This window comes from Macaca fascicularis, chromosome 6 (assembly GCF_037993035.2).
Source record: "Macaca fascicularis isolate 582-1 chromosome 6, T2T-MFA8v1.1".
Lineage (NCBI taxonomy): Eukaryota > Metazoa > Chordata > Mammalia > Primates > Cercopithecidae > Macaca > Macaca fascicularis.
Genome location: NC_088380.1, coordinates 175,229,433 through 175,301,308, shown reverse-complemented (window position 1 = coordinate 175,301,308; position 71,876 = coordinate 175,229,433). Strand labels below are relative to the sequence as shown.

At 42.5% G+C, this 71,876-nt stretch overlaps 2 protein-coding genes and 1 long non-coding RNA gene across 5 annotated transcripts; 1 reads left to right on the top strand and 2 right to left on the bottom strand.

Annotated features, from left to right (window-relative positions):
- Nucleotides 1-15,358: 15,358 nt before the first annotated feature.
- Nucleotides 15,359-16,675, bottom strand: FBLL1 (fibrillarin like 1). The gene has a single exon (XM_045394498.2). The coding sequence runs from the start codon at nt 16,492-16,494 to the stop codon at nt 15,487-15,489; it is 1,008 nt and encodes a 335-aa protein (XP_045250433.1). The 5' UTR covers nt 16,495-16,675; the 3' UTR covers nt 15,359-15,486.
- Nucleotides 16,676-16,728: 53 nt separating this feature from the next.
- LOC135971468 (uncharacterized) lies at nt 16,729-28,123 on the top strand. Of its 2 annotated transcripts, none has more exons than XR_010587709.1 (3): nt 16,729-16,873; nt 19,070-19,188; nt 27,506-28,123. It is a non-coding gene; the product is annotated as an uncharacterized lncRNA (long non-coding RNA). The 2 variants fall into 2 exon arrangements; XR_010587708.1 differs by having other exon boundaries at nt 16,729-16,930.
- Nucleotides 28,124-28,267: 144 nt separating this feature from the next.
- RARS1 (arginyl-tRNA synthetase 1) lies at nt 28,268-63,057 on the bottom strand. Of its 2 annotated transcripts, XM_005558475.4 has the most exons (15): nt 62,985-63,057; nt 61,082-61,216; nt 56,709-56,897; nt 55,558-55,666; nt 54,929-55,029; nt 53,848-53,969; nt 51,618-51,738; nt 48,267-48,396; nt 46,840-46,944; nt 43,055-43,233; nt 42,071-42,180; nt 37,549-37,654; nt 30,610-30,782; nt 29,475-29,722; nt 28,268-28,491 (listed from the first exon to the last, which is right to left on the bottom strand). In XM_005558475.4, exons 1-15 carry the CDS (start codon nt 63,027-63,029, stop codon nt 28,382-28,384), a joined length of 1,983 nt encoding a protein of 660 aa, XP_005558532.1. In that variant the 5' UTR covers nt 63,030-63,057; the 3' UTR covers nt 28,268-28,381. The 2 variants fall into 2 exon arrangements, with proteins under 2 accessions (XP_005558532.1, XP_045250431.1); XM_045394496.2 differs by lacking the exon at nt 46,840-46,944.
- Nucleotides 63,058-71,876: the final 8,819 nt, after the last annotated feature.

Here is a 71,876-nt window from a genome sequence, read left to right as displayed (position 1 = left end):
AGCTGGGCGTCATGGCGGGCGCCTGTAGTCCCAGCTACTGGGGAGGCTGAGGCGGGAGAATGGTGTGAACCCGGGAGGCGGAGCTTGCAGTGAGCTGAGATTGCGCCACTGCACTCCAGCCTGGGTGGGCGACAGGGCGAGACTCCATCTCAAAAAAAAACCAAGCACCTGAACTTGAAAAAAGTAACTTGGCCCTCCGTATCTGAGTTCCACATCAATGGATTCAGCCAACTGTGGATTGAAAATATTTGAAAGAAAACATAATACAACAGTAAAAGTAATATATGGGAGCTTGGTGAGAACGTGTGAACACAAAGAGGGGAATGACAGAAACTGGGGCCTACTTGAGGGTGGAAGCTGGGAAGAGGGAGAGAATCAGAAAAATATCTATTGGGTACTAGGCCTAGTAGCTGGGTGATGAAATAGTCTATACAGTAAACCCCTGTGACATGAGTTAATCTGTATAACCTGCACATGTACCCTGGAATCTAAAATTAAAAGTTTAATGCAAATAAAAAATACAGTATAACAACTATTTGCAATGTATTAGGTATTATACATAAGGATAATTTAAAGTATATGGGAGTTCCCTAGCAAGCAGACTCAGAAGAAAAAAAAAAGCATGTAGGAGGATGTGTAGGTTATATGCAAATATTATGCCACTTTATATAACAGACTTGAGCATTCATGAATTTTGGTATCTGCAGAAGTTCCTGGAACCAATCTTCCATGGATAGAGAGACAATTGCTTGTTACATAGCAGCTTTTTTAGTTGTCTCATTTTAACAGTTTGAATAAAATATTCTGACACCTTGTGTTTTCAGATTTCCTAAAGCACCTTTGCAGGTTTTTGGGACAACCGTTTATTCAGAAATGATTCAGTGAATTTGTAATTAATCTTGCTGATTTTGGTTTAGTTTTGGGTTTGGACCTATTTATAATCAATTTTATTGAGGTATGACTTATACAATAATAGTCTAACTGTACATTTAAATAAGTTTGATAAATGTGTACATCCATGTAACCACCACTCCAAGGTATTTGCATCATTCCAAAAAGTTCCCTTGGCCTCCATCCTAGTCAGTCCCCTCCAATCCCCATCCCTAAGCACCCACTGATTCGCTCTAGATAAAATTTGTCTTTTCTAGAGTTTTTATGTAGATATGTAGACTACATAAAAAGTCTTACGTAGACTAAAGTTTGTCTTTTCTGGAGTTTTTATGTAAATGGACCAATACAGTAGATACTCCCAATCTCTCTTTCTCTCCAGCCCTAGACTTCATAGAGCTACTGTCTACTTTCTGTTCATATAGATATAGATTTGCTGTGGTATGTACTCTTGTGTCTGCTTCCTCAGCATAATGGTTTTGAGGTTAATCCATATTGTATCAGTACTGCATTCCTTTTGCTCATTAATAGTCCTTTGGGGCCGGGCGCGGTGGCTCATGCCTGTAATCCCAGCACTTTGGGAGGCCGAGGCGGGCGGATCACAAGGTCAGGAGATCGAGACCACGGTGAAACCCCGTCTCTACTAAAAATACAAAAAACTAGCCGGGCGCGGTTGTGGGCACCTGTAGTCCCAGCTACTCGGGAGGCTGAGCCAGGAGAATGGCGGGAACCCGGGAGGCGGAGCTTGCAGTGAGCTGAGATCGCGCCACTGCACTCCAGCCTGGGCGACAGAGCGAGACTCCGTCTCAAAAAAAAAAAAAAAAAAAGAAAAAAAAAATAGTCCTTTGGATGAATGACTACAATTTGTTTATCCATTTGCTTGTATATTTCCATACAAGTCTTTGGGTGGACCTGTGTTTTTATCTGGGATAAATAGTGAAATTGCTGTATTGTATGGTAACTCTGTAAGAAACTCGAAAACAGTTTCCAAGAGGTTCCATTTTACATTCCCTCCAGCAGTGTCTGAGAGTTCCACTTGCTCTGTATCCATGAGTATTGTCCATCTTTTAAATTGTGGCCATTCTTACTTGTGTGACATACTGTCTGTTTGTGGTTTTAATTTGTGTCTCCTTGATTACTGATGACATTGAGCATCTTTTCAGATCCTTATTGGCCTTTCATATATATCTTTTATAAAGGGAAAATCTTCTGCCCATTTTTCATTGAGTTGTCTTGTTACTGACTTGTAAGAGTTCTTCATATATTCTAGTTAGAAGTCCTTCGTTGGATATATATTTGAATAGTTTCTCCAAATTTATGGCTTATCTGTTTATTTTCTTAATACTATTTTGAGGAACAGAGCTCCATCTTGTTGAAGTCCAGCTTCTTATGCTTATCCTTTTTGTGTCCTAAGAAATCTTTGCCTAATCAAGATCATGGATATTTTCTCCTGTTTTATTCTAGACAATTTGTAGTTTTAATTTTTATCTTTCAGCCTATAATCAGTCAATCTTTGTGTATGGTATGAGGTAGGGTTCAGGGTTTTTTTTGCATATGGATTTACAGTTGTTTTAGTATCATTTGTTGAAAGTATCCCTTCTTTTTGGTTGTGTGGGTCCAGGAGCTGGAGGAAGACAGGGAGGAAATTTGTGGGTGTGGTGGATATATTCAGTATTTTCACTGTGATACTTTCACATGGGTGGGTACAAAAAGCAGAACTCATCAAATTGCCTTTTTTTTTTTCTTTTTCTCTGTGGCCCAGGCTGGAGTGCAATCTCAGCTCACTGCAATCTCCGCCTCCCAGGTTCAAGCAATTCTTGTGCCTCAGCCTCCCAAGTAGCTGGGATTACAGATACCCGCCACCAAGCCTGGCTCATTTTTGTATTTTTAGTAGATACAGGATTTTACCATGTTGGTCAGGCTGTCTCGAACTCTCGAACTCAGGTGATCCGCCCACCTCAGCCTCCCAAAGTGTTGGGATTATAGGCATGAGCCACTGCGCCCAGCCCAAATTGTCTTTTAAATATGTGTGGTGTATTGTACATTGATTATAACTCAATAAAGCTCTTCTAAAAAGATACAAAATAAACATTTATACTTGTGTCAACAAATTCAATTCTCTTTTGACCCTGATTACGAAATTTATGATTTGACCCATTCTGGGCAAGCAAGTCAAACTAAATTATTGACATTCTGTTTTTTCTTGGGTTCATTTCCAATATGCTATTTTGTTTATGTATTTATAGACAAAGTCTCGCTCTGTCACCCAGGATGGAGTGCTGTGGTGCGATCTCAGCTCACTGCTACCTCCACCTCCATGATTCAAAGTGATTCTCCTGCCTCAGCCTCCCGAGCAGCTGGGATTACAGATGTGCATCACCATGCCTGGCTAATTTTTGTATTTTTTTTTTTTTTTTTTTTTTGAGACAGAGTCTCGCTCTGTCACCCAGGCTGGAGTGCAGTGGCCGGATCTCAGCTCACTGCAAGCTCCGCCTCCCAGGTTTACGCCATTCTCCTGCCTCGGCCTTCCGAGTAGCTGGGACTACAGGCGCCCGCCACCTCGCCTGGCTAGTTTTTTGTATTTTTTTTTAGTAGAGACGGGGTTTCACCGTGTTAGCCAGGATGGTCTCGATCTCCTGACCTCGTGATCCGCCCGTCTCAGCCTCCCAAAGTGCTGAGATTACAGGCTTGAGCCATCGCGCCCGGCCTAATTTTTGTATTTTTAACAGAGACCTGGTTTTGCCATGTTGGCCAACCTGGTCTCGAACTCCTGACCTCAAGTGATCTGCCTGCCTTGGCCTTCCAAAGTGCTGGGATTACAGCCGTGAGCCACCGTGCCCGGCTCCATATGCTGCCTTAGTCTAAACTCTTCTCAATGTCGTGAAGAAAAAATGTCCATCCTGAATCTTTTTTTTTTTTTGAAACAGGGTCTCACTCTGTCGCCCAGCCTAGAGTGCAGTGGCACGATATGACTCACTGCAGCCTCAAACACCCAGACTCAAGCTGTCCTTCCACCTCAGCCTCCTGAGTATCTGGGATCACAGTTATGCACCACCATACGCAGCTAATTTTTTAAATTTACTTTTTGCAGAAATAGGGTTTACCTATGTGCTCAGGCTGGTCTCAAACTCCTGGGCTCAAGTGATCTGCCCACCTTGTCCTCCCAAAGTGTTGGGATTACAGACATGAGCCATCACGTCCGGCCCTGAATCTTCTTCTTCTTTTTTTTTTTTTTTTTTTAAGAGACTCTCACTATATTGTCCAGGTTGGCCTCCCAACTCTTGAGCACAAGCGATCCTCGCACCTGTCTTCCAACTAGCTGGGACTACAGGCACGCTCCCCCACACCCAGCTGTCCTGAATCTTAGTCTAAGAGCAAGCTGCAAATTAGAGATGCCCTAGGATTTTTCACATATCAAGAGCCAGTGACCAACCAGGCATGGGAACAGAGAATCCAAGAGTTAGCAGGAATCTCACAGACTACTGAATCAAACTCAAGATTTATTTATAGGGAGGAAAAAAGGTCCAGAGAAGTCAACTAGATTGTCCTAAATCACACAGCAAGTTATTAACAGAACCAAAACTCAACCCTAGGTGTCCTCACCTCCATCCTAGTGCTTTTTTTTAATACCCTGTCTGTGTTGGACAAATGACATGGCACCAGCATATTATCCAAATAAGTAATTTGGAGCTGGGCACAGAGGCTTACATCTGTAATTCCAGCTTTTGGGGAGACCAAGGCAGGAGGATTGCTCGAGCCCAGGATTTCAAGACCAGCCGGGGCAATATAGTGAGAACTTGTCTACAAAAAATTTTAAAATTAGCTGGTGATGCCTGTCTGAGGTCCCAGCTACTAGGGAGGCTGAGGCTGAGGATCATTTGAACCCAGGAGGCGTATGTTGCAGTGAGCCCAGATTGCACCCCTGTACTCAAGCCTGGGCAACAGAGCGAGACCCTGTCTCTCAGAAATAATAAATTTGGTTATAACGAGAAAGAGCAATCAATATAGAAAAAGCAGGACAATTTAAGTAAATGTGGAAAAAATCAGAAAGATGAAAATATTAATGGGGCAAACTTGCCAATTAGAGGAGAATGTGAAATTTGAGTTTAAAAGGAAAACAACTTCTAGGCCAGGCACAGTGGTTCATGCCTATAATCCCGGTGCTTTGGGAGGTCAAAGCAGGAGGGTCACTTCAGGCCAGGAATTCAAGACCTACACAGGCAACATAGCAATACCTTGTCTCAAAAAAAAAAAAAAAAAAAAAACACACACACAAAAAAAACATTAGCTAGGTATGGTGGCACATGCCTGTATTCCTAGCTACTGGGGAGGCTGAGGCAGGAACATCGCTTGAACCCAGGAGTTCAAGGTTACAGTGAGGTATGATTGTGCCACTGCACTCTAGCCTGAGTGACAGAGCAAGATCCTATCTCTTAAAAAAAAAACTACCATCTATGCTTTTTATAATATTAACTGAACAGGTTGAAATCAGAGAGTTCAAAAAAAAAGATTAGACAAACACTAACCAAAGGAAAGCTTATGTAGCTATATTATGACAAAAAGAATAGGCGTGGTGGCTCACGCCTGTAATCCCAACACTTTGGGAGGCCAACATGGGAAGATCACTTGAGCCCAGGAGTTCGAGACCAGCCTAGGCAGCGCAGTGAAACTCCATCTCTACAAAAAATACAAACATTAGCCGAGACTGGTGGCACACGCCTGTGGTCCCAGTTACTCGGGAGGCTGAGGTGGAAGGATGGCTTCAGCCTGGGAGATCGAGGCTGCAGTGAGCCATGATTACGTCACCACATTCAGCCTGGGTAACAACGTGAGACCCTATCTCAAAATAAATAAACTTGAAGACAAATCCATCATTAGGAATAGAGTCATTATATAATTATAAAAAGTTCAATTAACCAAGAAGACAGAACTTTTAAGATACATAGGCAGTTAATAAGATAATCAGAAAATAAAGCTAAAATGGATAAACCTTTGTGGCAGGCAAATGCTACCACAGTGGGAGATTGCAACACCTCTCAATTCTTGATAGGTCAAGCAAACAAAAAAAATCAACAAGTAGATTTGAACACTCCCGTTTAGACTGCTCTAATGGACATATATTGAATTCTGCATTCACCAATTAGAAGATACCCTCTTAGGCACACACGAAACATTTACCAAAATTAATTACATGCAGGCCATAAAGACTCCATGCATTTCAGAAAATAAGACCACATTCTCTGAGTACATCACAAGTTACATGACAATAACAGATAAATTTTAAGTCTACATATTTGCTGAGAGTAGTGGTTAAAAACAAATATTCTGGGCTGGGCACGGTGGCTCACACCTGTAATCCCCAGCACTTTGGGAGGCCAAGCCAGGCAGATCACTTGAGGTCAGGAGTTTGAGACCAGCCTGGCCAACATGGCGAAACCCTATCTCTACTAAAAATACAAAAATCAGCTGGGCGTGGTGGTGCATGTCTGTAATCCCAGCTATTCAGGAGGCTGAGGCACGAGAATCACTTGATCCAGGGTAGAGGATGCAGTGAGCCAAGATCACACCACTGCACTCCAGCCTGGATGACAGAGCAAGACCCTGTCTCAAAAAAAAAAAAAAAATATTCTGGAGCATGAGTTCAAATCCTACTCTTACATAATTACTAGGCATAAAGTCTCAGACAGATTTCTTAACCTGTGCCTTACCACATGCAAAATGAGACTAATAATAGTATCTTCTGATGGTGGTCATTCATGTTCAGCAGGGATTTTAATAAGCCACTTTTTAGCTACATGGTAGGATTGTGCTTGCTGGCTCCCTTGCAGTTGAGACGGTGGGTTCGTAGGATTCGCTCTGGCCAACTAGTGAGTGAGAGTTGTGTTTGGAAGTGGTGCATGCTACTTTTTGGCTGGAGCACTTAGTCACCTCTTTGAGACCCTCCAGAGCCCTCTTTTCCCACGAACAGAAGCCAGCAGCATTTGAGACAGTGGCTGCTCTGTCAGCCTGGATCCCTAAGTGACAAAAAGTAGCAAAGCTCCTTTTTTGTCACTCCCTCACCACATTAATGAAGGTCTGGAGTAAAAGGAAGAAAACAAACTTTGTTTTTTTACACCACAGATTTAGGGGTTTGTTACCCCAACATAACCTGGCCTCTTCCAACCGATACAGAAGTTGACACCAGAGATGGAGTGCCACTGAAGAACAGAAACCTAAACCATGTGGTATTGGATTAGAGGCTGGCAGCAGGTGGCAAAGAAGGTGCTATCAGAGGCTAGAAGGATGCTGTTCGTTTAGGAAGAGGTGACCCTGATGCCATGATACCTTGGAAGGTAGGTCATGAACCAATGAATCTGTGGCTTCAAGAGAAGCTGGCAAACATTGTTAGTAGCTGGTATTGGCAGCTTTGTTTCCATTTGATGATTTACTCCAAGAAAGAGGTAGGTTCAGGAAAGGAATGGCCGGTTTGCAAGCAAAAATGAAGGGAGAGAGGGATAAGGTGTTATGTAAGGAAGTGATTATAATGATGGACCATGAAATCTCAGCCAGGCGAGGAGGGAAATGAGGACAATGCGAATTAATTGAACAGACGGTGAAAAGATGGTGATTGGTGGATCGAAGTCCTCATGGGTTAAGTGACTGTTGGATTTGGGGTTCCTAGAGGTAGTGAGGTGGAAAGATAAGTGGGAAGGAAGGAGGTTTGGGTGGGAGAAGATTAAAATTAAAATCACACGAAGAGGTAAGAAAGACAGTGTTTTCCATCAAAACTACTTCGGGTTCTTCCTCAGTTCTTGTCCAATGTTTCTGGAAGCCTTCCTGTGTGGCCCAGATTTAAAAAAAAACAAAAACAAAAAAAACCCTGCCAAACACACTGGCTGTTACAAGCAGCTAGAATTCTTGCATTGTGTTTGGGGCACCTGAGTTCTCCAGGCAGGGAGCAGAGGCTCGCCTGGAGGCAGTGGGATGGGAAGGATCTAATGAACGGTGGGTCCCAAGCAGTAGACAGGCGGCTTGGTGGTCACCAGGGGATGGAAGAGGCAAACATGAGAAATAAGTGAAAAGTGCAAAGGCAAGATTTAGAGAGAAGTTCATAAAATGCTTTTGCTCAAGAGACCAAAAAACCAACTTCAGTACTGGGCGCCTGTACTTACAATCTATAGAAGGTAAACCCTCAGGGCTCCGGCTCCTGGCCAGCACCTGTGTGTGATGTTTTTAGGCTGGACCAGCACCTGTGTGTGATGTTTTTAGGCTGGACCAGCACCTATGTGTGATGTTTTCCCTGGCAGCCCTCAGGAGGACCCTGGTGCACTGCCGTCTCCGCAGGGAGTTGCGGTCAAGGACTCAGTCCCCTCCCCTGCTCACGTTCTGCGTCTTCGTTTCTGGGTCCCACTATCTGAGGCCTTGGGCAGAGGCCATCAAGAGGGCAAAAGCCTGAAGACGCTGTTCCCCACTAACTCGGTACTTCTCTGCTCCTACCCCTTCCTCCTCACCCTCCTCACCTCCGGGCCCAAGAAACTGCCAGTCTTTTGCTGGGGGCTTCTTCAATAGAGACAATTCTGACTGCGCTGATCAACTTGGCCCTTGCCAGGTGTGCCGTTTCATGGGGGAAATGGAACGGGCAATCGGTGCTTTCTCTATTTCAGTCTCTTGCTTGTACTATCACAGTGACTGCAGACTTAACGCTTGCATTTTGAGCTCCTGGCTTTATTGGCTCCTCCGACGCCCGTCAGCTCAGCTCTCTCCCTCACAAACATCCTCAGCATGCGGTGTGCAGCCCAGTGACCAAAGAGCAGGAGTAGCAAGAACTTTGTTTTCAGGCCCTGACTTCAATCATTCGCCTTGTTGGAATCTCAGGGAGCATCCTCTGTTGTCAAAGAGGCCCCAGGTACCAGCAGGCATGGCAGAATTGCTCAGCCGTTGTCTTTCAGTTATTCAAAATACCATCCTAAATCTGCCTTTCCCAGCCGATGACAAAAATGATACAGCATTTTAAATAGTGGGCTTCAGTCCTGGCCCTACCTTAGAATCACGTGGGGAGGTTATGGTTATATTAAAAAAATACCAATGCCAGGCCTTTCCCTAGAGCATCTGATTTTCATGTTGCTGACTTAGACCAGAGATGCAATTCTGCTCCAGAAATCTCAGCTCTCTCACTCTCCAGCTACACTACCTTGACTGACTGACATGACCTTTCTGAGCCTCAGTTTCCTCATCGGTGATACGGGGTGATAACACTTGCCTCCTGGGGTGCTGTGTGTGCGGATTCAGTGAAAGAAGGTGCATGGAAGCACCCTGCATGCAATGTCTTCATCAGAATACTCACCAAGAGCTGTAATGTCAGAAGGAGCTTCCTGTGAGTCAACGGGCCTGGAAGGACTCCTGGGAAGTGGTAGACTTTGCCTCTTCATAGAGGAATGCTGAGATTGGATGGGTGGACAGGCAAAGGGGACACTCTTAGTCATTGGCAACTGCACTTTTTTTTTTCTTTTTTTCTTTTGAGACAGAGTCTCACTCTGTAGCCCAAGCTGGAGTGCAGTGGTGTGATCGTGGCTCGCTGCAACCTCCGCCTCCCAGGCTTAAGCGATTCTCATGCCTCAGCCTCCTGAGTAGCTGGGACTACAGGCACATGCCACCATGCCCAGCTAATTTTTTGTATTTTAGTAGAGACGGGGTTTTGCCATGTTGCCCAGGGTGGTCTTGAACTCCTGAGGTCAGGCAATCTGCCCGCCTCTCTCTCCCAAAGTGCTGGGAACACAGGCATGAGCCATCATGCCCTGCCTCCTGCACTTTATAAGACTGCACTCTGGCCGGGCGCAGTGGCTCATGCCTGTAATCCCAGCACTTTGGGAGGCCCAGGCGGGCAGATCACCTGAGGTCGGGAGTTCGAGACCAGCCTGACCAACATGGAGAAACGCCGTCTCTGCTAAAAATACAAAATTAGCCGGGCGTGGTGGCACATGCCTGTAATCCCAGCAACTAGGGAGGTTGAGGCAGGAGAATCTCTTGAACATGGGAGGCGGAGGTTGTGGTGAGCCGAGATCACGCCATTGCACTCCAGCTGGGGCAACAAGAGTGAAACTCCGTCTCAAAAAAAAAAAAAAAAAAAAAGACTGCATTCTGGCCTTCCTCTGTCTGTTCCTTATCCTGTGAGGCAAGGAGTCCATAGGGACCAAGTGCCATGCCCCCCAGAAGCCACGTCTCCGACCTTCTGGATTATGCATCAGGCACTCAGAGCTCTGCCTGAACAATGCGAGCCCTATTCCAGTCCTCCTCCCCAGGCCGGTCCCCCGAGAGACCCTGCTCCCAGTTTGCAACTCTAGTTCCAATAAGTGGTTTCAAGAAGGCTGTTTGAAGGGCCTGGGGACAGATCTTGGACTGGAGGACTGAGTATCTACAGCAGTGTACATGAGGCCCTTCCAGGGCCGGGAACCAGGAGTGGGAAGAGGAAGGGGAAGCCACGGGCCAGGGTCCTTACGGATGCTCTTGCTCCACGCCACGCAAATGCTCGGTGCAGCTCTGACACCGGTGTTCATTTTGCAGCAGTTCATCAAGTGGAATGTTAGTGTCGGCACTTTCAGGAATGTTTGTTTTGTTATTAATTTAAAAATCATGAGGCCGGGCGCCGTGGCTCATGTCTGTAATCCCAGCAGTTTCGAAGGCTGAGGTGGGTGGATCTCTTGAGGTCAGCAGTTCGTGACCAGCCTGGCCAACATGGTGAAACCCTGTCTTTACTAAAAAAATACAAAAATTAGTTGGGTATGGTGGCGGGTGTTTACTGTAATCCCAGCTACTCGGGAGGCTGAGGCAGGAGAATCACTTGAACCTGGGAGGAGGAGGTTGCAGTGAACTGAGATTGTGCCACTGCACTCCAGCCTGGGTGACAGAGCGAAACTCCTGTCTCAAAAAAAAAAAAAAAAAAAGTCATACTTCTAAAGATCAAAGAAATACTGAGCTTTCTGCCTGGGACATAAGTGCTTGATACATGTTAGAGTAGCAGTATCCAGATGCAGTGCTCACCATAGCTCAGATGGGCCAGAACATCTTGCTTAATGCAACGTTGGCAGGGGAAAGCGCTAACTAATGGAACGTGGTTTCTTCCCATTTAAAACTGCCTTTTTTGGATAAAGGTTCATTCCCTCAGGTCTTCTCCTGCCCCATTCTTCTTCCCTTCACCTCAGGAGGCGTCTGAGCGAGGGAGAAGCTGGCAGACATCATGGTGCTGGTGGGTGGGGTGGGAGTTCTGTTCCGCCTGTTCTCTGAGGCTCCCACCGATGCCGTGGGCACATGGCCCCTCTTGCCTGGCCTTTGAGCACCAGCCTCCACCCTTGCTGCCTCTGCTGTTGAGGTGACTGCCGCTGGGCACTCACTGATGCTTGATTTGAGTCCTCTCCTGTGGCCCAGGATGGAGCCGCTGACTCTGAAACTCAGTGGCAAGCTCCCCGCAGCTCCCAGCACAGGGCAGTCCCCTCAGAAGACTTGCTAAGTGTGCTCCCCCACTCCAAGGCAACCCCTGGCATTTATGTAAACTTGTATTTATGTATGTATTTATTTATTTTTAAGACAGTGTCTCACTCTGTTGCCCAGGCTGGAGCACAGTGGTGTGATCCCAGCTCACTGCAACCTCCACTTTCCTGGGTTCAAGTGATTCTCCTGCCTTAGCCTCCCAAGTAACTGGGACTACAGGTGCATGCCACCACCCCAAGCTAATTTTTGTTTTTGTAGAGACGGGGTTTCACTATGTTGTCCAGGCTGGTCTTGAACTACTGAACTGAAGCCATCTGAAGCCCACCTCAGCCTCCCTAAGTGCTGGGATTACAAGCCTGAGCCACTGCGCTGGGCCCATTTTAAACTCTTAATTCTCAGCTACCTTATTATTCTCTATTGCCAATAAGAGGGGGAAAAAAAGAAAAAATGAAAAAACAGGCAGAGCGCTTAGTGCCAGGCTGTCGGCAGGTATTTTCACATTAAACATTGGGCTCCTCAGCCAAAACTCACAATCCAGTAAGACAGGCATTTTAGCTGAACATTCTCATCCAACCCTAGGGTTATGCACTGAATTGTGTCCCAGAAAATTCACAAATTGAAGCTCGAATCCCCAGTGTTACTATATTTTGGGATGGGGCCCTAAGGAGGTAATGAAGGTTGAAAGAGGTCCTGAGAGTAGGACCCTAATCCAACAGGATCGGTGTCCTTGTAAACGGGAAGAGAAGAGCTCTCTCTTTCTCTCTTTCTCGCCGTGTGTGTACAGAGGAAAGGCCACTAAGGACACAGCAAGAAGGAGGCCGATTACAAGCCAGGAAGAGAGTCCTCACCAGAAACTGAATTCTTCAGCACCTTGATACTGGACTTCTAGCCTCCCTCCAGAATAGTGAGAAAATGAGTATCTGTTGTTGAAGCCACCTAACATGTAGTATGTTGTTACAACAGCCTGAGAAGACTAATATACCTAGAGACCCAAATGTAAAGCCTTCTGGGAACCCAAGCTGATAGTCACTGAAGCATTCCTGGCTCTGAGCAGGTTTGTTACCTACGGTCACTGCTACTTCTAGGTTTCTTGGGACCCAGGGCCCACTGGAGTTATAGTCCCATTCTTTTTTGTTGTTGTTGTTTAGACAGTCTCACAGTGGCGTGATCTCGGCTCACTGGAACCTCCGCCTCCCAGATTCAAGCGATTCTCCTGCCTCAGCCTCCCGAGAAGCTGGGATTACAGGTGCCTGCCACCATGCCCAGCTATTTTTCATATTTTTAGTAGAGATGGGGTTTCGTATGTTGACCAGGCTGATCTCGATTCAAGTACTCAGTCAAGGTCTCAAGTGATCCACGCACCTTGGCCTCCCAAAGTGCTGGGATTACAGGCATGAGCCACTGTGCCCGGACTATAGTCCCATTCTTTTCCCTGCCTTCATCCTCTAAAACCAGGTTCCAGCTCCCCTGCTGTATTCCTGTATTTCTCCTGGTACTCACCATGTCATTCCATTGGCTCAGGAATTCATCTGCAATGCAGGGAAATTCTTCAGGAGATTGTTTTGTTGCCATTTTCCTCACAAATAATTCCCACTTTGAGAAGCTTCAGACATAACTGTAAATTTCACTTGGGGCAGGAGGGACAGGGAATGGGAGTGCTCATGCCAAGGAAAGAGGTCGTGTTTCCCCTGCTTCATCCCCCAACCTTGGGGGATAAACCTTTAAGGAGGAATCAAGAGCTCCTTTATGGAGCCCATCTGGCTCTGAGGAGGAGCTGGGTCCTGGGCCTCAGCTGCTGCAGAGCCCCTCCTTCCCCTAGTGAGCAAACAGTTCCTGTTCCCAGGGAGTCCACCTCAGCCTCAGGGCTTCATCCCAGCAACTAATAAATTAGCCTAGGATTGGAGAGAGGGCCTTTCTTTTCTTTTCTTTCTTTCTTTTTTTTTTTTTTAGACGGAGTCTCGCTCTGTCGCCCAGGCTGGAGTGCGGCGGCGCAATCTTGGCTCACTGCAAAGCTTGCCCTCCTGGGTTCACGCCATTCCCTTGCCTCAGCCTCCCAAGTAGCTGGGACTACAGGCGCCCGCCACTGCGACCGGCTAATTTTTTTGTATTTGAAGCAGAGAGAGCTTTTCAAGGCAACAGAACCAGCATAGACTTCAGTGAAAACGACATAGATTTTGGAGTCAGATTAACAAGGCTGTGATTTTTGGCTGTGAGCCTTTCTGGGGGATCTTAAACCAGGCACTGTCATCTCTGAACTGCAGTGTTCTCATATGCCAAATAGGAAAAGTGATCCTGGCTTTGCAGGGTTGTAATGAAGATTTCCATTGTTTATGGAAATAGACATGTACCTCATTCACTCTCTTCTTCCTGAGTCAGTCTTGCTAATACATCTGAACTGTAATTCCCTTTCTGAATTTTGGGATGGGGTAGGATGGGGGGAATGGTGAAAGAGTGGTAGCCTTTTAAAAAATCCGATTTGGACCAGGCACCATAGCTCACACCTCTAATCCCATTGTGGGAGTCTGAGGCAGGAGGATTTCTTGAAGCAAAGAGTTCAAGACCAGCCTTGGCAACAAAGCGAGACTGTTCCTACAAAAAAAAAAAAAATTATTTTAATTAGCCAGGTGTGGTAGGCTGAGGCAGGAAGATCACTTAAGCCCAGGAGTTCAAGGCTGCAGTGAGCCATGATTGTGCCACTGTATTCCAGGCTTGGTGACAGAGCAAGACCTGTCTCAAATAAAATAAATAAAATAAAAAGTCTGATTTATCCTTTGTTGTTCAAGAAGTATGCTCTCAGAAAAAGCAGACTAACCATGATTGCTGCCCAAGCACATGTTTAGAAAGGCAAATCCACCCTCCAAATGATACATTAGTGCGCAATCATTCAAAGACTAAATGTTGGTGACTTTGGCAGTGGGGATTTTTTTGAGTGTATGCATGCATGAATGAATGAAAGGCCTTCCTAAGGTCTGGCTTGGAGGCATTTACTGGGCCTTGGGGGCATTCTCAGCTCTCCTTGGATTACCCACTCTCCCTTCCCTTTGGGGCGCTTTGGAGAGAGACTGCAAGGTACTGAGACCAGCATCTTGGGAACTGCAGGACATGCCTTGCAAAGACAGATACTTTCTGGGAGTCATTTTTCTGCCTGTTCTGCAGACACTTGGTGATGCCACTTGGGGTATGTTATGCCCTGCAGTGGAGACAGTCTGCTAGCTAGACCTACATCCTGCCCCCCTACCTTATTTTGCTATTGTGAAACCAAAGGGCTAGCCCAGTGGGGGACAGGGGGGAGCAAAAGAACACAATAAGGTCACAGGGCCCTGCTCTAAGTGTGTCCCTGTGTGCATGCCATAGGGGTTGGGGGCCAGAGACAAGATCCCCCTGGTGCTGAGGAAACAGCAATGGATTTAGAGCCCTGAAGACTGGCATTTCAGTCCTACCTCCTTACTGGCTATGTAAGTTTGAGCAACTAGTTTACCTTCAGAAGCCCTGTTGCTTCACATGTAATACACAAGTGCTAACAAAGCCATCTCAGGGCTGGTGTGAGGAATAAATTTAACATTTATTTATTATTCACTTTAACCGTGAATGCAAAAGGGCTTAGTTGAAGAGTAAAGTAATAAAAACTTATTGTGGTTGACTTTGGCTGTGAGTCAGATGATTGGTGTGTTTGACTACATTATTGTCCATCAATATTCAGTGTCCTTCCCCGGAGTCAGGCTTGGTCATGTGACTTGGCCAAATGTGAGCAGAAGTGCCCCATCAGTTCCAAGGGGAAGTTTAAAAGCTTTTATTAGCAGTTCCCCAGCTCTCTTTCCTTTGCCCTAGGGATGGAGGGAGCATGTGTGAAAATGGGGCCCTGGGGAGTTGGGGACCGGAGTGATGAGAATGAGCACAGCTCCCAGGCTACTGCGTGATGGGCCCCTTACACCAGCTGGTTTAGGCCACTGGGATTTGGGGGTTGTTACTGCAGCAAAACCTAGCCTGGCATCACCATACAGATAGGTGCCGTTTCTTTATGCAGTTTAATAGAAAAAACAAAACAAAACAAAACACGCACAAAGAAAACACATAGAAAATAATAGCAAACACAACACAGGCTTGGGGAGATGGCAGGCGAGCCTGAGCTGGGTGCTACTTGGTGCTGCTCTTTGGAAGAGGCCGGTAGACCCCGACCACCACAGCGTGGTCCCTCTCATAGGGCTCCAGGGTCAGCTGCTCTTGGGGCTTCAAGTTCTCCTGCTGCAACTTCCTCACCTCAGAAGCAAACACAGCCTCGGCAGATGCGGTGGAGTCGATGCAGTTGGCCTTGATGGAGATGAGAAAGTGGCCCCCGTTGCGCAGGAAGGTGTGGGCGTTCAGGGCCACGATGCGGGACTGGTCGGGCTGGGCCACGTCGGCGAAGATCACGTCCACCATCCCGATGAGCATGCGGTACTTGAGCGGGTGCCGCGCGTCCTCCAGGACAGGGATGATGTTGGTGCGCTTCTTGGCCACGTTGACCAGATCGCGGCCGGCGCGGTGGGAGAACTCGACGGCGTAGACCAGGCCGTCTGGGCCAATGATGTCGGAGACGTGGGAGACAGTGGTGCCCGACGCGGCGCCTAGGTACAGCACCTTGGACTTGGGCTTGATGTGGATCTGGTCCACCCCGCCCAGGATGGCCGCGGCCAGCTTGGAGCGGAATGGGTTCCACGTGCGGTACTCCTGCTTCACGCCGCCCTCGGTCACTGTGACGCGCCTCTCGCCGTACACCGACTGGCCCGGCACCATGTTCAGCGTGACCAGCGCGTCCTCCGCCCCGCGGTAGATGAAGACGCCTTCGTGCCGGTGCGGCTCCACCGACACCACCATGGCGCCCTTCCTGCGACGGCTCTTGCTCTTGGCCACCCCGCCCCGCCGCTGTCCGCCGCCGCCGCCGCGATCCTTGTCGTCTCCGCCGCCTCGCCCCCGGCCCCGGCCGCCCCCGCCGAAGCCGCGCGCCCGTGCCCCGAACCCGCCCTTGCCCCCCGGGCCGCCGCCGTCGCCCCCGCCGCCCTTGCCCGCGCCGCCGCCGCCGCCTCGGCCCCCGCCCCAGCCGCCCCAGCCGCCGCCCCCGCGGCCGCCCCCACCGCCCCCGCGCGAGCTCGCCGCCGACTTCATGGCGCGCCCCGGGGCGGGTGCCGCGGGTTACCGGTGACTCGGGGCGGGTGTCAGGGGGCTCCGGTGGCTCTGGGTGGTCGTCCCGGCGGCTGTCCGCGGGGTTAGCGAAGGCGGGCGGCGGGCGGCGGGGGCGGGACCGGCTCTACCGCAGTCCCCGCATCCCGGAGCCGCCCCTTGACGCAGCGGCTGTGGCGCGATTGCATCACACCCGTCCCCGCGACCCTGCGGCCCGGAAGCCCCGCTTCCCAGCCTGCGTGGAGACGCAGCCTGCTCCTCTTCGCTCACCCTGCCCCTTCCCCATCTCCCGCCTTCCCCAGGGACCCTTGGCACCTCCCTGGGCCACAGGGACGGGGGCGTCTCTGCGGCAGGACAGGGGGAGGTAAGCATCAGCGTAGGTCCTGGCTGTGCCACCAGTTCTAGGAATATTGATCAGCAAGTAAGTGTTGATTCTTCAGTGTGAATGGGGATGTACAGAGAGCCAAAATGTCACGTTCATCCTCGAAGTCCAGTCTATGCTTCAAAATCACACTCAGTCTGCAGCATTTTCTGGAGGAAAAAGAGAGAGAGAAAGAAAGAGAAAGAAAGAAAAGAAAGAGAGAGAGAGAGACAAGAAAGAGAAAGAGATAGAAAAGAATAATTGGGCAGCAATAAGGGCAGCAACAAAGAGAGGAAAAGAAAAGAACAAAAGGAAAATAAAAGAATAACTGGGCACCACCAGTGGCCCTAAGGCCGCAACGCAGAAGCGTTAGCGTTTGGTCAGCACCAGGGACAGCGACAGCAGTTGGGGCCGTCTACTGCTGGGGGCTTTGGGGCCCACACAAGAGCTGGGAAAAGCAGGATAGGTGGTAAAACAACTGGCCAGCCTCCCGTTAGTTGAAGTAAGTGTCTACTCCAGAGAGAGAGAGAGAACGCGCACTTGAATTGCTGAGCATGTATCGAACACCTGGTATGTGCAGTATGACTTTCGTTCCATCCTGGACCACAGCTCTTCCTGTCTCATACTCATGGACGGCAATGCCAAGTCTGGTTTTCCCTGAGAACTGGAGTGTCTCCTTAATGGGGACCAGAATTTTATACACTGGAATGTGAACAAGAAATCAGTGAGTGAAGTGTATGATTCCTGATACTCTACTCAGAGGTTTCCACTTCTGCTGTAAGTCGAATATTTCCAAAATGATGAACTACACTTGGTGTCTGTGAGGGTTAATTTTGTCAACTTTACTGGGCTATGGGGTGCCCAGATATTTGGTCAAATAGTATTCTGAGTGTTTCTGTGAGGGTGTTTTTACATGAGATTAACATTTAAATTGGTATATTGAATAAAGCTGATTGCCGTTTAGGATGTGGGTGGGCCTCATCTAATCAGTTGAAGGCAGAAATAAAATAAAATCCTTCCCCAAGGAAGAGAGAATTCTCCTGCCCAATGGCCTTTCGACTGGCACATCAGCTCTTTCTGCCTGACAACCTTTAGACCAGGACGTTGGCCCTGCAGATTTTGGACTTGCTGGTCTCCATAATCACATGAACCAATATATGTCTCATATATACACACACACATATATATATCCTACAGGTCTGTGTCTTTGGAGAACCTTGAATAATAGAGATCCTGAGACAAAGACTTGAGTCCAAGTGGTTTGTGAGTTGATCCCAGGAAGCACATGTGGGGTGGGGGTGCAAAAACGAGATAGAATAAAGATAGAAAGGTTAAGAAAGAACTGGGCACAGTGCCTCACACCTGTAATCCCAGCACTTTGGGGGGCCAAGGTGGGAGGATTGATTGAGCCCACGAGTTCAAGACCAGCCCTGGCAAGATAGCAAGACCCTGTTTCTACAAAAATAAAAGAAACTTAGCCAGGTGTCATGGTGTGTACCTGTAGTCCCAGCTACTGAGGAGGCTGAGCTGGAGGGCTCGCTTGAGCCTGGGAGATCAAGGCTGCAGTGAGCTGTCCTCATACCACTACACTCCAGCTTAGGTGACAGAGCGGGACCCTGTCTCAAAAAAAAAAAAAAAAAAAAGAGGGTACATTAATGAGAAGATGACCACAGTGGAAAATGGGAGCTCAACTGCTCTGAGTACTCTCTGAGAAACTGTGTGGAAGGCATCTCAGAATTGTTCTGCTGCAGGTTGGAGGCTGGGGCATTAATCTACTGTCTTAATTTGTTTTATGTTTCTATACCTGAGACTGGGTAATTTATAAAGAAAAGGGCTTTATTTTTCTTTTTTTATTCTAAGACAGGGTCTCACTCTGTCACCCAGGCTGAGTGCAGTGGCACAATTATGGCTATTGCAGCCTTGATCTCCCAGCCTCAAGTAGTCCTCCCACCCCAGCCTCCTGAGTAGCTGGGACTACAGGTGTGTGCCACCACACCAAGCTAAATTTTTTATTTTTTATAGAAATGGGTTCTCACTATGTTGCCCAGGCTTGCCTCAAACTCCTGGACTCAAGCAGTCCTTCTGTTTCAGTCTCTTAAAGTGCTAGGATTACAGGTGTGAGCCAGAGTGGCCAGCCACGTTTCTTTCTATATAGGTATAAACCATCGTGCCTGACAATTTTTTTTTTACTTTTTGTAGAGATGCAACCTCATTATGTTGCCCAAGCTAGTTTCCAGCTCCTGGCCTCAAGCCATCCTCCTGCCTCAGCCTCCTGAGTTGCTGGAATTCTAGGCACAAGCCACCACACTTGGCACCAGGTATACTTTTGTTTACAATTGACTTGTTATTCCATAAGATGTGCCCCATAGTAATGATAATAATTACATCTGTGACTAGGCCTCAGTAGTAGACATGGGGTACATGAATCATTCCCATAGATTTAAAAAATGCATGAGAAATTTTGCTTATTTTCTCACACAACCATTCCAACAAACTGCCCAAGGAGTAACTAGCCATGATTGATGTGAAACCAGAGGTAATGCTCTATAACCCCATCCCCATTCTCATTATACTTTAAGCATCCATGCATGAAGAAACTTGTTTTCTCTAAGCCGTGGTCCACTTCCAAAGGTGACAGACTCTAGGGATCTGATCTCCACCCCAGTGACAGGTGCAGCTACATTTGCTCAAGAGGAGTTGGGCTATGACGCAGTAACACAGAACTCCAAAATCTCAATGTATTAATACAACTATGTTTATTTCTTATGTTTTATGTCCACTGAGAGTCAGTAGGAGGTTTGCACCACACAGCCACTAAAGAACTCAGGCCCCATCATCTTGTGGCTGCCACATGAGAAAAAAGAGGGCCTCCACTGTACCGCTGAAGAATAGAGTGCAGATGACTCACAACCTTTTTGTATGTTTAGTCAAGACTTTGACACAATCATATCTACTCACCACGGATTGCAGCCTTGATATCCCAGGCTCAAGCAATTCTCCCACCTCAGCCTCCTGGCTGATGACTGGCCAAAGTCAGTCACATGGCCTGCCTAGCTGAAAGGCAGCTGAGATATGTGGGTGCCATAATTGGGGAACAGTAAATGTTTTTACCTAGGTGTCTATTGCATAATGCCAGCTGGCACACCTGGATCAGTGTACCCAACACAAATACCTCAGGTGAAATTTACTGTTCAGCATGTATATATTTAAATGTACTCATCAAGACAAATTATAATACCTCCTTCCTAACACATGACTAAAACTCAGAATCATAGTCAACTCCCAATAATATATCTAATATAGCTGGTTAATTAATTAGAAAAAGAAAATCTTCTCCCTTTTTCTAGCCTCTGGACCTTGGAGAGTTGCTAAAATCCCTTATTTGGGATGTCATTATTGTTTGGCCATTACCTCTGCTGGGGGACACTTCATCTCTTGGTGGCTCAGACTCTCACTCCATTCCCCACTGTAGAACTAGTGGCTGCCATTCAGGAAATGCTCAAAAAGCTTAGCTGGGCTACTTTTGCAAAGGTCTTCTTTCCATAAGACACCTTAGAAATTCTCTGTAATTCTTCATTTTATGGAATAAGAATCTGAGATTTGGGCTGGGCGCAGTGACTCATGCCTGTAATCCTAGCACTTTGGGAGGCTGAGGTGGGTGGATCACTTGAGCTCAGGAGTTCGAGACCAACCTGGAAAATATAGACCCCATCTCAATATATAAAAAAATTTCTACAAATATCAAACTCCTACAATCTAAAATCCCCACAAAAATTACAGTGAGTCTAACTGTGCTCCCCTTCAATCCAGTACATTTTATTTTTTATAAACACCATGTATATGTATGTAATTAAATTGGTATGAAAATGCAAAGCAAGCCAAACAACAAAACAAAGCAAAAAAAATTGTTTTACTTTAGATGACCCCAGGTACTCTCATTAACCAGTGAAATTTCTATAATGCAACCAAGTATTTTTTTGATGTGTACAAATGTATGGGGTACATGAGAAGTTTTGTTACATGTATAATGCAGTGATCAAGTCAGGGTATTTAAAGTATCCATCACCAGAGTACAGTACATTTTTATTAAGTATCGTCACCCTACTCAGCTATCAAGCATTGAATTTGTTCCTTCTATCTTACTGTATGTTTGTACCTTTTTCTTTTTTTTTTTTTTTTTTTTTTGAGACAGAGTCTCCCTCTGTCACCCAGGCTGAAGCGCAGTGGCGTGATCTCAGTTCACTGCAACCTCCTCCTCCCAGGTTCAAGCGATTCTTGTGCCTCACGCTTCATGAGTAGCTGGGATTATAGGCACATGCTACCATGCCTGGTTTTTTTTTTTTTTTTTTGTATTTTCAGGAGAGATGGGGTTTCACCATGTTGGCCAGGCTGGTCTCGAACTCCTGACCTCAGGTGATCCACCCATCTCAGCCTCCCAAAGTGGTGGGATTACAGGTGTGAGTCACCTCGCCAGGCCTGTATGTTTGTACCTTTTAACCCACTTCTCTTCATCTTCCCTCCTGCCCCCATTCACCCTTCCCAGTCTCTTGTTAACTGTTTTTCCACTCTCTACCTCCATGTGATCAAATTTTTTAGCTCCCAGCCAGGCACGGTGACTCACAGCTGTAATCTCAGCAGTTTGGGAGCTGAGGCAGGTGATCACTTGAGCCCGAGAGTTCAAGACCAGCCTGGGCAACACGGCAAAACCCCATCTCTACCAAAAAATACAAAAATTAGCCAGGCATGGTGGCACATGCCTGTAGCCCCAGCTACTCAGGAGGCTGAGGTGGGAGGATCGCTTGAGCCCGGGAGGTGGAGGTGATGTGGTGTGATGATCACGCCACTGCACTCCAGCCTGGGCAACAGAACTAGACCGTTTCAAAAAAAAATTTTTTTTTAGCTCCCACATATAAGTGAGAACATGGGATATTTGTCTATTTGTGCCTGGCTCATTGCACTTAAGATAATTACCTCCATCGACTGAATATTATTTAGCCAATTTTCTAGAATATTAATCCTGGCCATTTTGGGCTGACATTGGCCAAGAAGCAAAGTCAAAAATGAGAAAATTAGCATAAAATTGTAGATGCATATTAACTTCTCTGTACCATTTATGCTCTAGTTTAAATCTGCTTTTAAAATTTATTTGAGGCCAGGCGCGGTGGCTCAAGCCTGTACTCCCAGCACTTTGGGAGGCCGAGACGGGCGGATCACGAGGTCAGCAGATTGAGACCATCCTGGCTAACACGGTGAAACCCCGTCTCTACTAAAAAATACAAAAAACTAGCCGGGCGAGGTGGCGGGCGCCTATAGTCCCAGCTACTCGGGAGGCTGAGGCAGGAGAATGGCGTGAACTCGGGAGGCGGAGCTTGCAGTGAGCTGAGATCCAGCCACTGCACTCCAGCCCGGGCGACGGAGCAAGACTCCGTCTCCAAAAAAAAAAAAAAAAAATTTTATTTGAGTAAGTGTGGGCCAGGTGCTGTGCAGTGGTTCACGCCTGTAATCTCAGCAGTTTGGGAGGCTGAGGTGGGCGCATCCCTTGAGGTCAGGAGTTCACGACCAGCCTGGCCAACGTGGTGAAACCCTGTCTCTACAAAAATACAAAAATTAGTCGGGCATGCTCACTTTGTCACCCAGGCTAGGGTGCAGTGGCATCATCACAGCTCACTGTGACCTTTGCCTCTCAGGCTCAAGTGATCCTCCCACCTTGGCCTCCAGAGTAGCTGGGACTACAGGCATCTTGAATAGATGTGGCAAGAGTGGACAACTTTGTTTCTAATCTATTGAGATGCTCATGTGGGGTATTTATTTCACTCTTCAGTTTATTAGTATGATGTATTACTGTGAACTTTTGTTTTTGAGACAGGGTCTCGCTTTGTTGCCCAGACTGGAGTACAGCAGCCCAGGCTCAGCTCACTGCAACCTCTGCCTCCCAGGTTCAAGCAATTCTCATGCCTCAGCCACCCAAATAGCTGGGATTACAGGTGCATGCCACCACATCCAGCTAATTTTTGCATTTTTTTGTAGACATGGGATTTCACCACATTGGCCAGGCTAGTCTCAAACTCCTGACTTCAATCAGTTCACCTGCCTCTGCTGCCCAGAGTGCTGGGATTACAGGCGTGAACCTCCATGCCAGCCTGTGATTTTATTTCATATGTTGAATCACCTTTACATTTCTCAGATAAATCCTACTTGGTCATGTGTATAGTGCTTTTAGTATTTTGCTGAATTCAGTTTGCTAGTAATGAGAGTTTTTTGTATCTATGTGATAACTGATCTGAAGTTTTCTTATTTTATGATGCTTTTGGTTTGAATATTGGGGTAGTAATATCCTTATAGAATGAGTTAAAAAGCAATCCTCCTTTTTTTGAAGAGTTTGAGAAGGATTGGTGTTAAATCTTCTTTAAAGATTTGATAGAATTCACCAGAAAAGCCATCTGGTCCTTGGCTTTTCTTTGTTGGAAATTTTTTGACTATTGATTCAATCTCTTTGCTACATAGGTCTATTCAGATTTTGAGACAGTTTAGATAATTTGTATGTTTCTAGGAATTTGTTCATTTAAATTGTCTAATTTTTTTTAGCATACAATTGTATTCTCTATTCTTTTTATTTTGTAAGGTCAATAGTAACCTCTCTACTCTCATGCCTGATTTTAATAATTTGAATCTTATCTTTTTCTTCTCAGTCTAGCTATAAAGGTTTGTCAATTTTGCTGATCTTAAGAAAATAACTTTTGGTTTAATTCATTTTCTCTATTGTTTTTCTATTCTCTAACTCATTCATGTCCACCATAATCTTTATCATTTTCTTTCTGCTTTCAACATGTTAAATAGGTATTTTTCATTTTAGTATAATATTTTAATTACCTTGTCATTTCTCTTACTATATATTTTGGATTTATTTTCTTGGTGGCTGCCCTGGGGGTTACAATTAACATCTTAATTTATAACAATCAAGTTCAGATTAATATCAACTTAATTTCAGTAGTATACAAAATCTTTACTCCTATATAGCAGTCTCCTATTCCCTTTTGTAGTTTTTGTCATAAATTACATCTTTATACACTGTATGTACATCAATATAGATTGTTTCAATTGTCCTTTTTATTTTTAAAAATTTTAATTTTTTAGAGATGAGGTCTCATTATGTTGCTCAGGCTGTAGTGCAGTGGTTATTCACAGAGGTGATCATAGCACACTACAGCCTCAAACTCCTAGACTCAAGCCATCTTCCCACCTCAGTTTCCCAAACAGCTGATACTACAGGGCATATGCCACCATACACATCTCCGCAGCTGCCTTTTAAGTAAGTTAAAAACAAGACATTACTGTTGATGTTTATACTTTTACATACTTGATTTTATAATCTTTTACACTTTTTAAATATACTTTGTACTATGTACTTGCCTTTACTGGTGTTGTGTGATTTTGTTAGTCTAGAGTCCTTACATATCAACATTTAGCATTTCTTGTAAGGATGGTCTTCTAGTGACAAACTTTTTGTTTATTGGGAAACATCTTAATACCATCTTCATTTCTGAAGAATAGCTTTGCTGAATATAGAGGTCTTGACTGACAGTTTTCCTCCCTTTTGGCACTTTAAATGTCATTCCACTGTCCCTGTGTAGTGCCCGTGGAAGGTAGGACTGGCACTGGAATTCTCAGTGGGGGGTGGCATTGGGAAGAGTAACTGAATTCCAGCAAACCACATACCTTTGGATGACGGAAGGTTTCAGGCAGCCCTGTGTTTGGAAAAGCACTGAGTAGAGACCTAGTAGACACTAGAGACCTTAGTTTAGCAAACAGGTCCCTGTAAATTAAAGAATGGAATAAGGAGAGTTTATATTTATGTAGGGACACTGGACCATACCAAGTCAAACGTTTTCTAACCAACTTAATTTTCCTCATTCCTCACACTATTGTGTTTAATCAATTTGGGGATGTACATTTTAACATTTCTGAAATTGCAATGCATCTCGCAGTCATTATTAGTCAGATGATGGTTGTGACATAGTCATCACTGCCTTCACATGAATATCAGAACTCAGATAAATAATCTTGGGAACTACAGTGGAACATCAAAACACTGCATCATCAATGTTTTTGGTAGCATAGAGGATGATATTGTCTAGAAAAGACAGATATTAATGACTGCATCAAAAAGTATCTCAAAGAGTGGGACTCAAGTTTTAAGAGTATTTTAACCAATTTACTTCAGTTGTATTTTCCTTTGCTAAGTTTGTACATAGTGATACATGATACAAAGTCTAAAAGACTCTTTTCAGTATGAAAATTCTAACTTACGAAAGTTCTATCAGTTTAAAAGTTTGTCAAAATTTTTTAGTAGTGCAAAACTATAGTATCTTGCAATCTATAGTTCTTAGAGCTATTGATATATAGTATTGTAATTTCCTAGAATGCAGTAAATAAGCTTGGGTCACAGATCATTCCATTTGTTAGGATAAATGAATGAACACCTGAAAATAGTGTTTTTTCTTTTTCTTTTTTTTTTTTTTTTTTTTTTTTGAGACGGAGTCTTGCTCTGTCCCCTAGGCTGGAGTGCAGTGGCACAATCTCGGCTCACTGCAACCTCCGCCTCCCGGGTTCAAGCGATTCTCCTGACTCAGCCTCCTGAGTAGCTGGGACTACAGGCATGCGCCACCACGCCCAGCTAATTTTTGTATTTTTAGTAGAGACGGTTTTACCATGTTGGCCAGGATGGTCTTGATCTCTTGACCTCGTCATCCGCCCACCTCAGCCTCCCAAAGTGCTGGGATTACAGATGTGAGCCACCGCACCTGGCAAAAATCGTGTTTTTTCTATTAACCAACAAAAAAATTATTTTGACTTCTTTTAGAGGTCAAATGAAGGCAAGTTTGAGGGTCACAAAGGCCCATAGACTTAAATGAGATTAAGGATTATCTGAAGTCAAATTGGCTTTGTTTTTCCAAAGGCTAGCACATTAAAAACAGGTTAATTAGCACAACCATAGTCATAGCTACCAGAGACTGAGGCAGGAGGATCACTTGAGCCCATTAGTTCAACTTACAGTGAATGGCCGGGTGCCGTGGCTCACACCTGTAATCCCAGCACTTTGGGAGGCTGCGCCAGGCAGATCACCCGGAGGTCAGGAGTTTGAGACTAGCCTGGCCAACATGGTGAAACCCTGTCTCTACTAAAAATAAAAAAAATTAGCAGGGTATGGTGGCGCATACTATAGTCCCAGCTACTTGAGAGGCTGAGGCATAAGAATCGCTTGAACCTGGGAGACAGAGGTTGCAGTGAGCCGAGATCGCACAACTGCACTCCAGCCTGGGTGACAGAGTGAGACTCTGTCTCAAAAAAACAAAAAACAAAAAACAAACAAAAATAGTTACAGTGAACTACAATGGCACCATTGCACTCCAGCCTGAAAAGCAGAGAAAGACCTCGTCTCTATAAACAAAAACAGGAGAATCAGAACTCTACTACTAAGGAAAGGTTTCTGATCTTATCTGTATTACCAAATGGTATTTATATATCTATAAATTATGGTAAGACAGTGTTTTTTTTTTTTGTTTTTCTTGAGATGGAGTGTCGTTCTGTCACCCAGGCTGGAGTGCAGTGGCGCAATCTCGGCTCACTGCAAGCTCTGCCGCCTCCCAGGTTCACGCCATTCTCCTGCCTCAGCCTCCTGAGAAGCTGGGACTACAGGCGCCCGCCAACTCGCCCGGCTCGTTTTTTTGTATTTTTAGTAGAGACGGGGTTTCACCATGTTCGCCAGGATGGTCTCCATCTCCTGACCTCGTGATCCACCCGCCTCGGCCTCCCACAGTGCTGGGATTACAGGCGTGAGCCACCGCGCCCAGCCGACAGTGTTTTAAAGATAGTTATGGCCTCAGGTATCTGAGATGATGATGTTCCAGTATATGAACTTATCATGACCTTTGGTTAATTTAACATACTCCTCTAGTCTTTCATTACTTTCTCCTCCACCTCACTGCTCACTGAATCCGTTTTTTTTTTTTTTTTTGAGATGGAGTCTTGCTGTGTCTCCCAGGCTGGAGTGCAATGGTGCGACCTTGGCTCACCGCAACCTCCGCTTCCCGGGTTCAAGCAATTCTCTTGCCTCAGCCTCCGGAGTGGCTGGGATTACAGGTGCCTGCCACTACATGTGGCTATTTTTTGTATTTTTAGTAGAGACAGGGTTTCCCCATGTTGGTCAGGCTGGTCTTGAACTCCCGACCTCAGTTATCTGCCCGCCTCGGCCTCTGAAAGTGCTGGGATTACAGGTGTGAGCCACCATGCCCGGCTGAATCCTGTTTTAATTCCTAGAATCTCCTGAGTCTTCTAACCCAAGGGCTCAACAGTCTAGGTGAACTGTCTTTGCAGTTAGTAGAGTGAGAGGAAACTGCTTAGCCTCCCCATGTTTGTTGGAGGGAGCAGCGATCTAATGTGGACATGTTAGACTTACACACACCAGTTTGTTTGTGAACGGAAGCTATTATAACTCATTAAGATCCTATCTAAGGTTCCTCTAAGCTTGGAGACTTTTAGAAATAGCATAGTATGATACAATTCATGCTCATTAAGCATTCATTTTTCTATTGTGTTGGCTTTACACGGAATCTCATTTCATTTTTGTGTTGGCAGATTCCATTAACTGATGACTCAATAATCAGTGTGCTGAGCTGTACCCCAAAACGTCTCGCTGCCACTACCAATCTCTGTATTCTGTGCTGCTACAACGACTCCAATTTCATGAAATGAGACAATATGCCCTGCCCAGGGGATGAATAGTGACTGGTCTAAGGAAATCATGGCAATCCTCTTCTTAGCTTGGACATTCACTCTAGGTTTCTACCTTCCTTTGCGAGTGGGATTGGCATCTAGCCAATAAGGTGTTAAAAGTTAAATCTTGAGCTTCGGGAAAATTTCCAATCTATGTTTCCTTGCCCCCTTCCCCCGAACCCAAGTCTGTTATATGCCAATGTCACCTTTTCTTAAAATGGAAATAGCCTGAATTTGGGATTTTAACGTGCACAGGTGTGAATCTTAATTTTGTTCCTGAGCAATCCAGGGCAAGTTACTTATCTCTGCGCAGTCTCAAGTTTTGTTACTTGTAAAACAGGGTAAGTACCTCTCACTGAACAATGAAATGAAACATGAATGGGACAATGAAGAGGTGTAAATTCTTGGGGCCTTTTTAGGGTCAATAAATGGGATTTCTTATCTAATTAAAATTAATAAAACACATTCCTGCAAAGTCAATACACTCTCACTGTGGTGCACAAATCCTGTTTTTCGTGGCCTCCACTAAGTCATTTTGGTTTAATGCTCAGCAAGATATAAGCATATTTGTAGAAGTGATTTTTTTCTTTTTAGAATTCTAGCTGTTAGAGATAAAGAACCACATTTTGCATAGTTGACAAATTTTCTTTACTTATGCTTGTGTCCACATGATTGTAAAAAAGCAAACAGTGCCAATGGCCACTTTGGTAAAAACACAGTATTCAAACCTACGAAGGATTACATCCTTTGGACAGGTTTTATTCCCAGGATATCGAACCCCTTGGCCATGACAGCAGCTACTGCTTCACATAGCAGCATACGCCACATGTTCACCTTCAATATTTTTCCTGAAAAGACAGAAAAAAGTTATTAACTTGTTTTCCTTTTTGAAAATCATTATTAAAGAATCTATGTTACTTGGAAATTTTAGTTAGAAGTGCACATAGCCCAACCCACAGATGTTTTTGGGTTTTAACTAGAATCTTCTTTACCTTAAACTATGCAGATAGACAATTTAAAAAATAAAGGTATTTCTGTTAAGAAATATGTTTTTAATTATTAAGAGAGATAAGGTCTGCAATGATGAGAACAGTAAATTTTATCTTTTAAAAATTTTTCCTAGGCCTCATGGTCTGAAATAACTATAAACTTCATTATCATATTGATTTTTTTTCCCTAGTAGAGTTTCAGTCCTCAGGCATGACTTTAACAAATGCCTACTTGCCTTATAATACATTAATTTGGGCTACTTCATTAACTATGTAATATGACAGAGTGCAGAGAGCCTAAGGTAAGAAAAGATAACAATTGTTTTCTAAGAAGTTTCCATTATCAAAAACACCCAAAGATTCCTTCTGGGAGCCACAAACACACTGTGTTTGTCCTACTCTCAGTCATCTTCCAATTGTTTTCTTTGGAGTCCTAAGGTTTCATCTCATGTGCCTAATCGTAGAAAAACAGACTAAGTGGGCAGAGTTCCATTTCTGGTTTAAAGTGCTACTTCACATTTTGTCTTTTATATATGATATGGATCACTCTGCAACTGTTAGGGAAAAAGTGGAAGTTTCCATGAATAAAATAAATCTGAAAACCACCCTCACACAATTCAAATGCTTTGATGGCACCCCATCCCTAATATGGCTACTAAATGAGACACCTGGAGCTGTGTGCAGTGGCTTACACGTGTAAGTCCAGCCATTCGGGAGGTTCAAGTGGGAGAATCACCTGAGGCGAGAAGTTTGGGGCTTCAGTGAGCTATTTCACCACTGTACTCCAGCCCAAGGGACAGAGGTAGATCCGTGTCTCTCACAAAAAAAAAAAAGACACTCACCAGTCTGTCTATCTTTCTCCACACAGTAGCAGCTATCATAGAACTCTGTGAAAGTAGTTGCCAGCTCATATATATAATCACAGAGAGTGTGGAGAAATAAGTCATCCAAAATCTTTTGCAGAATCTCAGGGAACCGTAAAATGCACCGGCCTAGTTTCCATTCCTTCTCATGATCCAAAAGAATCTTGGTTTCTCGAGCAGCTTTTTGGAGCATTTCTTCATCAATATTGGCCAGACGTGCAATAGACCTTAAAAAAAAAAAAATCATCAGGCAACCACCACCGTTCCCTTTTGTTAGGCACACTCATTCCCCACTCGAAAATATGTACTAAGAAGTGATTCACGTAAATCAGAAATTATCACCAACTGAAAAGAGGTTCCTATAAAATGAAGTATTTTATTATATGGCATACTATTAGGCAAAACTAATAACCTGATCTAAAGTATTTCATAATACTAAAAATGGAAATGTAATTCTTTTAGGGGATGAGCTGACACGTCCTAGGTATTTAAACATAGAGCATCTAGGGGAGTATCGGCAAGTACAGTTAGGGCCAGGTTTAGGGATTCTGGGATAACGTGCAATACTAAAAGAGGACATATTTCCAAAGATGCTTGTAGGTAGAAAAATAAACCCGAAAAAAACACTTCAGGTTGAGCGCAATGGCTCATGCCCATAATCCCAGCACTTTGGGAGGCCGAGGCGGGTGAATTACTTGAGGTTCGGAGTTCCAGACCTGCCTGGCCAACATGGTGAAACCCTGTCTTTACAAAATTTAGCTGGGCATGGTGGTGAGTGCCTGTAATACCTTCTACTGGGGAGGCTGAGGCAGGAGAATCACTTGAACCTGGGAGTTGGAGGTTGCAGTGAGCCGAGATGGCGCCATTGCACTCCAGCTTGGGCAACAGAGTGAGACTCCGTCTCAAAAACAAACAAACAAACAAGCAAACAAACAAACCACACTTTAGAAGTCAGGTGTAATGGCAGTATGTCAGTAATCCCAGCTCAGGAGGCTGAGGTGGGAGGATCATTTGTGCCCAAGACCCTGTCTCATTTCAGAAAAAAAATATATTTTTGAGTAACTAAATATGTTTTCATTTGATTCAAAATACAACAATGCCTACCCACAATTACCTGATTCTAGTGAAGGCATACAACAAGTAAGCCGCTGTATTTCCTCTGTCATCTAGCATTTTGTCAAAGGAGAAGATGTAGTCATTCAACCGGTTATGAGAAAGGTCAGCATATTTGATACAGCCATAGGCAATGGATGTCTGAGCAGCATTTAATTCCTCTGCAGTTAAGACCTTTGGGGAAAACAAAACAGTATTTCATAGCTTACTGACTGCTGCTTTTGCCCTGGTGTCTCATAGGCATAAGACTAGGGTAGGGAACATCTAATGGTATTCTTTTACCAATGAACTTTAATAAACACTAACACTGAGGCAGAAGGACATGGGCCAATGTACAAAGAAAATAATGAAAATATAAAACGCGTTATGCACAATGAAGAATGTTTCTATGAGAAACTGAATTTGTAAAATATAAAATGTCAGCATGAATACCTTTTTCCAATGTATTCAGTAGATACGAAACCAGAAGCATCAATTATTAGTTTATATCCACTTCATACTATGAACATTGTGAGGTTATAGGAAACAGAGTAACAGAAAAATACAAACAAAAAGGGTTAAATAATTAATTGAAATCAAGGGTGTATTAAGAGTAGATAAAAGAACCCATTCACTGTTTTGCTAATATTTGCTCAAGTATTCTGAAGCATTATTAGGCCACAAGTAAGTAATTAAGGATTTTTGCTTCTGCCCATGACAGAGTACCTTGCAGCAGACTAACCATTCCACCCAAAGCATCTCTTTAAAACTGGGTTGAGCATATGAAACAACTGTTTGAAGTCACTAGAGAGCATCAACACAAGCAAAGTTGAAGTTCTTGGAAGAACAAAACACAGTTCCTGGAAGAACGAAACATAGGGAATGAGTCCATACTCACTTGGCTTTTTCCGTAAGGGCATTTTTCAAATCACTACATAATGGACAAGGGGGACAGAATCCAAGCAGAAAGAAGTGGTCTTACTAAGGTGAGAAGACAAGAGTTTAAGAGTATGGGGCTGCGAAAGAAGCAAGGACACAATCCCCAAAAAGAAGGAGCCACAGAGGAGTCAAAGACTCTGTGAACAAATTTCTTTCAAATGTCATACGGCTGACATGCACAAGGCAAGACTCCAAAAAATCTATCACGAAAGAGCAAGTGGTAATTAAAGAGCTGAGCAGTGATTTTAGCAACTGTGTGACACTAGGCAGTTCTGTAGTGGCAAAGTGGAAGGGCATTAGCATACACGCCATTGAAATATGGCCAGAGGGTCGTATTTCAAGAGTAAGGACCTCACCCAAGTCATGAAGGTAAAATTTAAATAGTTCAGCCCTAAAGAAGCATAAGGCCAATACAAACAGGGTCAAGATAATCAGCTGGTATGCTGTCTGTCGGCTAGAAGGAAACTTAATGGTCTTGGAGGGAAATAACCTCAGCCAGAATCTTTATAATTTTATCTTCATAATGCTCAGCACCCAATAACAAAGCTTTCTAAAAAAGCAAGATAAGCCAGGTATAATTGCTCATGCCTGTAATGCAGCTACTTGGGAGGCTGAGGCGGAAGGATCACTTGAGGCCAGGAGTTTGAGACCAGCCTGGACAACATAGTGAGACCCCTATCTCTTGGGGGTCTCAAGAGCAAGATGAAATAACTAAATACTAAGGAGGGGGACTACAAAGAAAGGGCTAGGAGAGAATCAAGAAAACAGAAACAAAAGAAAAAAGATAACAGCAACTTTAAAGTCTGGAATTGTTTAAGATGAAGCTACTTAAAAAATAATTATTAATGACAAAGGGGGAAAATACTAACTTTACAGGGGAGAAAACTGACACTATCACCTTACCAAAGAGATCAAAATTATTATTATTAATCATGAAGCTTATCGATATTGTGCCTCCTGACATGATGAACTGATAAGAACTCTACATCTATTCTTATAAGACAGTATAACCTGGAAACAGAGTACGACTTATAAGACTTATAAGACTGTATAACCTGGAAACAGAATTTAACAGAACAGGAGCCAATATCAGACAAATCCAACTAAGTGATATTCCAAAAAAACTAACTGACCAGCAGACTTCAGAAGTGTCGAGGTCATGAAAGTCAAAGACAGACCAAGGAACTAACTGCCCAGATTAAAGATAAAGGAGACATGATAACTAAATGTAACATGTTATCCTGGACTGGATCTTAGGCTAGAAAAAGGACATGAGTGAGACCAACTGTGAAACCAGAATAAGGACTGCAGATTAGTTAATGGTATTATATCAATGTTAATTTCCTGATTTTGATAATCATACTATATAGCTATGAAAGATATTAGTATCTGGGGATACTAAATGAAATATATAAAATTCTTCATACTATCTCGCAAGCTTTTTATGTCTAAACTGTTTTAAAATGTTTAAAGAAAAGTATGATTAACATGTTCAAAAAATTAAAAGGAAAAGAATAAGAAAACTGGAAGAAAAGATGAAAAGTTTCAAAAAATACCTTAAACATAGAATACCAAAATATAATATCTGAAGCAGAAAATATCCAAAATATAGCAAAGAGAAAAAAATGAATTAGAGCATAAGAAACACATGAGATACAAAGTTCTAACATATGTACTTAGAGTACCAAAAATAACAGAATGACGAAAAGTAGTAATATTTGAAGAGACATGGCCAAGAATTTTCCTAACCTGATGAAAGAACTCAACTCACAGATTTAGGAAGTTCGGCAGCCCTCCAGAGGGTAAAAAGAAAAATGACTCCCTAAACCACACTTAGGCATTTCTTAGTCAAAATACTAAAAATAAAGCTTAAGAAAAACACTAAAAAAAGTCTGAGAAAAAGATGCATACTTTCTTTTTTTTTTTTTTTTTTTTTTTGAGACAGAGTCTCGCTTAGTCGCCCAGGCTGGAGTGCAATGGCGTGATCTCGGCTCACTGCAAGCTCCGCCTCCTGGGTTCACGCCATTCTCCTGCCTCAGCCTCCCGAGTAGCTGGGACTACAGGCGCCCGCCGCCTCGCCCGGCTAATTTTTTGCATTTTTAGTAGAGACGGGGTTTCACCGTGTTAGCCAGGATGGTCTTGATCTCCTGACCTCGTGATCCGCCCGCCTCGGCCTCCCAAAGTGCTGGGATTACAGGTGTGAGCCACCGCGCCCGGCAAGATGCATACTTTCAAAGGAGAAACAATGAAACTTACAACTGATTTTCGAAGGAAACTATGGTAGCTGGAAGACAATGGAATATCATTTTTATTTATTTCCTTCCCCCCGCCCTACTGGTCCTCTCCAGTTCTGTGGAATATCATCTCTAAAATTGCTGAAAGAAAACAGCTGCCAAACTAGAATTCTATACCCAATAAAAACATTGTTCAAAACTGAAGGCAACATAAAGACATTTTTGGACAAACAAAAATTCTGAAAGAATCTGTCGCCCCAGCAGACTTGTGGTAAAAGAATAAAGACCTTCAGATTGTGGAAAAACCACCCCAGGTGTAAGCAAAAAAACTGCAGGAAAGGGCAAAAATATATAGATAAATGTAAGTACTGATTGTCTAATGCAAAATAATAATAATAATGATAAATGGGCAAAAGAGTTAAGACTCTTCACAAGAGAAGATTATCTAGATGACCAATAAGCCTAAGAAAAGGCAGTCAGGCTGGGCACGGTGGCTCATGCCTATAATCCCAGCACTTTGAGAGCCTGAGGCAGGCAGATTGCTGAGTCCAGGGGTTTGAGACTCGCCTGGCCAACATGGCGAAACCTCATCTCTACAAACGATACAAAAATTAGCTTGGTGTGTTGGCATGTGCCTGTAGTCCCAGCTACTCGGGAGGCTGACGCAGGAGAATTGCTTGAACCCGGGAGATGGAGGTTGCAGGGAGCCAAGATCATGCCACTGCACTCCAGCCTGGGTGACTGAGTGAGACTTTAGAAAGAAAAGAAAGAAAAGAAAAAAGAAGAGAGAAAAGAAAAGAAAAGAAAAGAACAAAGAAGGAAGGAAGGGAGGGAGGGAGGAAAGGTAGTCAGTATCGTCAATATCATTATTCATCAGAGGAATGAAAATTTTAACCACAATAAGTCACTATGCACTCACCAGAAAAGCTAAAATAAAAAACACTGACTAAACCAATTGTGATGGTTAATATGTCAACTTGATTGGACTGAAGGGTACAAAGTATTGATCCTAGGTGTGTCTGTGAGAGTGCTGCCAAGGAGATTAACATTTCAGTCCATGGGCTGGGAAAGGCAGACCCAACCTTAATTGGGTGGGCACCATCTAATCAGCTGCCAGTGAATATAAAGCAGGGAGAAAAACGTGAAAAGAAGAGACTAGCCTAGCTTCTCAGCCTACATCTTTTTCCTGTGCTGGATGCTTCCTGCCCTCAAATATTCAAACATCTGACTCCAAGTTCTTCAGTTTTGGGACTCAGACTGGCTCTCCTTGATCTTCAGCTTGCAGAGAGCCTATTGTGGGACCTTGTTATTGTGTAATACTTAATAAACGTCCCTTTATATATATCTATCCTATTCTGTCCCTCTAGAGAACCCTGACTAATACATCAATGTTGGTAAACATATGGTGCAATGAAACTCTCATATGTTAGTAGTGGGAGTATACAACAGTCACCACTTTCTCCTTGGCAATTTTTTTTTTTTTTTTTTTGAGACAGAGTCTCGCTCTGTCACCCAGGCTGGAGTGCAGTGGCGCGATCTCAGCTCACTGCAAGCTCCGCCTCCCGGGTCGACGCCATTCTCCTGCCTCAGCCTCCCCAGTAGCTGGGGCTACAGGTACCTGCCACCATGCCCGGCTAATTTTTTTGTATTTTTAGTAGAGACGGGGTTTCACCATGTTCACCAGGATGGTCTCGATCTCCTGACCTCGTGATCCACCCGCCTCGGCCTCCCAAAGTGCTGGGATTACAGGCGTGAGCCACCACACCTGGCCCTCCTTGGCAATTTTTAATAAAGTTAAGCATAAGACAACCCTACAACCCAGCAATGCCATTCCTAGATATATATCCAAAAGAAAAAGCACATGTACCTCTAAAAGAGCTTGAACAACAATGTTCACAATACCTTTGTATTCAGAACAGCCAACAACTGGAAATAATCCTAATGTCCATCAATAGGAGAATGGATAAACAAAATGTGGCACCTTCATATATCAGAATATCATGCAGCAATAAAAACAAATGAACTACAGCTGGGTGTGGTGGCTTATGCCTGTAATCTTAGCACTTTGGGAGGGCAAGGTGGGTGGATTGCTTGAGCCCAGGAGTTCCAGCCTCGGCAACATGGCAAAACCCCATCTCTACAAAAAATACAAAAATTAGCCAGGTATGGCAGTGGGTGCCTATAGTCCTAGCTACCTGGGAGGCTGAGATAGAAGGATCACTTGAGCCCAGGAGGTCAAGGTGCGGTGAGTCATGATCTTGCCACTGCACTCCAGCCTGAGTGACAGAGTGAGACTCTGTCTCAAAAACAAAACAAAACCGAAAACATACGAACTACTGATGCACATGGAAAAGGGCACATACTATGTGATTTCATTTATATGAAATTCCAGAATAAGCAAAAGTGATTTATGGTGATAGGAAAATTTCTGGGGTGATGGAAATATATCTTGTGTTCTAAGGCATATATATGTAAAAATTTATTAAGCTGTGCATTTTACCATGCACATTTAAAATTAACTTAAAAAAATACTAGCTGGGGTGGTTAAAAAGAGTCAAAGCAATTTTTGTCATCAGGCAGACTAACAAACAGCTAGATGACTAAATTTCCCACTTTTCTTTTTGAGACAAAGTCTTGCTCTGTCGCCCAGGCTGGAGTGCAGTGGCTTGATCTTGGCTCACTGCAACCTCTTTAAGGTTTAAGCGATTCTCCTGCCTCAGCCTCCAAAGTAGCTAGGATTACAGGCACGTGCCACCACACCCAGCTGATTTTCGTATATTTAGTAGACACGGGGTTTCAGCATCTTGGCCAGGCTGGTCTTGAACTCCTGATCTCGTGATCCACCCGCCTCAGCTTCCCAAAGTGCTGGGATTACAGGTGTGAGCCACTGCGCCGGCCTAACTTTCCACTTTTCATCTGACTGTGCCAGATATGCCTAGACCAGTGATTTAGCTGGACCATGGGGGCAGATTCCTTATGGCTTGGTGCTGTCTTGGTGATAGAGTTCTTGTGAGATCTGGTCATTTAAGTGTGTGGTACCTCCTCCCCCTACCCTCTCTCTCTTGCTCCTGCTTTAGCCATGTGAAGTGCCTGCTTTCCTTTTACCTTCCCCCATGAATAAAAGTTCCCTGAGGCCTCCCCAGAAGCAAACTGATGTTGGTGCCATGCTCCTACAGCCAGAAGAACCAAGAGCCAATTAAATCTCTTTTATAAATTACCCAGTCTCAGGTATGCGTGACCTCTCTACTGTTCTAAACTTAAAAAAAAAAAAAAAAAGTTCTTGTTGACTCTTCTTTTTCATTCCTCCAAATTCCACACAAACTGAACCACAGTCTTTTCTAACGGAGCTATGAAAGGCCATCATGTTGCCTGCTCTGAAGGTTCATCAATGGCCTTGGGTGACAAGAACTGACTGCTATGACCACTCGACAAATGCTCCAAAGAAGGAGCACGGCACATGTAGACTCTGATGTGAGCCGAAGAATCAAACCCATTCAGTCTGCAATATTCTCCCATCACTGGGAACTGCTGTTAAGCAGCACAGATACTAAGCTACATTAACAAAGGAGGAAAACGTCAAGGTCTTTTTTAATTGCCAAGAACTATATTTTCTAAATAAATGCTCAGCAATTCACAAGATAAACTTACTGTGCAATAAAGTCAGAGCAATATAAGCCTTGTCCTAGGTGGGACTGACTCCTTATAATTCTCCTCAGTTCTCTCAACAAAAACAAAAATGAAAAATCACAATGCTTGATACACATTATGCCAATAAGGCTTGGGATTACCTTGTCTCTTTCTTTTTCCTTCAACTTGTCCATGGATCGTTTTAGTCCTTCTCCCATAAGGTCCATGAGGCGCACTGTTTCACCCGCACGTGTTTTAAACTTTTTCCTAAAAAATGTAAAACCCTCAATCAGATTTTGAAACAGACTTTTCAACTTAGAAATCTTTGAAAATGAAGGTTTGAGAGACCTGACCACAAACTTCAACATATGTTTCAAATCTCTAAGGTATATGTTGCCCCTGAGCACTATTAAGAGAGGTTTGATGCCAATGTTAACAATGCCTTATGCCAGTCATCAAGCAAGGAGAGTACTAAATGAAACACTGTGCTTTCAAGTGCTTTTCATCTCTAGCCCTCAACGCAAAGCATCCAATGCTCTAGCCCTCAACAGCTCTCTCTACATATTTACCTTCAATAAATTTCCTAACAGAGAAAGAAGGTATTTGTTCATTTGTTCACTTTCTTGGAATACAAAGTTTGGCTTAGATGTTTCACCTTTTTAGAAAAATTACTAATCAAAATATATGTTTCTAGAATTGCTGGGAAAGTCAGGAAATTCTTTGATGAAATCTCACTTGAATTTCTCTGTATACTAATTCCTCTTGTTCAGTGGTAACCAAGCCTTGATTCATACCAGAATCGCCTGGCAAGGTTTAAAAAAGATGTTTGAGCAGCCAGTTGTTTGCTTGCTTCATTCACTCATTTATTTTTAGAGACAGGGTCTTGCTCTGTCACCCAGGCTGGAGTGAAGTAATATGACCACAGCTCACTGTAACCTTGAACTCCTAGGATTAAGTAATTCTTCTACCTTACCCTGCCAAGTAGCTAATTCTATAGGTGCGAGTCACCACACCAGGTTAATTTTTTAATTTTTATTTTTTGTAGAGATGGTATCTTCTCGCTATGCTGCCCAGGCTCCTATCAAACTCCTGGTCTCAAGTGATCCTCCCACCTCAGCCTCTCAAAGTGTTGGGATTACAGGCTGGAGACACTGCACCTGGCCCAGTTGCTTTAAAAAAAAAAAGAAAAGAAAAGAAAAAAGAGAAAAAACCCCAGGATGTTAGGGTCCTGTTCAGATCTACTGCAATCAGAATCACTATGGATACGGCAAAAGGACTAATAAGCACTGCCCTGGGCAGCTGCTGTTAAAAAAGCATTTTGAGAAAATTGAATTATACCTATTAAACAAAAAAGTTTACATAACACCAAGGATATAATATCATTTTCCTTTTTTGGGGGGGAGGGGGGTTAAAAAATCCCTCAAAAATTAACAATGAAGCATGCTTTTCTAACACAAAGAGTACCAAAATGAATGTGCTACTTTCTGTTAAAGTTTTATTTCCAGAGCTTGCCTAAGCAAGAATCTACTTGCCCTGTAAAATTCTGCTTATACAGAATTAAAACTCCTTTATTATCCCACAAATGCATTATATATTTCCATAGCTTTATGCCATACACTCAAGTGTCCAACTTTCAAATTTCTGATAAAATGAAACTCATCATGAAGACCAGTTCAAAATGCTAAAGAAAACCTTCCTTAATGTTTCAACTTTGCAATTACTGTTCCTTTCAGTTACTCCCTACCTGTGCCTGCCTTGAATTTTTGTTTTTGTGTTGGTCTGTTCTGACTAGTGGCTCTACAATGAGGGATGCATATCTGAATACCAAGAGAGCTTTAAAAAAAAACACAGATGACTAATACCCACTTTAGACCTAATAAGTCAGCAACTCCCACAGCAGGCCTTGCATGTGTATTTTCACAAGCTCCACAGGAAACTGTTCTGCTCTAGATGATAGCCTCCTTCAGAGAGGAGGTCATGTTCTGTGTATCTGTGTGTACACATTGTGCAGCATCCAACCAACACCATGCACAGCACATACTCAATAAACAGATATACAAGGAATAACAGGAAGATGTTGAAATAAAATTTTTTTATCACTCAAAAAATTAAAACAGAAAATGTCATTTAAAAATAGCAGAATCTGTAAGCATTAAAAAAACTAATAAACCTTTTTTTAAGTCCCATCCCCCTCTGTAAGCATTTTTTTTTTTTTTTTTTTGAGGCAGAGTCTCACTCTGTCTCTCAGGCTGGAGTGCAGTGGCACAATCTCAGCTCACTGCAAGCTCCGCCTCCCGGGTTCACACCATTCTCCTGCCTCAGCCTCCCGAGTAGCTGGGACTACAGGCGCCCGCCACCATGCCCAGCTAATTTTCTGTATTTTTTGTGAGACGAGGTTTCACCATGTTAGCCAGGATGGTCTCGATCTCCTGACCTTGTGGTCTGCCTGCCTTGGCCCACCAAAGTGCTGGGATTACGGGCGTGAGCCACCACACCAGGCCCTCTATGAGCATTTTGAGATAAATATTTAAAATATGGGAAGTTGCCACTGGTGAACTATCATTTAAATTACCCTTAAAAGAAAAATGGGCTGGACGTGGTGGTTCATGTCTGTAATCCCAGCACTTTGGGAGATCAAGATAGGAGGTTACTTGAGCCCAGTGAGACCAGACTGGGCAACATAGTGAGACCCTGTCTCTACAAAAAATGGAAAAAATTTGCCAAGTGTAGTGGTGCGCACCTATAGTCTCAGCTACTCGGAAGGCTGAGGCAGGAGGATCATGTAAACCTGGAAAGTTGAGGCTGCAGTGAGCTGTGATCATGCCACTGCACTCCAGCCTAGGTGACAAAGTGAGACCCTATCTCAAAACCAAACAAAACAAACAAATTTGTTTCTTTTGAGATGGAGTCTCACCCTGTCACCCAGGCTGGAGCGCAATGGTGTAATCTTGGCTTACTGCAACCTCCGCCTCCCAGGTTCAAAGCATTCTCCTACCTCAGCCTCCAGAGTAGCTGGGACTACAGGCGCTTGCCACCATGCCTAGCTAATTTTTGTATTTTTAGTAGAGACGGGGTTTCACTATGTTGGCCAGGCTGGTCTCAACTCCTGACCTCATGATCCACCCACCTCGGCCTCCCAAAGTGCTGGGACTACAGGTGTGAGCCACTGCGCCTGGCCCAAAATTAAAAAAAAAAAAAAAAAAAGGGGATAGGATGCTGTAATTACATGATGCTGAGTGCAGAAAAATTTTAAAAATTATCAAGAATCCTGTAGCCACTATATGACAAATGAATTAAATGCCATATGAGCACTAGTGAGTAATTTTAAGCAAGTGTCGGAATATCATCTACATGTCCAAAAAACCAACCGTTAAGAAACTAAGATACTGTTAAGTAATGTTCAACTTACTGGTTTGTTTTAAAAAACTTTATGTCCATAAACACTATAATAAGGACTTAGTGTCTTCTTTGTTGTTCTTTTTGTTTTTGAGACAGAGTCTCACTCTGTCACCCAGGCTGGAGCCCAATGATGTGATCTCGCCTCACTGTAACTTCCATGTCTGACGCTCAAGTAATCCTCAGCTGGGATTACAGGTGCATGCCACTATGCCCAGCTAAGTTTCCTTTCTTTTTTTTTTTTGGCAGATATGGGGTTTCACCATGTTGCCCAGGTTGGTCTTCAACTCCTAGGTTCACGCAATCCTCCAGCATTGGCCTCCTAAAGTGCTGGAATTACAGGCATGAGAGCCACTGTGCCCGGCCCTTAGTGTCTTTTGATTTCAAAAAAGTGCAGATCCGCGGAGAAGTAACACAATTAGAAAATGTTGTTTCCAACAAGGTCTTTGAGCTCCACATAATCTGTATCTAAGATAATACCTTAACACATCTAATCTTTTACATGTTCAATTAGGGCTTTTGTACATTGGCTGGCCAAACATCTTGAGCTACTTCACGTGGTTTTTAGAAGCATTACCACCTTTGTAGGATGGAAATATTTAGGCTTTGTTACCAAATCGAAGATGCCACAGATTTTTGGTAAGTGATCCTAAGACACCAGTGAATACCAGAGGTTAAAATATGAAAAATGCTATGCCTTTGAATTGAGGACTACTGCATCGAAACACAGTTGTATTTACCTTTTTATTTTACAAATATTGAGAATATTAAAAAATTAGAAAATAGAAAAGCTGAAAGTATATTTATAGTTCTCAATAAACAATATTTTTGGAAAGAACATAAAAACAAAACCAGTGAATCTTAAAACTTAATTGGAATCTCAATAACTTATACCTTTTGCCTATGTTCAACTTTGAAGGAAAAAACAAAAACATTTATTAAATGCATAAGCTATATTATTAGTGTCTGAAATCTGAGCAGGTACAGTAATAGATTTTATAATTTAGATTTGCGGGAGAGGAAACCCCTTATATATAATCTATTAGGTCTACAGTCTGGTTTTCACTAAACTTTGTACATACTATCTACCTAAAAGGCTACATTCTCCGGCAGTGATGATATAGACACAAAATCACTCAGCTGGGTTTACACCATTATAGCTTATGTGGACTAAAGAAAACTGTGGACTTTCTTATTTGTAATATGGTATCAGATGAAAAGTAGCCTCTTCCAAGTAAATGTGGGGACCAAGTATATCATTACCATCTTCGGATTTTCCAGACTTACTTGTCTTCCCCTAGCACCACACCAAATCCAGCATGGAAGACTCGAGTTACTTTAGGGTCATACCAACCAATCATTTGAGCAGCAGCAAATATTGTCTGGAAGTGCACAGACTACAAATCAACAGAAACGGAAAGTTACTTGCTAGTCTTCTTTAAGAAAAAAAAAAAAAAGACTTAAGGCGCTTTTGCTTAGGAATAGATCTGTAAAATTCAAATTGCTCATAAATCTTGTGAGACAAGTGTTATTACAAAACCTCTTCTTTTATTCCCTATATATGAGAAACACTAAAAGCAACACTGTTATATTTTCTACTATGTTCAAACGTTTTTAAAAGCAACTAAATGAAGAACAGGGTCACATGCAGAAACTTCTATTACATTTTAGGTCTCACAACAACCCTACTGATAGGAATAATTGCTGGAGGTTCAGAGGAGTAACAACCTTCTCCAGTTTGTGGTGGCAAGCTGGAAAACTAGGAAGTGTCCAGTTTGGCTGGGTCCAAACCCCTTCTTTCTTTTTTTTTTTTTTTTTTTTGAGACAGAGTCTTGCTCTGTCGCCCAGGCAGGAGTGCAGTGGCTGGATCTCAGCTCACTGCAAGCTCCGCCTCCTGGGTTTACGCCATTCTCCTGCCTCAGCCTCCCCAGTAGCTGGGACTACAGGCGCCCGCCACCTCTCCCGGTTAGTTTTTTCTTTTTGTATTTTTAAGTAGAGACGGGGTTTCACCGTGTTAGCTAGGATGGTCTCGATCTCCTGACCTCGTGATCTGCCCATCTCGGCCTCCCAAAGTGCTGGGATTACAGGCTTGAGCCACTGCGCCCGGCCCAAACCCTTTCTTTCTTCTATGCTATATTGATGTCCTGAATCTTAGTCTTTGGGGAAAATTTATAGTCATCCAGTGTCAAATGTCACCAACCTCACCATACTGTCTTACCTCCAATCAGACAATGTAAAATACATACAAATCTACAAAATCTACAAACTCACTTGTCCACTGTCCACCACATAGATGATCATATCTGCTTTTTCCTCAGATAGTCTTTGTTTAATAGCAGCCAGGTCAGATGTATCATAGGTATAACCTCCATCTGATTTTACTATGGTTAATGGTATGGAACACCCTGGGACAAATACAATCTTTCTGCCATCATCCACCTGCACAAATCCTAGGGGGCAAAAAAAAACTTCATTAATAAAGTTAAAAGAACCCTGAAGGAAAATGAAGGCTTACTCATTCTACTATATAAATATTTAGTTATTCTAAGAATATTTTAAATGTATTTATTAGAGAGCTAAAGAAATCACGTATTTTTTCCTCACCATGATCTATTACAAGCCTTGGAAAAGGTTCACCATCAAGGCTGCCTGGACACTCACGGTGCCATCAGAGCACAGGTCAGACGTTCTGGCAGTTTTCCAGACTTACACTAAACTTGGCTCCCAAATGCTTTTTTTTTTTTTTTTTTTTTTTTTGACAAACAGTCTTGCTACATTGCCCAGGTCAGTCTCAAACTCCTGGGCTCAAGTGATTCTCCTGCTTGTGCCTCCCCAGGTACTGGGATTACAGGTGTGAGCCACCATGCCTGGCCTCCCAAACTCTTTAGTTGGAGCCCATCAGCTAGGTAGGCCCAGAACACGAAAACTTCTGTGCTTTGCTTTCAAGCTGGAGCCATAACCTTCCTCTTGGAGAAAGATGCAATTCTTATACTGATCTCTAACAATGTGCTGAATAGTAGTTGACACTGTTTCAAGGTCCACAAAACAAACATGGCAGGACTTGGCATTTGGAATGAGAAGTAGGAAGAAAAATTAAATCCATGTTCATACACTCACGATGAAAAAGACAAAATTATTGGATGCAAGAAGGTACAGGAAGAACATGGTAACAGTAGCAGCTATATAAGAGTGCTACTATGTGCCAAGTACTACGCTAAGTCCTTAAATTTAACCTTCAAAATAACCCTATGTAGTAAATAACTCTCTGCTTTCTTACAGTTTAGAAAATTGAGGCTTGGTAATGTAAAGGCAGTATAAAATAGTAGTTAAAAACACGAGCTTTGAAGCCAGACTGGCTAAGTTTGAATCTCAGACATATAACTTATTAGCTATGTCACCCTGGGAAGCTACTAACTTCTCTGTGCCTATTTTCTCATAAAATAAATATTTTAAAAATTGCATTTATTTATTTTGAGACAGGGTCTTGCTCTGCCATCCAGGCTGGAGTGCAGTGGTGTGAACATGTTCACTGTGGCCTAGACCTCCTGGGCTCAAGCAATCCTCCTGCCTCAGCCTCTCGTGAAGCTGTGACCATAGGAATGCACAATCACACCTGGCTAATTTTTTTTTTTTTTGAGATGGAATCTCACTCTATCGCCAGGCTGGAGTGCAGTGGCACAATCTCGGCTCACTGCACTCTCCACCTCCCTGGTTCAAGCGATTCCCCCGCCTCAGCCTCCCGAGTAGCTGGGACTATAGGTGCGCGTCACACCAGCTAATTTTTTGTATTTTAGTAGAGATGCGGTCTCACCATGTTGGTCAGGATGGTCTTGATCTCCTGTCCTTGTGATTCTCTCGCCTTGGCCTCCTAAAGTGCTGGGATTACAGCTGTGAGCCACCACACCCAGCCTCACCTGGCTAATTTTTTAATTTGTAGAGAGAGGGTCTCACACCTTGTTGCCCAGGCTGGCCTTAAACTCCTGGGCTCAAGTGATTCTCCTACTTCGGCCTCCCAAAGTGCTGAGATTACAGTCACGAGCTACTGTGTTTGACCTCTCTCTCTCTCATGGTTCTTTTTTTTTTTTTCCAGAGACAGAGCCCCATTCTGTTGCCCAGGCTGTAGTGCAGTGGTGTAAGCATAGCTCACTGTAACCTCAAATGCCTGGGCTCAAGCATAGCTAGAACTACAGGCATGCATCACCACGCCCAACTATTTCTTTCGTTAATTTTTTGGTAGAAAAAGGGTCCTGCTATGTTGCCCAGGCTGGTCTCAAACTCCTGGCCTCAAGAGGTCCTCCTGCCTCAGCCTCTCCAAGTGCTGTGCTTACAGGCATGAGCCACTGCACCTAGCCAAAATTTTATCATCTTAAAAAGTATGGTCCCTAGGCCCTAGACTGTTATTAAAATACTACTTCCATTCAAGGAAACAGGCTTCCATAGAGATATGGTTGATTTCAGGTCTGAGGCAGGAAATGTACAAAATGGGCCTGGAATATTGTACACCAGAAAGCAATTAAGTAACTACCAAAAGGGTTGAAAAAAAACAAAACCACAACAAAAAATATGAAGTTACTTAGCCAAAATGGGACAATTTGAGCATTACAAAAATTATAAAGACAACTGATTGAAAAATATAAAACACATTAAAAGCCCAACCAATAAGGTTAAAATCAAACAACTCACTTTGAGATGCTAAGAAACAAACCTATTATTCTGCAATTGATGACGAAGAAGAAGAAAAAAAGAAGCACTTCTACTACCCTACCTGTCTTATTATACCTGAGGATAACCAAAATAATTTGTAACAAAGTTCAGCATAAGAGAATCCCAAGTAACAAATAGAGAAAAAATGACAGAACACTACCATTTCCTAACCTCCAATGAAGTGATGGATCAAAGTCATGGTTATAAATAGCTAATAAAACCAATAAAGAAGTCTGATGGGGAAATTTCTGGACAGATCCAGCTGACAATACTTGAACTCACTAATCAATCTTAATATGACAAAAAGACAACCAGACACCACCTCATTGCCTGCGTTCTTGCAACTAAAAGAAAACAACAAAAAAAGGAATAAAACATAAATCAGAATCTAATGAAGCCTCTTTAGAGAAACACAAGGAATTATGCTAAACAGTTCCATATGGGAAATTCTTTAGGACAAATGGCCCAGTTTCTTCAACAATAAAATAAATTTAAAAAGAGGGAGAAACCTCAGAGTTACAGAACTTAAGATACATATCAAACAAATGTTATATGCAGACTTTGAAAAAATGATTAAAAAAAATAAAACATGAATCCAACACTTTGGGAGGCTGAGGCGGGTGGATCACTGAGGTCAGGAGTTCAAGACCAGCCCAGCCAACATGGTGTAACCTCGTCTCCATTAAAAACACAAAAATTCACTGGGTGTGGTGGTGCACGCATGTAATTCCAGCTACATAGAAGGCTGAGGCAGAAGAACTGCTTGAACCCAGGAGACGGAGGTTGCAGTCAGCTGAGATCACTCCACTGCACTCTAGCCTGGGCGACAGAGTAAGACTCTGTTTCAAGAAAAAAAAAAAAAAAAAATTCATGAATCAACTTGGGAAATTTGAACTCTATTTAATGGTATTAAGAAATTATTATTGGCTGGGTATGGTAGTTCATGCCTATAATCCCAGCACTCGGGAGGCCGCCGTGGATCACTTGGGGCTAAGAGTTCCATACCAGCCTAGGCAACATAGCAAGACTGTTAAAAAAAAAAAAATTATGTATATATATATATATATATATATATATATATATATATATATATATTTCTTGTCAATAACGACATTGTGGTTTTAGGGCAGAAAGAAGGGACTGTTCTTTCAGAGACATATACCAAAGTCATTATAGATGGAATGATATGATGGAAGCAGTGTAAGAACGTGTAGATACAATAAGGTTGGTCAGTACCCATAATTGTTGAAATTGGACGATGAGTATGTGAAGCTGGCATTACTATAAATTCTATCCACTTTTGTCTATGTTTGAAAATTTCCATAAGAAAAAGTTAAAAGAAGAGTGCCTACCTCTATCTTCAAATTCCTGTACAATATCATTCATCCTATCTTGATAGAAGGATTCCCCTCTCTCTATTAAAGAGACGTCCAATGCATCATAGATTTTATTAAACTCTAAGGAAAAAAATAAAATGCCACCAAATAAAATGCATAAGAATTTTTTAAAAACAAGAAACATGCATCCTATATTGAAATAAATTTATTAATAAATATATTAAAGGGAAATTAATTACATAAATGTATGATATAGAACATTATATACATGCTGTCGTTTTGAAAAAAGGGAAAGAATATGGTAAGATACACATCAAAATATTAACAATCGTGGGACTATAATTTTATTTTTCTCCTGTCTACATTTACTTTCTTTTTATTACTTTTTGAGATAGAGTCTCGCTCTGTCACCCAGGCTGGAGTACAGTGGCGCGATCTCAGCTCACTGCAACCTCTGCCTCCTGGGTTCAAGTGATTCTTCTGCCTCAGTCCCCTGAGTAGCTGAGACTACAGGCATGTGCCACCACGCCCAGCTAATTTTTGTATTTTTGGTAGAGACGGGGTTTCACCATGCTGACCAGGCTGGTCTTGAACTCCTGACCTCAGGTGATCCACCTGCCTCGGCCTCCCAGAGTGCTAGGATTATAGGTGTGAGCCACTGCGCCCGGCCTACATATACTTTTTTATATAAGGAACATGTCCTTCTTGTATAACTTTTTAAAAATTAATTCTTAAAAAAATGTAAATAAAAAGGAAAAAAAAATTCTTCCTATCTAGTGATCAAATATTTACTGAATTTTCTTGTGGTTTCTCCTGATTTAAACCACTTACCTGTCTATGTAGCAATACATCAGTGACATAGTATTAATTATCGTAATTATAAAACATTTTATTACCTAGTGCTGCAAGCCAGTCATCATTAGTCGTCTTTTTCAAAGATTTACTGATTGTTCTTTACCCATTTACTCTTCAAAGAAACCTTTAAAACTATTATGTCAAGTTAGAAAACTTGAAATTGACTTAAAACCATAAATAAATGTGGAGACTGAGGGAGCTGGGCACGGCACTCTATCCGAACATTCCATTACATCTCAGTGTGTACTTCTCATCATTTTGGTCCTATACATTTCTGAATAAATTCATTCCTAAGTAAGTGCTCCTGTTTTATAGGTTTTGTTGCTACTATGAATAAGATTTCTTTTTATTTTCCACTTTATTTTCTAATTAATTTTTGTTGACTTCTAAGAAAGTTAAAATTTGAACCTGCCTGTCCTATGGCAGGTTCAAAATTTATTAGTTGTTTCAGAAATACATTTAAGAAAAAATCCATTTGCCTGTCCTCATAAGGTTAAAATATCATTCAGAGTCAAATCAAAATGAAGACTCAAGGAAATGATATGCATAGTATTTGCTGGATGAAGGAACAAAGCCCAGAAACTCACCTTGGCGGGAGACATCACAGATAAGCTTCCAAGCTTTTGTAATATCTGGGTTTTTACCCTGGAGCAGAACTACACACTGATATGCTCGCTTCTTAAATTCCTCCTCAGTATCAAACCTCTTCTTAGATTCCTGTGTGTATATATATTTTAAAAAGAAAGGTTTGTAAAAAGATCTAATCCTGTATTTCTAGAAAAAGAACTTACACATTTCTACACAAACACAGTGAGAAAGTACAAACTCAGAACACCAGAACAAGTGCTCTCCCTCAATAGTTGACAATACTGTTACAAATGAACATGCCAAAGAACTCTGAAATCATTTCTCTTGAAAAGTACAAAAATCTCACCACAGTTTTCTTTACACTTTTCCAATTCACAAAAGTCTACTTCAGCTAATACTTTTGTGTTCAAGAAGAGTTAGTACAGAATAGCTAACAGGTAGGACTGAATCTTCTGTGTTCCAATCTCCATTTTGGATGTGGTCCTGAATGAATTTTCTTTTTTTCTTTTTTTTTTTTGAGACAGAGTCTCACTCTGTCTCCCAGGCTGGAGTGGACTGGAGTGGCATGATTTCAGCTCATTGCAACCTCCGTGTCCCGGGTTCAAGCGATTTTCACGCGTCAGCCCCCAAATAGCTGGGATTATAGGCACACGCCATCACACTCGGCTAATTTGTGTATTGTCAGTAGAGACAGGATTTCACCATGTTGGCCAGGCTGGTCTTGAATTCCTGACCTCAAGTGATCTGCCCACGTGGGCCTCCCAAAGTGCTGGGATTACAGGTGTGAGCCACCGTGCCTGGCTAACTTACTATTTTTTTTAACTAAAAAGAAAGTTGCTTTCATTGTTTTATTTCTATTTTGAAAGCAATACTTACTTAAAAATAATTACTCTCACCTCAAATTAACCGGTGTTAACATTTAGTGAACAAATCTAGATATTTCTTTGCAAATACACATATATGTTTTATCAAAAATTGGAAATGGCTTTTCTTTACTGTGGTTTGTAAATTTCAGCAATTTATTTATACAAACAATTTCTTGCATTAATAGATCTGCTTCATTATATTCAAAGTGCAGAACTCCAAAAGATGTTTATAACATTACTTTTCCAGTCTCATGCCAGTAAATATTTAGCTTATTTTCCACAGAAAAAATTTACCGAAAGTAAAATGAAGCAAACAAAAACAAAATCCCCACAAATATTTGCTTTTTAATATAGGAATCCTATTCTTAAAAGGTTCTCCGTCATAAAGAAAATGCCTAAGAATTTAAACTAACAGAAAACATGCATTTCACATTAAAATAAATTTATTAATCAAAATATTTGAGAGGAAATTATGATCTTTATGATCCTTCTACCATAAGGAATTTTTTTTTTTTTTTTTAAAGACAGGGTCTCACTCTGCCACTGAGGATGGAATGCAGTAGTAAGTTCACAGCTCACTGCAGCCTTAACCTTGCCAGGCTTGGGTGATCCTCCCACCTCTGCCTCCGGAGTAGCTGGAACTATAGGAGTGTGCCCGGCTAATTTTTTTGTATTTTATGTAGAGACAGGGACTCTCCACATTGTCCAGGCTGGTCTTGAACTCCTGGACTCAAGTGATCTGCCTGCCTTGGCCTCCCAAAGTGCTAGGATTACAGGCATAAGCCACTGCACCTGGCCCATAGGGAAATTTTTTAATTTTTAATTTTTGAAGAAATAAATTTTTTTTGAGACAGGGTCTCGCTCTGTTGCCCAGGCTGTATAGTGCAATGGTGTGATCACAGCTCACTGCAGCCTTGAGCTCCCTGGGCTCAAGTGATACTCACTCCCACCTTAGCCTCCCAAGTAGCTGAGACTACAGATGTATGCCAACATGCCTGGCTAACTTTTTTTTTTTTTGTAGAGATGAGGTTTTGCCATGTTGCCCAGACTGGCCTCAAACTCCTAGGCTCAAGCATTTTGCCCAGCTTGGCCTGACAAAATGTTGGGATTACAGGTGTGAGCCTGTAATCACACCTGAACCCAGCCAGGAAATAATTTTTAAAAAGGGAAAAAAATCCATGTGTACAAAGCTATTTACTGAATAAAAACATCTCTAAAATAGAAAAAAATTTAATAAAGGATTAATGTAAACATTGGTACACTGATCCAACAAAATATGCAGTCATAAAGTAACACACAAAAGTTTGCAATATTAAACATAATATAAAAACTATGTTAAAATCACAAATGATTAATACATGTTGATATATAGATAAGTCAAGAAGTCAAAGAAAGTTGATCACGTTGGGCATTTTAAAATTATGGATGATGCAAAAATTTGTCTTTAAAATTGTTTTTACATACATTTAATAATATCAAAATACATAAAATTAAACATCAAAAAATTTTAAGTGCTATAATGTATTCTGATTAATGAACCTCTAAATTCAATGTGGTAGAATTCATTTTTTTAAACTTTTATTTTTTAATATAATTTTATTTTTTAAAATACAGTCTTGCTCTGTCACCCAGGTTGGAGCACACTGGCATGATCAGGGCACACTGCAGCCTTGATCTCCTGGGCGCCAGTGATTCTCCCGCCTCAGCCTCCCAAGTAGCTGAAACTACAAGTGTGAACCACCATGCCTGGCTAGTTATTTTTGTATTTTTTGTAGAGATGGGATCTCACTTTGTTGCTCAGGCTGGTCTCAATCTCCTGAGCTCAAGCAATCTGCTTGCCTCAGCCTCTCAAAGTGCTGGGATTATGGACGTGAGCCACCGCACCTGGCCTAGAATTTGATTTTTAACATATGCCAATAAACAAAGCAAAGATGACATATTAACAGGTGGGGGATGGCTGTTTCCACACATACAACCAAATGTAGGGTATCTAGTAGTGGTTCTACATACACAACCAAATGCAATGAATCTGGAGGTAGGGGACGGCTCTTTCTAAGGCACACAACCAAATGCAATGAATGTCAGAATAAAAAAGAATTCAGTTTTTCAAGTAAGTAAACTAAACAAAAAGGCCTGTCAGTGTAAGTGAACGAATTTTATATGTTTATCAATTGATCTGTTCCCATTTTGCCTTCCACCATAAATAAAAGCTCCCTGAGTCCTCCCCAGAAACTGAGCAGATGCTAACGCCATGCTTGTACAGACTGCAGAACTGTGAGAGAATTAAATGTCTTTTCTTTATAAATTTAAAAAAAATTAAGTTCAAGAGAGTGTCACTTATACAGAAACATGTATTACTCAGGCTGTTAGCAACTTTCACTTAACTCCATAGTAGCTTTAAAAACCATTTTAAGTTTCCTAAGGAAAATGGATAATTATGATTAATGGAAACACACAAATAATATAAAATAAATGGTATCAAACCTTATAAAAGGCCTGAAGATCTCCAATAGGAGGTGAAACTGTTAGATAATCTGGAAATTTATCTTGCAGGTGAGCGATGAGCATGCCAAACTGGGTCCCCCAGTCTCCTACATGATTTAACCTAACACCAATCAGAGAATATAAAATCATTTTTCAAATCATAAAGATGGTTAAGTTAAATTAGAGGAACTATCCATTAGGAACCACTAACATTTACATGCCAGTATATCACCATTTAGTAATATCTGTTTACTTGGTTGTTTCTTCAACTGGTCTGCAAACTCCGTAAGAGATGAAAACTATGTCTGTTACTTTCAGCTCTACATACTCAAGTAATAGAGGCTGCACATGGTGGGCATCCAGAATTTGCTGAATGAATGTGTTTTCTGTCAGCGGACTATAATCTGTTTATTTTGTAGCTAACTGAAACAATGACAGCTTGGCCAATGTGGGTTACTCCCACAATTTTATGAAAACTTAACTTTTTTTTTTTTTTTTTGAGACTGAGTCTCGCTTTGTCGCCCAGGCTGGAGTGCAGTGGCATCATCTCAGCTCACTGCAAGCTCCGCCTCCTGGGTTCACACCATTCTCCTGCCTCAGTCTCCGAGTAGCTGGGACTACAGGCACGCACCACCACACCCGGCTAATTTTTTGTATTTTTAGTAGAGACGGGTTTTCACCGTGTTAGCCAGGATGGTCTCGATCTCCTGACTTCGTGATCCGCCCGCCTCGGCCTCCCAAAGTGCTGGGATTACAGGCGTGAGACACTGCGCCTGGCAAAAACTTAACATTTTAACCATTATCTTAGTATAATTTAGACCAATGGTTCCCAAATATCAATGGATTTTGAAAATATATGTTGAGGCTGAGTGGTGGCTCACGCCTGTAATCTCAGCACTATGGGAGGCGGAGGCAGGCGGATCACTTGAGGTTAGGAGTTCGAGACTAGCCTGGCTAACATGGTGAAACCCCGTCTCTACTAAAAATACAAAAAATTAGCTGGGCGTGGTGGCGGGCACCTATAGTCCCAGCTACTCAGGAGGATGAGGAAGGAGAATGGTGTGAACCCCGGAGGCAGAGCTTGCAGTGAGCCAAGATTGTGCTACTGCACTCCAGCCTGGGCGACAGAGTGAGACTGCCTCCAAAAAAAAAAAGAAAATATACGTTGATCCTACCTACTTCTCTCCCTCTCTGCTTTTATCTAATCCAAACCACCAGATCATCTTTCAAGTGGATCATGATGATAGCCTCTCGACTTACTGTTTTCGTTTTTTTGTTTTGTTTTTTGACACAGAGTCTTGCTCTGTTGCCCAGGCTGGAGTGCAGTAGCGCGATCTCAGCTCACTGCAATCTCTGCCTCCCAGGTCCAAACAATTCTCCCGCCTCAGCTTCCCAAGTAGCTAGGATTACAGGTGTGTGCCACACGCCCAGCTAATTTTTGTATTTTTAGTAGATATGGGGTTTCATTGTGTTGCCAGGTTGGTCTCAAACTCCTGACTTCGTGATCCATCCCCCCTTGGCCTCCCAAAGTGCTGGGATTACAGACATGAGCCACTGTGCCCAGCCTAACACTTACTGTTATAGTCTCCCTTCTTTGCCTAGCTTCCTCACAGTAACTAACCACAGTAATCTTTTATTTGTATTATTTTAAAAATTTTTATTTCTTTAAAAATATAAAAAAGAGAGACAGGTTCTCGCTATGTTGCCCAAGCTGGCCTAGAACTCCTGGCCAAGGTAGTGATCCTCCCACGTTGGCCTCCCAAAGTGCTGGGATTACAGGTGTGAGCCACAGTACCCAGACTAATCTTTAATTTGATCACCCTGTTCACAAACTAAAACTCTCTAATAGCTTCCCAGGACACTTAGAATAAAATCTCAATTGCCTATCATAGCTTACAAGGCCCAAAATACCCTGTTCCTTTACTACTTCTCTCCCTACTAGGATATAAACCCCTTGCATACAAGAGGTCCTCAAGAAGCATTTGTAGAATGAATGAATGTGTTTTATCCTTGGTTCCACTAAGAGTCTAAAAAAAAAAAATAGTAAAAAAGGTTCAGAGGAGAGGCTCAGGACGTATTTTAAAAGTTTACTGGGTGACTTAAAGAACTAAGCTGACGAACCACTGATTTAGTTGAACGTTCTTTCTTGAGTGAGACATTTCATGTTCTATAGAATTTTCCAAACAAGAAAATAAGGAAAGAGTACAGTAAGCGAGGCAAGAGCACATACCTGAGCACATCATACCCAGCAAATTCAAAGAGGCGGCTTACACTCTCTCCTATGATAGTTGACCTCAGGTGGCCTACATGCATCTCTTTAGCTATATTAGGGGAGGAAAAGTCAACTATAACCTGGGGTAGACAAGAAGAGAAAGGCTGTTAAGAGGGGCAAAAACATAAAGAGAGAAAGATTTTTTTAAGAGGAGCATAAACGTTTTGTTCTAATGCATTCATTAATAACACATCTAATAACAAACTCAGACTTAAACACTAATTTGGGTTGTAATTCAACCATGTTTGATTTTATGAAGGATCTGCTTATATATATATATATATATATATATATATATATACACACACACACACACACTTTTTTTTTTTTTTTTGAGACAGAATCTCGCTCTGTCACCAGGCTGGAGTGCGGTGGCGTGATCTCGGCTCACTGCAAGCTCCTCCTCCAGGGTTCACGCCATTCTCCTGCCTCAGCCTCCCAAGTAGCTGGGACTACAGGCGCCCACCACCACACCTGGCTAATTTTTTGTATTTTTGATCTGCCCACCTCGGCCTCCCAAAGTGCTGGGATTACAGGCGTGAGCCACCATGCCCGGCCCTGCTTGTATATTTTTAACTGAAAAAGAATCAAACTCATTTATACAAATTATCCACTCTATTTCACTGTTATCTGTGTATCAATTGGCTACCTCAAATGCCTTGTGGAATTCAGTGGAAAAAAAAAAATCACACAACATGCTAGACCCAGGAGAAAGGCTACTTCATAAATGTTCATAATCTCAAATGTGAATGATTAAATTTCAATATAAAAAGTGAAATCCATTCCCAGTTTCAGCACTTTCCATGCAGTTCGTTTTTCTTTTTCTTTTTTAGAGATGAAGTCTCACTATATTGCCCAGGCTGAAGTGCAGTAGCTATTCACAGGTGCAATTGTAGCACACCTCAGCCTTGAATTTCTGGGCTCAAGTAATCCTCCTCCCTCAGTCTCCCTAGTAGCTAAGACTATAGGCACATACCACCATGCTTGGTTCCATGCAGTTCTAAGATACTAATATATTAATAGAAGACTGCACATATACCTTTTTATTCTCTCCCACAGCAGGTAGTTGAACTCCATTAACTAGGAGACTGGTCAATTGTTCTGATACAAAATCCTTTCTTAAGTGGACATTAATAAAACCTAATGGATAGAAGAGAAAAAAATATCTGATAGTGTCTTATCTTGAATAATCGCTCACTCCTAAGGATTTGCTCCAGACGCTGACCTGGCTCTGGCAAAATTCTTCAGGATTCCAATACCAGTTGTGGCCTTGACTTAAGCTGTCTTGTAAGCTTCTGTCTCACCGTCTACTTCAAGCCTTCACCCTTCTCCTAAAAGCTTCCTACTTAACTCAGGGCCCTTTCCCTTTCAGCCTCTCAAGAGAAAACAGAAGGCCCTTGTGCCGAAGACTTATCTGCCATTATCTATCCTCATTTTGCTGATGAAAAACTGAATCACAGAGAGGCAAAGTAACTCATTCAAGGTAAGGCAGCTAAAAGCGGTAGCTGAGTCTAGATTAACAATTTCCTATATCACAATCCACAGTGCTCTCACCACCTTGTTCAGTATATAAATTTTAACCCTGTAATTAAAATGTGTGTTCTTTTTTAACTTCAAAAAGGACTCATCTTCAATACAACTATTAAGAAGGATAACATGATGTCATACCAGGACCAGCAATTTCAACTTTTTCAATACATTCATTGTCTGGGAGGTGTTTGGTAATGTTTTCAGCAATTTCTCTTGGATTAACTTTCTGTTCCTTGGTTTTGAGCATCTACAACACAATATAAAACGATTCATTACACAACAGATTTCAGCAAGTTACTCGGAAATGCACACCTGACAAGGCACGAGATGCATTTTACATTAAGAACCATCAAAAGGCAGAAGCAGAGAAGTCCAATCACATTATGAATGACAGATTAAAGTATCAATAGTGCCAAGAGGAATAGAAAAGTGCCCAAACTCCATGATCTCTATTTCCAAATACGTTACACACATACATACCTGGAACTTTTTTTTTTTTTTTGAGACGGAGTCTTGCTCTGTCACCCAGGCTGGAGTGCAGTGGCATGATCTTGGTTCACTGCAACCCCTGCCCCTGGGTTCAAGCAATTCTCCTGCCTCAGCCTCCCTAGTAGCTGGGATTACAACACCTCAAACTTTTTAATGATGACCTAACAAAGTCTACAGTTATGAAGCCTGGTTCCAGCATATTTACATTTCTAATTTTCAAGTCATGAAGGTGTGCAATATTCACACTTGAGAAATAAACAACACAATAAGACCTGGACTCTTCAGAGTAACCCTTTCCAATTCAGCAAAGAAAGGAAAACAGAAAGACCCAAGCCAGATGCAGTTAACCACAAACACATCAGACAATGCAGCTATTTAAAACGGGGAACTCCTCTGCTTGAAGGTGAATATATAACCCTGGCTCAAAGATCACAGTTACATCAAATATTTAATTGGGATGCCAACTGGTAAATGGTTTATTTTAATTTTTCACCTCCCAACACTCATCAACAACAGACAGCAATCCTGGACACAGCAGGAGGGAAATACCTAAACGAAAGAGTACCAATGATTGCCCTTAAATATTGAGAAGACATATAAAATTTAACCAAAACTTAAAAATTGTGCCTAAAAAAAAGTTAACACATATACCCCCCCAACATTTCTCAAGTTTTTCAAACTGTGGCAAATGTCCTTTTCACTAAGGACACAACTTGCAATAGTATTACTTCTGTAAATGGTAATGATGATAATAATACTTTAAAAAAATCAAATAACCAGGAGTCATGACAATACATCACCTGAGAAATACCCATAGCACTATTACACTGATAGTCTCCAAACTTGGGCTGCTGACTTGGTGTCACTAGCAGAGGAGGATTTTCCAAATCTGGATATGCAGCCTTAATTGCATGACCAAATACCTCTTGTAGGCGGCTATTAATGTTAATCATATTTTTAGTTGGTTTGTTCCTTTCTGCCTGAAGACTCTGTAGGAAAAGAAGGGAAATATGTCAACAATGTACTACACCATCATCATACACGATTTCTCCAAGTATTCTGAGTATAAACCTTCAAATATCTTAAGAACCAAAAGAGAAAACGTACTCATAGTGTGAGGCCCTCACATCTGGGATTTTCTAAGACATGTAGCAGGACAAGTCCATCCCACGGCATCTAAGACATCCATGGGAAATGCCCTGAGGTCTTACTTTTTGCATTTGTTTTAGCAGAACAGAGACTGGGAGGAGGGAGTTAAAAGGGCTGACGGAAACCTTTTCTCAGCTTCTCCAAATCTGAGAAAATAATATAATTTCACAGCAAATATTGGAAGTGAAAACTCAATGGGCAAAAAACAAAAAAAAAAATACATGATGTCCATCAAAATGTTGACCTGTTCAAGGCATGAAATAAAAGGGAGCAAAGTAGGTAATATCAATATACCAGAAAAGCCAGTAGTTCTGTTTTACTGTTATTAGACCTACTACCTCCTGTTTTCCCATGGAATATAGTCACTGAAGATGGCATATAATTCTATTACTGCACTTATCATGCCCTCACAAAACTATCTGTCTCTATCACTAGACTGCTGCATGCACAGAAAGTGCTTAATTCATGGCTCTCTTCCCTGGCACCTAGCACTACTTGCCATACAGCAGTTTAGCAAAAAAAAAGAAAAAAAAAAAAAGTCAATGAACAAATATGCTTTAAATGAAAGATAAATATATTGCCTATACGCCTTTATGTTCATCAATTTTATGTTCACCAAAATGTTCATCACAATTTTATGCTCATCATAAATTTATATTCATCACAATGTCAACAGTATAAAATAATAACAATAACAAAAGTTAATATTTGAGTATGTAATGTCAAGATTTGAACCAAATGCTTTATTTATATGCATTATCTTATTCCATCTACATAATAAAATTGAGTTTGTTACTATTAACACTATTTCTATGTGGGCTACAGATAAGTAACTTGCCAAAGACAAGACAGAATAAGTGGAAAAGGCCAGATTCAAACTCAGGTCTATTGGAATGGAGTCCAAGTTTTATGCTCCCCTCATCATCCCTCTCTATCATATGAAGAAATTATATTCTTAAATTCACTAAAAAACCTGATTTCAAGTTTGTAGCTAATCAATAACTGACTCCTCTCTGTGGTAACATACTTAAGGAAGATATGTTTTTACCAATCTAAAGATTTCCAACAGCAAATACCAAACTTACTTGGATATGATCCTTTTTTCTTCTTTGTTGGGGGTAAGAGACAAGATCTCACTGTGCACTCTGCTGAGGCTGAAGTGCAGTGGCATGACATCTCACTATAACGTTGAACTCCTGGGTTCAAGAGATCCTCCTGCCTTGGCCTCCCAAAGCATTGGGATTACTGGTGTGAGCCACCACACTTGGCCTAGATTATGATCTTATACCCAAAACCTGCTATAATAAATGTCAAATTTTTGTTTATTTTTATTTTTTTGAGACCGGGTCTCGCTCTGTTGCTCAGGCTGGAGTGCAGTGGCACGATTTTGGCTCAAGTCATGAAGGTGTGCCTCCTGGGTTTAAGTGATTCTCATGCCTCAGCCTTCCAAGCAGCTGGAATTATAGGCCCACGCCACCATCCCTGGCTAATTTTTGTATTTTTAGTAGAGACAGGGTTTTGCCATGTTGCCCGGGCTGGTCTCGAACTCCTGACTTCAGGTGATCCACCTGCCTCAGCCTCCCAAAGAGCTGGGATTGCAGGTGTGAGCCACTGCGCCTGGCCTCAATTTTTTATTTTTAAAGGATAGGAGTACCACTATGTACATATGTATGTGTGTGTACCTATACACACGAAATCTGTGCTTAAGTTTTGGCACTATGCAAATTACTATCTGATTATAATCAATTCAACAAGTTGTCTCTACCAGTGTCATATGTGATGCTTTCAAGTCAGAGCATGTGGCCAAAGTGAACCAGGGCGAGACAACAGGGTGAATGGCCATCACACACAGTACTTTATTACTCTGTGGTTTTTAGTTCTGCTGTGTACCTTGTGTTCAGTTGCTCATTCAGTAGGGCAAAGTATTTGTCAAAGAACCAATATGCCTTCCACAATACACTAAGAGCATTCTCCTATCTATATGAGAGCTAATTTGCATTACAGGAAAAAATGTGTTGTAGAATATGCTATCCTTCCATCCCAGCTACTTGGGAGGCTGAAGTGGGAGGATTACTTGAGGTGAGGAGTTCCAGAAAATACTGTACTTCCTTTTGTATCTTTTCCCTTATAGTCTCTAGCATATATTAGACATTTAATAATACTTTTGAATTAAAATAAATATAACAGAATTAAACATATATAAGTGCAGAATAAATGACATAACGAGAAAGGTGAGATTCTTTTGAGAAGATTCTATGGAAAAGGAATTTTGTGATTTTAGAAGACTCAAAGACAAGCACAGCAGATTACATATAGATAGTATGAGACTCCAGCCTAGCAGACCACATATAGGTAATATGGATGCTGGGCGTGGTGGCTCACGTCTGTAATCCCAGCACTTTGGGAAGCTGAGACGGGCAGATCACCTGAGGTCGGGGGTTCGAGACCAGCCTGATGAACATGGAGAAACCCTGTCTCTACTAAAAATACAAAATTAACCAGGTATGGTGGTGCATGCCTGTAGTCTCAGCTACTCAGGAGGCTGAGGCAGGAGAATCACTTGAACCCGGGAGGCAGAGGTTGCGGTGAGCCGAGATCGTGCCATTGCACTCCAGCCTGGGCAACAAGAGCGAGACTCTGTCTCAAAAAAATAAAAAAATAAAAATAGGTAATATGAGAGACGTCATGGGAGTGGGGCACATAGAGTCTAAGGTGAGTAAATGGAATCAATCAGCTTTGGGAAAAGGATGTAATGCCAGCGCAGTTTGTCTGAGAGTAATATATACACATGGGAGAATTGTTACGGGAATGAGGTCAACACTCTGGGATATGTCATCACCAAATATTAAAGGCAGACCAAAAAACTGCAGCAAGTTCTTTTTTTTTTGAGACGGAGTCTTGCTCTGTTGCCCAGGCTGAAGTGCAGTGGCGTGATCTCAGCTCCGCCTCCTGGGTTCACACCATTCTCCTGCTTCAGCCTCCCAAGTAGCTGGGACTACAGGCGCCCGCCACCACGCCTGGCTAATTTTTTGCAATTTTTAGTAGAGACGGGGTTTCGCCATGTTAGCCAGGATGGTCTCGATATCCTGACCTCGTGATCCGCTTGCCTCAGCCTCCCAAAGTGCTGGGATTACAGGAGTGAGCCACTGCACCCGGCCGTAAGTTCATTTTTTTAAAACAAAATTGATAAACACTGTTAAATTATGAGACCATTAAATAAATATAGCACAAGCTTCACAGGGAAAAAAAAAAGTTTTGAAATACCAGGTGGAAACAAACCCAAATGATTATGTAAGATATAAAAATAAAACTAAAATAACCAACTTAGGGCAGAGAAAATATGTAGGTGTATTTTCAAATATTTCCTTTATGATAGAGGCAATGATTTAAAAATCAAATATGTTTTTTTAAAAAAGGCATGGGCATAAACTGTTGAAAGAAATGCCTCAACCTTGCTGGGTGCGGTGGGTCATACTTGTAATTCCAACACTTTGGGAGGCCAAGACAGGGAGGGTTGCTTGAGGCCAGGAATTCTGAGGCCAGGCTGGTCAACACAGCAAGACCCCATCTCTATTTAAAAAAAAAAAAATTAGCTGGATGTGGTGGCACACACCTGTAGTCCCAGCCACTCAAGAGGCTGCGGTGGGATGACTGCTTAAGCCTGAAGGTTGAGGCTGCACTGAGCTGTGATCATGCCACCATACTCTGGCCTGAGTGACTGACACCCTGTCTCAAAAAATAATAAATAAATTTTTAAAAAGAAATGCCTCACCCTACCTAAAGTTAGCCAAATAGCAGGATGAAACATTTCAAAGAGTCCTGAAAGACAGGACAACACCAACTTCTCACTATTTGCACCAACTACCTCAGTCCTAAGTTGTCTAATGCAGGGAAAAGAATAGGGTTTCTATGCTCCTTTTTCCAAATTCCATAGGATATACTTCCAGAATCTTTGGTAACAAAGGCTTTAAAAAAGGTATAATAATTCAAACTGGAGGATAAAACTGGAACCCAAAGTACTCACCTTTTGAAGAATATTCAGTCGATACTTCAATTTTAAATTTTCTTCTTGTAACTGCTCCAAATTTGGAGAAGCTCCTAAACAGCCACAGTTTTTCAACCGGTCAATTTCAGCAGTCAGAGATTTAATCTCTTCTTCCTATGGAAAAAAAGCACTTTTTTCAGTCCATAAACTTACTTCCACATTTCCCCTCTCTAGCAAGGCATGGCATAGACCATGGGAATCATTAATGTTCCCTCTGATGAGCTGTGTTTTTTTCTCCTCTGAGACTTTTGCTGATGTTAGCATATTATCCTTAATAAGAAAATACTAGCCAGGCATGGTGGCTCACGCCTGTAATCCCAGCACTTTGGGAGGCCTAAGCAGGCGGATCATTTGAGGTCAAGAGTTCAAGACCAGCGTGGCCAACACAGCGAAACGCTGTCTCTGCTAAAAATACAAAAATTAGCTAGGCATGGTGGCCCATGTCTGTAATCCCAGCTACTTGGGAGGCTGAGGCTGGAGAATTGACTGAATCCTAGAGGTGGAGGTTGCAGTGAGCCAAGATCATGCCACTGCATTCCAGCCTGCTTGACACAGCAAGACTCTTGTCTCCAAAAAAAAAAAAAAAGAAAAAAAGAAAGGAAAAGAAAAAGAAAATATTAAGCACAAACACATGTGTGTTGGGAGACCGGAATAGGAGTAAGTATATAATGGGATGTCTCATATCCTTAGTTTTTTTCTTTGGCTCGATAAGACACTCTGACTTAGCAAGAGTACTTAGTTAAGTTTCAGGTTGACCAACATGCTTTTATTCCCAAATCTTCTCACTTGGGACTCTTAAAAAACCAAATGTCTTCTGTCACATTCAAAATAGCTCGAGGGTCTGCCTTTCACCCTTTCTCGGACTAAACAATTTGCCCATTTCTTCCTATTTCCAGTGTGTCAGGTCCTAGACTAGACCAGACAAGGCTTTGTACTTTAACACCTAAAACTAAAGACATGTCAATTCAGAAAGAAAGAAGGCTTCCAACTTAACTGCAAAACTCAGGGGAAGATTCCTCACCTGCAATTTCAGATTACTTACTGGGAGATAGCTACAGCCAAAACCAAATTGCCATAAATGAGCATACAGTATGTTCCAGGAGCTGAGCTTAACACTTTTCAGAAATTATCTTCATGATTATCACAACCCAGTGAGGCAGTCCTTATAACTTCATACCGATAAACACATTGCTCAGAAATGTGAAGACCTTGCCAATTTACTCGACTAACTTGTACTCTGTGACTGCTGATTAAGTATAAAGCTGTAACAGGATACAGTGCTGTGAACTATCTTCCTACCATCCCTCCCCATCTGGGCATAAAAGGTAATGGTATTGTTCCGCTTTCACTTGTATATGGTGTGGCTGCTCCTTCCCGACCAATGTTGAGGGCACAGAGAAAACTCTGTTGGTCTGATAGTAAATCACCCCATGGGCTTACTAGGAATCCTCTCGCTCAGTAACCCGGAAAGAACTGCGGCTGAGCTGCAAACCAAGACCCAGAGCTCTGAACGTATTCCCTCCCGCCTTGTCTATCTCCCCGCATCCCCTGAGAAAGCACGTGTGTATGCAGAAGAGGTGGATTGTGGGGAGGTAATCGTTCTGAACATGCCAGGCTCCAGCCCACCGAAGACGCTGGCTTGGGGGAGGCCTGGGAGAGTGTGGGGACCTTCCATTACGCTGAAAATCACAGTCACACGGGCTTTGGAATGATGGGTGCTTCCTCTCCCAACCCTTCCTGCTCCCACAGGGACCCTGCCGCCCCACTCTGAGACGACCAGGATGGTCCTCGTCTAGCTGTCCCGCCCCCGAAGCCGCTTGGGCAGAAGCCAGAGCCTGTTCCATCTCTTTCAGGCTTTCCCGCCGGTCTCCTGCGTCCAAACCTGCTGCAGCAGCCGCGCGGAGCACCGAGAAACCAATCCGTCCATCCTCCCGTCAGCGTCTCACTCGCCAAGTGGACGGAAGCGGAAACGGTCAGTCTCTCCCGGAAGCGGAAACCCCCTCCGGTCCGCTGTCCCGCCGGACTGGGTGCTGGCGCCTCTGCTGCCTCCTGGCGGGATCCAGGAGACACTGCGGGGAGAACCCGCGAGGGTGTCGTGTGGGAGCTAGGCTGCAGCTCAGGGACATTTCGGCGAGGGGAGAGGAATTGAGCAGAGACGAGCCAGAGCTGCACTGTTCTTGGATAGACTAGGACAGGCGCTGACCTAGAGCTTCTGGCTCTCAAAGGCCTCACTTTGCCCCTCTGTGAAATGGGCACAAAACTAACAAATCCATTCATTTGTTCAACAAGCATTTATTGTGTACTTTAAAATGCCAGACACTATTCTAGGCTCTGGGGGCAGAGAGAAAACAAAACAGACAAGATCTCCCCTCTCATGGCAGATACATTTTAGAATGGAGAGATAAAATAGACCAAAAAAGGCAATAAATCTCAGGTAGTTTTTATGGCTAGGAAGGCAATGTGATACAGTGACTTGGGTCAGAGAAGACATCTCTAAGCAAGTGACATTTAAGTTAAAATCTTATTTATTTTTCCAGTTTTATTGAGGTATAATTGACGAATAAAGATTGTATATCATAACAATGTACAACATAATGTTTTGATATATGTATACATTCTGAAATGATTACCACAATCAATTAACATAACCTTCATCTCATACAGTTATCATTTGCATGTGTGTGTGTGTGCATGTCTGTGTGTGTGGTGTGAACATTTAGGATTTATTCTCATCCTGGGAAACAGCTAAGACCCCCTCTCTACAAAAAAATGGAAAAATAGCCGGGCATGGTGGCATGTGCCTGTAGTCCCTGATATGTGGGAGGCTGAGGTGGGAGGATCACTTGAGCCCAAGAATTTGAGGCTGCAGTGAGCCATGATCATGCCACTGTACTCCTGTCTGGGTGACAGAGTGAGACGTTTTCTCTCTATTTAAAAAAAAAAAAAAAAACTGCAAGTATACAATATACATTACATCTCTAGAATTTATTCATCCTGCCTAACTGAAACTTTGTAACTTTGAGCAACATCTCCCATCTTTCCTACCTCCGCAGCCCTCACAACCACCATTCTATGCTCTGCTTCTAAGAATCTGAATTTTTTAGATTACTCATATACATGAGCCAATGTAGTGTTTGTCTTTCTGTGCCTGGCTTATTGCACCAACATAATGCTCTCCAGGTTCATCTATGTTGTCACCCATAACAGGGTTTTCTTTTGTAAGGCTGAATAATATTTCATTTTATATCTATTGAGTTAAAATTATAAACAGCAAACCTGGGATATATGTTCTAAGTATCTTGTTCACTCTTCTCTATGACTCCAGAACTTAGAAAGTAGCACTCTCTAAACATTTTCACTTCTGTGCCTCATAAAAGTATTTTAAAAATTCTTATCCCAGTGTATACTTTTAAAAGTTGACATCAGGCTATGCACAGTGGCACATGTCTGGAATTCTAGCACTTTGGGAGGCTGAGGCAGGCAGATTGCTTGAGCCCAGGAGTCCAAGATCAGCCTGGGAAAAATGGTGAAACATCGACTCTACCCAAACCTAATAAAAACAAGAAATGGGGAAAGGATTCCCTATTTAATAAATGGTGCTGGGAAAACTGGCTAGCCATAAGTAGAAAGCTGAAACTGGATCCCTTCCTTACACCTTATGCAAAAATTAATTCATGATGGATTAGAGACTTAAATGTTAGACCTAAAACCATAAAAACCCTAGAAGAAAACCTAGGTAATACCATTCAGGACATAGGCATGGGCAAGGACTTCATGACTAAAACACCAAAAGCAATGGCAACAAAAGCCAAAATTGACAAATGGGGTCTAATTAAACTAAAGAGTTTCTGCACAGCAAAAGAAACTATCATCGGACGGGCGCGGTGGCTCAAGCCTGTAATCCCAGCACTTTGGGAGGCCGAGACGGGCGGATCACGAGGTCAGGAGATCGAGACCATCCTGGCTAACACGGTGAAACCCCATCTCTACTAAAAAGTACAAAAAACTAGCCGGGCGAGGTGGCGGGCGCCTGTAGTCCCAGCTACTCGGGAGGCTGAGGCAGGAGAATGGCGTGAACCCAGGAGGCGGAGCTTGCAGTGAGCCGAGATCCAGCCACTGCACTCCAGCCTGGGCGACAGAGCAAGACTCCGTCTCAAAAAAAAAAAAAAGAAAAAAAAAAAAAGAAACTATCATCAGAGTGAACAAGCAACCTACAGCATGGGAGAAAATTTTTGCAATCTACTCATCTGACAAAGGGCTAATATCCAGAACTTACAAATAACTCAAACAAATTTACAAGAAAAAAACAAACAACCCCATCAAAAAGTGGGCAAAGGATTTGAACAGACACTTCTCAAAAGAAGACATTTATGCAGCCAACAGACACATGAAAGAATGCTCATCATCACTGGTCATCAGAGAAATGCAAATCAAAACCACAATGAACCATCTCACACTAATTAGAATGGCAATCATTAAAAAGTCAGGAAACAACAGGTGCTGGAGAGGATGTGGAGAAATCGGAACACTTTTACACTGTAGGTGGAACTGTAAACTAGTTCAACCATTGTGGAAGACAGTGTGGCAATTCCTCAAGGATCTAGAACTAGATATACCATTTGACCCAGCCATCCTATTACTGGGTATATACCCAAAGGATTATAAATCATGCTGCTATAAAGACACATGCACACGTATGTTTATTGTGGCACTATTCACAATAGCAAAGACTTGGGACCAACCCAAATGTCTATCAATGACAGACTGGATTAAGAAAATGTGGCACATATACATCATAGAATGCTATGCAGCCATAAAAAAGGGTGAGTTCATGTCCTTTGTAGGGACATGGATGCAGCTGGAAACCATCATTCTCAGCAAACTATCGCAAGAACAGAAAACCAAACACTGCATGTTCTCACTCATAGGTGGGAATTGAACAATGAGAACACTTGGACACAGGAAGGGGAACATCACACACCAGGGCCTGTTGTGGGGTGGGGGAAGCTGGGGAGGGATAGCATTAGGAGATATACCTAATGTAAATGATGAGTTAATGGGTGCAGCACACCAACATGGCACATGTATACATATGTAACAACCTGCACGTTGTGAACATGTACCCTAGAACTTAAAGTATAATAAATAAAATAAAATAAAAATAAAAATAAAAACACCATCTCTACCAAAAATACAAAACATTAGCCAGGCATGGTGGTACACACCTGTAGTCCCAGCTATATAGGAGGCTTAGGAGGATTGTTTAAACCCAAAAGTTTGAGGCTGCAATGAGCCATGATCTGGCCACTGCACTCCAGCCTGGGCAATGGAGTGAGACTCTGTCTCAAAAAAAAAAAAAAGAAAAAGACATCTAAAAACTCGTTTCACAACTTCTGGAAATGGATTATTTTCTGGCATGATGTTTCATAAGTGTTCTCACTGTATTTTCATCAAAACTGTGGATTTGCAAGTTTAGCTTGTCCAATTTATGGAAAGTGTCGGCCATATTGTTTCATTGGCAAAGCCAGTCCTCTTTGTCTAATTAAATAATCCAAATTATTTTACTTAATTTTTAACAAGTTTAAAGTTTGCCTTTATCTTTTTTCTTTTTAAATTAATTAATTAATTAATTTTACCCAGAACTATATAAACTATCCTTTATTTTGCAAATCAAATGTTAATATACCAGTCTTTCCTTATCCATGGGAGATACATTGCAACACCCCTCAGTGGATGACTGAAACCGTGAATAGTACCAAGCTCTATATATATAGTATGTTTTTTCAATCCAGTAATTCAGAGGGCTAATAAGTGACTAATGGGTGGGTAGTGTAGACAGCATGAATTTGTTGGGCAAGGGGGGATTCCCATCCTGGGCAAGAGAGAATGGGATGGTGGAGATTTCATCATGCTACCAAGAAATGGCATGCATTTTAAGACCTGTGAATTGGTTTTTTCTGAATTGGTTATTTAAACCTATGAATTGGTAATTTTCCACTTAATATCTTTTGAACTGTGGTTGACAATAAGTAGCTAATATATATTGAGCACATAAGTGGGCGGGGGGGGACTACTGTACATGTTCCTGAAATGGTCTTTGCAAAATTATGACAGTAAGAGAAATTTGACATCTTGCTTCTAGCCTCACAGGCTGCCTGTCTTTGCTCATTTCTGGGCGTGGGCCAAGCTAACTTTGGGGAAAATTTAGTTTATAGTTGAAATGATAATAGCTCTTCCCCAAAATCGAATTGTTCTTGTAAAACTAATGCAAGGCAACTAAGCTATGAGGATGAGAGGGGCTTGAATTCTAAATAATTGTCAGCCATTATTCTGGAGGTCAGATTTGCAACTTCTGCAATAACTCTTGCAGATAACATTACTACTGTAGAACCTAAGATTGGCCTTTTGAGATGTCTTTTCAGGTTTTCGCATTTCTGACAACCGGGTGGCCCCACCTGGACCCACCAGTCAGTCCTGGGGCCCCCTACCCAGGAACTGATTCAGCATAAGAGGACAGCTTTGATTTCTTTCTTTTTTTTTTTTTTTTTGAGATAGAGTCTCACTCTGTCGCCCAGGCTGGAGTGCAGTGGCGCAATCTCAGCTCACTGCAAGCTCTGCCTCCCGGGTTCCCGCCATTCTGCTGCCTCAGCCTCCCGAGTAGCTGGGACTACAGGCGCCCGCCACCACGCCTGGCTAATTTTTTGTATTTTTCGTAGAGACGGGGTTTCACCGTGTTAGCCAGGATGGTCTCGATCTCCTGACCTCGTGATCCACCAGCCTCGGCCTCCCAAAGTGCTGGGATTATAGGCGTGAGCCACCGCACCCGGCCCAGCTTTGATTTCTTATGATTTCATCTCCAACTCAATCAGCGTGTTCCCTACCCTACCCCACTGCCCAGCAAACTATCTTTGAAAAACCCCTAACCTAGGAGCTTTCAGGAAGATTGATTTGAGTAATAACTCCGTCTCTTACACAGTGTGGCCAGACTTGTGTCAATTAAACTCTTTCTTTATTGCAATGCCATGGTGCCCATGAGTCAATTTTGTTGTGCAGCAGGCAGGAAGAATCCACTGGGTGGTTACATCACGCTGACACCTTATTTCTAAGTTGTGAGAAAGATGGAGGGAGGGATGGAAAAGCTAGTGGATAGACAAAGGGATAGGCAGATAGATCTCTATCTTCGAGATAAAGGAGGAAATAAAAACAATCAATCATTTTACTAAGCCCTCTTTGTTCAGCACTCAAGGATACACCCTTTGGAAAAATATGCTCTTGAAATGTCCCTTGTTCAATTCCTGTTAGTTTACACTCAGGCAATGTGGAGTCCTAATTTAGGGAGGGGGAGTCGGGCTGGTGGGAATGAAGGAAAGCAGAAAGAGAAAGCAGATAAGCTATAAGTCTACTTTTCTTCGTGGTTCAGGGTACGTAGTCCTCCTGTGCAAATAACTGACAATCTCCCTGCACCCAGCTATTACCAGACACCTCAGCTGATAGAAATATGCAAGTTAGCTCACCTCAACCTCAGCATTATCAGTACTGCACAAAGCCCTCTTAACACACAGCCTAAGCACCATTCTATCAAATCACCAGCAAACTCTGGCTTCCTGGCAGTCAGCTCCTCTCTTGCTGATTTGCTTGTTGCACCCTTGCAACATACTTTCCTGCTTTGTCTAATAATCTGCCTTTCTTGCTGGGTGCGGTGGCTCAAGCCTGTAAACCCAGCATTTTGGGAGGCCGAGACGGGCGGATCATGAGGTCAGGAGATCGAGACCATCCTGGCTAACATGGTGAAACCCTGTCTCTACTAAAAAATACAAAAAACTAGCCGGGCGAGGTGGCGGCGCCTGTAGTCCCAGCTACTCGGGAGGCTGAGGCAGGAGAATGGCGTGAACCCGGGAGGCGGAGCTTGCAGCGAGCTGAGATCTGGCCACTGCACTCCAGGCTGGGAGGAGCGAGACTGGTCTCAAAAAAGAAAAGGAAAGAAAAAAAATCTACCTAATCTGCCTTTCTTTACCTACAACTCTATAGATAAATTCTTTGTACTACCTGTGTGACACAGGTAGTTGCTGCCTGCAACAGGCAATGGAAAAGGTGCTATGCTTTTCTTTGTGGAAGGGGAGATGCAAAAGGAGAATTGAAAAACTGAGTTTGCAGGCCAATCAATTTTAGAAAAGATCATACAAAAATTCAGGATTTCCCTAGTATATCTGGGCCCACAGATCCCTTTGAAGGGTCTTCCCAACTGTGCCGTATGAACCTCAGGGTACAGGACTTCCCAACCCCCCAACAAAAAAAAGGGGGGGATATTGGGTACTAGCCCAGGTGGAGAGATTGGCAAAAGTGAGAGCATATAGGAATTTGTAAGTTGTACGGGACTTCCTGTACCCTGAGGTACACATAGCCCGGGTGGGAAGACCGTTCATCTCGTTGACCTAAAGGAAGAAACTGAAAGTAAAATTAATGTAAGTAGAGAGCCTATTTGGGCCAGGGTTGAGGTCTGCAGCCTGGGAGTCATGGATTCAAGTTGCCCTGAATATATGCTCCGATTAACAGCCGTTACAAGTGGGTTAAAGATTTAAATAAAAGAAGATGAAAAAGTTAGGATACAGTTCTTAAGTTGCTTACCAACAATTTACAATGTTTCATTAACATAACATAAGCTATCATTGTCTATACATTGATCTTTGTACCACAAACCCCAGGAACGTGAAGATAATAGGTGAGGGTCACATTGTGTAACTTGTGGTAACATTGTGGGTAACTTATCAGCTAGTCTGAAATTACAGAAAAGGAAAGCGAAAACAAAATGCCTTTAAGCAATTACCCCCAGGCATGGGTGTGGAGAATGTGACAGGTGTCTCCTGCTCCTGTCTGAGCCTCATCAATTTTGCATACCTCACATTCCTCAGACTGCTCTGAGTCACTTTCTCAATGTAGAGCAGTGCTTGACACAGGGCATTGCTCTAGAAGTGTTTCTTAATTGAATGAGTAGAAAGGCTCTATGCAGTGAGACTAGCAAATGTAAATGAGGCAGGAGCTAAGTTTACAGTATGATGGATGATGGACTGCGCATGTGATGATGGTACCATAAGATTATAATGAACCTGAATTTTTTTTTTTTTTTTTGAGACGGAGTCTCGCTCTGTGGCCCAGGCTAGAATGCGGTGGTGTGATCTCAGCTCACTGCAAGCTCCGCCCCCCGGGTTCAGGCCATTCTCCTGCCTCAGCCTCCCAAGTAGCTGGGACTACAGGCGTCCGCCACCACACCCGGCTAATTTTTTTGTATTTTTAGTAAAGACGGGGTGTCACCGTGGTCTCCATCTCCTGACCTCGTGATCCACCCGCCTTGGCCTCCCAAAGTGCTGGGATTATAGGTGTGAGCCACCGCGCCCGGCCAGAACCTGAAAAATTTCTATCACCTAGCGACCTCTTGATGAGTCTGACCCTGTGTAGGCCTAGGTTAATGTGTATATTTGTGTCTTAGTTTTTAACAAAAGAGTTTTAAAAGTGGGAAAAAACCTCTAGAATAAGGCTATAAAAATGTTTTTGTACCTTTGTATGCTGTTTTATTTTAAACTCTCATTATAAAAAAGAGAGATTCAAGTGAAGAATAAAAGAGGCAAAAAGTTAAAAAATTAAAATGTTTATAAAGTAAAAATGTTATAGTAAGCTAAGGGTAATTTATTATTGATGAAAGAGCATTTTTAATTTTTTATTTCTATTTTTGTAGAGATGGGAATCTTGCCATTTTCCCAGGTTGGTCTTGAACTCCTGGGCTTACGTGATCTTCCTGCCTCTTCTGGGTTTACAGGTGTGAGCCAACATGGCTGGCCAAAATTTTTAAAGTAAATTTAGTGTAGCCTAAGTTACAATGTTTAAAGTCTACAGTAACAGACAGTAATATCCTAGGCCTTCACATTCACTCACCACTCACTCACTGAATCACTCAGAGAAACTTCTAGTTTTGCAAGTTCCATTGATGGAAAGGCCCTATACAGGTGTTATATTTATTTATCCTTTTTTTTTTTTTTTTTAATTATTGTTTTGAGATTGAGTCACCTAGGCTGGAGTGCAGTGGCGCCATCTTGGCTCACTCCAAGCTCCGCCTCCCTGGTGCAAGTGATTCTTCTGCCTCAGCCTTCTGAGTAGTTGGGATTACAGGCATGCACCACCATGCCCGGCTAATATTTTGTAATTTTAGTAGAATAGGGTTTCGCCATGTTGGCCTGATGAACTGATCTTGAACTCCTGACCTCAGGTGAACCACCCTCCTCAGCTTCCCAAAGTGCTGGGATTACAGGCATGAGCCACTTCGCCCGGCCCTATTTTTAATCTTTTATTCCATAATTTGACTGTACCTTTTCTATGTTTAGATACAAAATTCTTCCACTGCATTACAGTTGGCTACAGTATTTAGGACAGTAACGTGCCATACAGGTTTGGAGCTTAGGAGCAATAGGCTACACCACATAGCCTGGGTGTGGAGTAGGGTCCACCATCTAGGTTTGTGCAAGCACACTCTCTGATGTTCATACAACAAAATTGCCTAACAGCACATTTCTCAGAATCCGGCCCCATCGTTAAGTAATACATTATTGTATTTGGAAGAAAAAAAAAAAAAAGGAGGGGTATTGGGTATTAGCCCAGATGAAGAGATTGGCAAAAGTGAGAGCATATAAGAATGTGTAAGTTGTTGGGGCTCAGAAACTGATACCCCAAAATATGGTGCTTTGACATACTGAAGCGAAGAACACTCAAGGTTTCTCTGACCTTC

Excerpts from the sequence above, each read along its gene's own strand:
- FBLL1 (XM_045394498.2), bottom strand. The coding sequence starts at position 16,494 with ATGAAGTCGGCGGCGAGCTCGCGCGGGGGCGGTGGGGGCGGCCGCGGG.
- RARS1 (XM_005558475.4), bottom strand. The coding sequence starts at position 63,029 with ATGGACGGATTGGTTTCTCGGTGCTCCGCGCGGCTGCTGCAGCAG. Across the intron at positions 55,667-56,708 it reads GTGCTATGGGTATTTCTCAG|ATGCTCAAAACCAAGGAACA; the intron begins GTGATGTATTGT and ends ATTGTGTTGTAG. Across the intron at positions 48,397-51,617 it reads ATCTTCAGGCCTTTTATAAG|GAATCTAAGAAGAGGTTTGA; the intron begins GTTTGATACCAT and ends ATATACACACAG.